The sequence below is a fragment of the Somniosus microcephalus genome, chromosome 4 (genome assembly GCF_052327205.1).
Source record: "Somniosus microcephalus isolate GS21.2 chromosome 4, FLI_Smic_1.0, whole genome shotgun sequence".
Taxonomy (NCBI): domain Eukaryota; kingdom Metazoa; phylum Chordata; class Chondrichthyes; order Squaliformes; family Somniosidae; genus Somniosus; species Somniosus microcephalus.
Window position 1 is genome coordinate 131,644,440 of NC_140990.1, and position 72,089 is coordinate 131,716,528.

At 49.8% G+C, this 72,089-nt stretch overlaps 1 protein-coding gene across 1 annotated transcript; it reads right to left on the minus strand.

Annotated features, from left to right (window-relative positions):
* Positions 1-23,699: 23,699 nt before the first annotated feature.
* Positions 23,700-47,184, minus strand: LOC147119781 (uncharacterized). The gene is made up of 2 exons (XM_085985257.1): positions 47,100-47,184; positions 23,700-30,898 (listed from the first exon to the last, which is right to left on the minus strand). The coding sequence occupies exon 2, from the start codon at positions 30,712-30,714 to the stop codon at positions 25,825-25,827; it is 4,890 nt and encodes a 1,629-aa protein (XP_085841383.1). The 5' UTR covers positions 30,715-30,898; positions 47,100-47,184; the 3' UTR covers positions 23,700-25,824.
* Between the last annotated feature and the right edge of the window lie 24,905 nt (positions 47,185-72,089).

A 72,089-nucleotide genomic window follows, 5' to 3' on the forward strand; every position in this document is an offset into this window, starting at 1 on the left:
GCAACCTCCATGTGCAGTCCCAGGGTTGCTATCCACATGTTCAGTGCCAGGGTCAGAATCCCCATGTACATTCCCTGGGTTAGAATCCCCATGTAGAGTCCCAGGGTTTGAATCCCCAAGCACAGTCCCAGGGTTGGAATCCCCATGTAGAGTCCCAGGTTTGGATTCCCATGTACAGTCCCAGGTTTGCATTCCCCATGTACAGTCCAAGGGTTAGAATCCCCATGTACAGTCCCAGGTTTGGAATCCCCATCTACAGTCCCAGGGTTGGAAACCCCATATACAGGCCCAGGGTTAGAATCCCCATGTACAGTCCCAGGGTTAGAATCCGCATGTACAGTCCTGGGTTGGAATCCCCATGTAGAGTCCCAGGGTTCTAATCCCCATATACAGTCCCAGGGTTGGAAACCCCATGTACATTCCCAGGGCTGGAATCCCCCTGTACAGTCCCAGTGTTGGCATCCCCATTTACAGTCCTAGGGGTAGAATCCCCATGTACAGTCCAAGGGTTAGAATCCACATGTACAGACCCAGGGCTGAAATCCCAATGTACAGTCCCATGTTAGAACCCACATGTACAGTCCCAGGGTTAGCATCCCCATGTACAGTACCAAGGCTGGAATCCCCGTGCTCAGTCCCAGGGTTGGAATCCCAATGTAGAGTCCCAGGGTTAGAATTCCCATGTACAGTCCCAAGGCTGGAATCCCCATGTTCAGTCCCAGGCTTTGAATCCCCATGTACACTCCTCGGGCAAGAATCCCCATGTACAGTCCCAAGGGTGGAATACCCATGTACAGTCCCAGGTTTGGTATCACCATGTACAGTCCCAGTGTCTGAATCCCCATGTACAGTCCCAGGGTTGGAATCTGCATGTTCAGGCCCGGGGTTGGAATCCCCATGTACAGTCCCAGGGTTGGAAACCCCATGTACAGTCCCAGGGTTAGAATCCCCATGTACAGTCCCAGGTTTGGTATCACCATGTACAGTCCCAGTGTCTGAATCCCCATGTACAGTCCCAGGGTTGGAATCTGCATGTTCAGGCCCGGGGTTGGAATCCCCATGTACAGTCCCAGGGTTGGAATCCCCATGTACAGTCCCAGGGTTAGAATTCCCATGTACAGTCCCAAGGCTGGAATCCCCATGTTCAGTCCCAGGCTTTGAATCCCCATGTACACTCCTAGGGTAAGAATCCCCATGTATAGTCCCAAGGGTGGAATCCCCATGTTCAGTCCCAGGGTTGGAATCCCCATGTACAGTCCCAGGGTTAGAATCCCCATGTACATTCCCGGGTTGGAATCGCCATGTACAGGTCTAGGGTTGGGAGACCCATGACCAGTCCCAGGGTTGGAATCCACATGTTCAGTCCCAGGGTTAGTATACTCATCTACAGTCCCAGTGTTAGAATCCCCATGTACCGTCCCAGGTTTGGAAACCCCATGTACATTCCCAATGTTGCAACCTCCATGTGCAGTCCCAGGGTTGCTATCCACATGTTCAGTGCCAGGGTCAGAATCCCCATGTACATTCCCTGGGTTGGAATCCCCATGTAGAGTCCCAGGTTTGGATTCCCCATGTACAGTCCCAGGTTTGGATTCCCCATGTACAGCCCCAGGGTTAGAATCCCCATGTACAGTCCCAGGGATAGAATCCCCATGTACAGTCCAAGGGTTGGAATCCCCATGTACAGTCCCAGGTTTGGAATCCCCATTTACAGTCCCAGGGTTGGAAACCCCATATACAGGCCCAGGGTTAGAATCCCCATGTACAGTCCCAGCATTAGAATCCGCATGTACAGTCCTGGGTTGGAATCCCCATGTAGAGTCCCAGGGTTGTAATCCCCATATACAGTCCCAGGGTTGGAAACCCCATGTACATTCCCAGGGCTGGACTCCCCATGTACAGTCCCAGTGTTGGCATCCCCATTTACAGTCCTAGGGGTAGAATCCACATGTGTAGACCCAGGGCTGAAATCCCAATGTACAGTCCCATGTTAGAACCCACATGTACAGTCCCAGGGTTAGCATCCCCATGTACAGTACCAAGGCTGGAATCCCCGTGTTCAGTCCCAGGGTTGGAATCCCAATGTAGAGTCCCAGGGTTAGAATTCCCATGTACAGTCCCAAGGCTGGAATCCCCATGGTCAGTCCCAGGGTTGGAATCCCCATGTACAGTCCCAGGTTTGGTATCCCCATGTACAATCCCAGGGTTGCAATCCCCATGTGCAGTTTAAGGGTTGGAATCCCCATGTACAGACCCAGGGCTGGAATCCCAATGTACAGTCCCAGGCTTAGAATCCCCATGTACAGTCCCAGGTTTAGAATCGCAATGTACAGTCCCAGGGTTCGAAATCCCATGTAGAATCCCAGGGTTAGAATCGCTATGTACAGTCCCAGGGTTGGAATCCCCGTGTTCAGTCCGAGATTTGGAATCTCCATGTACATTCCCAGGTTTAGAATCCCCATATACAGTCCCAGGTTTGGAATCCCCATGTACATTCCCAGGGCTGGAAACCCCTTGTACAGTCCCAGGTTTGGAATCCTCATGTACAGGCCCAGGTTTAGAATTCCCATGTACAGTCCCAGTGTTGGAATCCCCATCTACAAGTCTAGGTTTGGAAGACCGATGACCAGTCCCAGGGTTGGAATCCTTATGTTCAGTGCAAGGGTTGGAATCCTTATGTTCAGTCCCAGGGTTAGAATCCCCATGTACCGTCCCAGGTTTGGAAAAGCCATGTACAGTCCCAGGGTTGCAACCTACATGTACAGTCCCATGATTGCTATCCCCATGTTCAGTGCCAGGGTCAGAATCCCCATGTACATTCCCTGGGTTAGAATCCCCATGTACAGTCCCAGGGTTGGAATCACCATGTACAGTCCCAGTTTGGAATCCCCATGTACAGTCCCAGGGTTAGAATCCCAATGTACAGCCCCAGAGTTAGAATCCCCATGTACAGCCCAAGGGTTGGAATCCGCATGTACAGTCCCAGGGTTGGAATCCCCATATACAGTCCCAGGATTGGAATCCCCATGTACAGTCCCAGGGTTGGTATCCCCATGTACAGTCCCAGTGTCTGAATCCCCATGTAAAGTCCTAGGGTTGGAATCCGCATGTACAGTCCCAGGGTTGGAATCCCCATGTACAGTCCCAGGGTTAGAATTCTCATGCAGAGTCCCAGGTTTGGTATCCCCATGTACAATCCCAGGGTTGGAATCCCCATGTGCAGTTCAAGGGTTGGAATCCCCATGTACAGACCCAGGGCTGGAATACCAATGTACAGTCCCAGGCTTAGAATCCCCATGTACAGTCCCAGGGTTCGAAATCCCATGTAGAGTCCCAGGGTTAGAATCGTTATGTACAGTCCCAGGGTTGGAATCCCCGTGTTCTGTCCGAGAGTTGGAATCTCCATGTACATTCCCAGGTTTAGAATCCCCAAATACAGTCCCAGGTTTGGAAACCCATGTACATTCCCAGGGCTGGGAACCCCTTGTACAGTCCCAGGTTTGGAATCCTCATGTACAGTCCCAGGTTTAGAATTCCCATGTACAGTCCCTTGGTTGGAATTCCCATGTACAGTAACAGTGTTGGAATCCCCATCTACAAGTCTAGGTTTGGAAGACCGATGACCAGTCCCAGGGTTGGAATCCTTATGTTCAGTCCCAGGGTTGGAATCCTTATGTTCAGTCCCAGGGTTAGAATCCGCATGTACCGTCCCAGGTTTGGAAAAGCCATGTACAGTCCCAGGGTTGCAACCTCCATGTACAGTCCCATGATTGCTATCCCCATGTTCAGTGCCAGGGTCAGAATCCCCATGTACATTCCCTGGGTTAGAATCCCCATGTACAGTCCCAGGGTTGGAATCCCCATGTACAGTCCCAGGGTTGGATTCCCCATGTACAGTCCCAGGGTTAGAATACCCATGTACAGTCCCAGAGTTAGAATCCCCATGTGCAGCCTAAGGGTTGGAATCACCATGTACAGACCCAGGGTTGGAATCCGCATGTACAGTCCCAGGGTTGGAATCCCCATATACAGTCCCAGGTTTGGAATCCCCATGTACAGTCCCAGGGTTGGTATCCCCATGTACAGTCCCAGTGTCTAAATCCCCATGTAAAGTCCTAGGGTTGGAATCCGCATGTACAGTCCCAGGGCTGGAACCCCCATGTACAATCCCAGTGTTGGAATCCCCATGCACTGTATCAAGGTTGGAATCTGCTTGTTCAGGGCCGGGGTTGGAATCCCCACGGACAGTCCTTGGGTTGGAATCCCCATGTACAGTCCCAGGGTTAGAATACCCATGTACAGTCCCAGAGTTAGAATCCCCATGTACAGCCTAAGGGTTGGAATCACCATGTACAGACCCAGGGTTGGAATCCGCATGTACAGTCCCAGGGTTGGAATCCCCATATACAGTCCCAGGTTTGGAATCCCCATGTACAGTCCCAGGGTTGGTATCCCCATGTACAGTCCCAGTGTCTAAATCCCCATGTAAAGTCCTAGGGTTGGAATCCGCATGTACAGTCCCAGTGTTGGAATCCCCATGCACTGTATCAAGGTTGGAATCTGCTTGTTCAGGGCCGGGGTTGGAATCCCCACGGACAGTCCTTGGGTTGGAATCCCCATGTACAGTCCCAGGGTTGGAAACCCCATGTACAGTCCCAGTGTTTGAATTCCCATGTACAGTCCCAGGGTTAGAATTCCCATGTATAGTCCCAAGGCTGGAATCCCCATGTTCAGTCCCAGGGTTGGAATCCCCATGTACACTCCGAGGGTTAGAATCCCCATGTAAAGTCCCAGGGTTGGAATCCTCATGTACAGTCCCAGTTTTCGAATTCCCATGTACAGTCCCAGGGTTGGAATCCCCATGTACAGTCCCAGGGTTAGAATTCCCTTTTACAATCCCAGGTTTGGGATCCCCATGTACTGTCCCTGGGTTAGAATCCACATGTACAGTCCCAGCTTTGTAATCACCGTGTTCAGTCTGAAGGTTTGAATCGCCATGTACACTCCCAGGTTTTGAATCCCCATTTACCGTCCCAGGGTTGGAATCCCCATGTACATTCCCAGGGCTGGAAAACCCTTGCACAGTCCCAGGGTTGTAATCCCCATGTAAAGTCCCTGGGTTCGAATCCCCATAAACATTCCAAGGGTTGGAATCCCCATGTACAATCCCAAGGTTAAAATCCCCATGTACAGTTTCAGGGTTGGAATCCCCATGTAAAGTCCCTGGGTTGGAAACCCCATAAACATTCCCAGGTTGGAATCCCCATGTACACTCCCGAGGTTACAATCCCCATGTACAGTCTCAGGTTTGGAATTCCCATGTACAGTCCCAGGGTTAGAATCCCCATGTACCGTCCCAGGTTTGGAAACGCCATGTACAGTCCCAGGGTTGCAACCTCCATGTACAGATCCATGCTTGCTCTCCCCATGTTCAGTGCCAGGGTCAGAATCCCCATATACATTCACTGTGTTAGAATCCCCATGTAGAGTCCCAGGGTTAGAATCCCCATGTACAGTCTCAGAGTTAGAATCCCCATGTACAGCCCAAGGGTTGGAATCCCCATGAACAGTTCCAGAGTTATAATCTGCATGTACAGTCCCAGGGGTGGAATCCCCATATACAGTCCCAGGGTTGGAATCCCCATGTACAGTCCCAAGGTTGTTATCCCCATGTACAGTCCCAGGTTTGGAATCCCCATGTACAGTCCCAGGGTTGGAATCCCCATGTACAGTCCCAGTGTCTGAATCCCCATGTAAAGTCCCAGGTTTGGAATCCCCATGTACAGTCCCAGGGTTGGAATCCCCATTTACAGTCCCAGGGGTAGAATCCTCATGTACAGTTCAAGGGTTGGAATTCCCAAGTGCAGTCCCAGGGTTGGAATCCCCATGTGCAGTCCAAGGGTTGGAATTCCCAAGTACAGTTCCAGTGTTGGACACCCCATGTACAGTCCTAGGTTTGGAATCCCCATGTACAGACCCAGGTTTCAAATTCCCACGTAAAGGCCGGGGGGGACGAGAGCGCGCGGCCGGGGGGGACGAGAGCGCGCGGCCGGGGGGGACGAGAGCGCGCGGCCGGGGGGGACGAGAGCGCGCGGCCGGGGGGGACGAGAGCGCGCGGCCGGGGGGGACGAGAGCGCGCGGCCGGGGGGGACGAGAGCGCGCGGCCGGGGGGGACGAGAGCGCGCGGCCGGGGGGGACGAGAGCGCGCGGCCGGGGGGGACGAGAGCGCGCGGCCGGGGGGGGACGAGAGCGCGCGGCCGGGGGGGACGAGAGCGCGCGGCCGGGGGGGACGAGAGCGCGCGGCCGGGGGGGACGAGAGCGCGCGGCCGGGGGGGGACGAGAGAGGGCGGCCGGGGGGGAAGAGAGAGGGGGAAAGGGAGGGGGGGAAGGGAGGGGGGGAAGGGAGGGGCCGGGGGGGGAGGGGCCGGGGCCGGGGGGAGGGGCCGGGGCCGGGGGGAGGGGCCGGGGCCGGGGGGGAGGGGCCGGGGGGGAGAAGGGGGGGCGGGAAGGGGGGGAAGGGTGGGGCCGGGGGGTAAGGGGCCGAAGGGTGGGGGCGGGGGGGAAGGGGGCGGCGGGGGGGGAAGGGGTGGCGGGAAGGGGAAGGGGAGCGGGGGGGAAGGGGCGGGGGGTGCCCTGGCCGAGAGCCCCGCTCTCCGAGCCCCGCCCCCCCCTGGCCGAGCCCGATTGCGGCTCTGAGAGACGGCCGGCGGCCGAGCCCCGCCTCCCCCCGGCTGAGCCCGATTGCGGCTAAGAGACGGCCGGCGGCCGAGCCCCGCCCCCCCCGACGAGCGCGGAACAGAGACGCCGCGTCTCACCTGCTCCTGCTGCGCGCGCACCCTGACCCTCGTGGCTGACGCCGTTGCCCTGGGTAACGTGACAAGGCTGGGGGGGGGGGCGGTGAGGAGCTTAGCAGAAGTGCAATCACCTAGCTCGGGCCTGGCTGGGCAAGAAAGGCGCAGGCTTTCAGGCCTAAGAAAAAAACGGGGAAAGGTCGGAAAAAGAATGTTCAGGTTAGGTTTACAAATGAGTGATTTTTTTAAAAACAATTTAATAAATTCAATTTTATTTTGGTGGAAATGTATATTTGAAAAGAAAGACGCAGAAAGCAGGAAAAAGAATGGAAGCAAGATGGCGGTGACTCACCTCGGTTCAGAACGATAAGGCCCGGCCACACATGCACCGATTGGCCCGGCGGCACACGCCAGCAACCCGGCGTACGATTGGTCGAGCTCGAGGTCACTCTGTCGCTAATGAGCGGATAATGAGATGCTAATGAGCGGAACGTTGAAGGTTTTTGGGATACCGCGGGCGCGATTTTAGCCCGGCCGAAACGTAAATACGCTTAAAACCGTCTCGGAAGCGTAAGCTTTCTTTGGAGGTAACGCGCGCGTAGGTACGCCCTGTAACTTTCGAGCGCATACCCGACAGACGCACACGCGATGACAGACAGAATGACAGACAGATGTACCGATTTATATATATAATAAAGAAAATAGATAGATAGATATAAGCAAGGGACCTAGTACTGAGCCCTGCAGAACCCCACTAGAAACAGCTTTCCAGTCACAAAAACATCCATCGACCGTTACCCTTTGCTTCCTGCCACTGAGCCAATGTTGAATCCAACTTGCCACTTTCCCTTGGATCCCATGGACTTTTACTTTTCAGACCAGTCTGCCATGTGGGAACTTGTCAAAAGCCTTGCTAAAATCCATGTAGAATATATCAAACGCGCTACCCTCATCTAGCCTCCTTGTTACCTCCTCAAAAAATTCAATCAAGTTAGTCAGACACAACCTTCCCTTAACAAATCCATGCTGACTGTCCTTGATTAATCCGTGCCTTTCTAAATGACAAATGATGATTAATACTGTCCCTCAGAATTTTTTCCAACAATCTGACCACCACCGAGGTTAGGCTGACTGGCCTGTAATTACTCAGACTATCCCTTTCTCCCTTTTTAAACAACTGTACAATGTTAGCAGTCCTCCAGCATCACAGCTGTTGCCAGAGAGGATTGAAAAATGATGGTCAGGGCCTCCATTATTTCCTCCCTTGCTTCTCTTAACTGCCTGGAATACATTTCATCCGGGCCTGGTGATTTACCTACTTTCAAAGATACTAAACCCCTTAATACTTCCTCTCTCACTATGTTTGTCTCATCTAATATTTCACACTCCTCCTTAACTACATCTGCATCGTCTCTCTCTTTTGTGAAGACATACACAGAATATTCATTAAGAACCATACCCACGTCTTCCGCCTTCACACACAAGCTTCCATTTTGGTCTCTAATAGGCCTGACTCTAGTTATCCGCTTGCTCTTTATGTATTTATAAAACATCTTTGGGTTTGCCTTGATTTGACTTGCCAAAATTTTTCATGCCCTCTCTTTACTTTCCTAGTTTCCTTTTTAATTTCACCCTGCACTTTCTATACTCCTCTAGGCTTTCTGCAGTATTTAGCTCTCGGTATCTGACATAAACTTCCCTTTTTTGCCTTATCAAACCCTGTAAAGATTTGGGAGTCCCATCCTTTTTCTTTGTGGGAACATATTTGCTCGGAACCCTCACTATCTCCTCCTTGAATGCCTCCCACTGCTCTGACACTGATTTACCTTCAAGTAGCTGTTTCCAGTCCACTTTTGCTCAATCACATCTCAGCTTATTAAAATTGGCCTTTCCCCAATCGAGAACTTTTACTCCTGATCTATCTTTGTCCTTTTCCATAAATACGCTAAATCTAACTGAATTATGATCACTACCACCAAAATGCACTCGTACTGATACCCCTGCCACCTGTCCAGCTTCATTCCCTAAAACTAAGTCCAGAACCACCCCCTCTCTTGTTGGACTTGCTACGTACTGGTTAAAAAAGTTCTCCTGAATGCATTTTAAGAATTCTGCGCCCTCTATACCTTTTATACTGATTGTATCCCAGTTAATGTTAGGGTAGTTGGAATCTCCGACTATTACTGCCCTATTGTTTTTGCACATCTCAGAAATTTGCCTAATTATTTTCTCTTCTATCTCCCTCTGTCTATTTGGGGGTCCCAGCAGTGTAACTGCCCCTTTACGTGATGTTTGGTCTGAGCTTCCTGTCAGTAAATGCTCCACTTCTAAAACCCTGTAAAATAAGTTTAGAAAGGGACAAGAGGGAGAATGTTGCCCATGTTCCTCTTTCCCAGCCCAGGGGCAGTGAAGCCAATTTTCAGGCCCCAGCTGCTGCACAGGTTGGTTGAAAGGATCAACAGTAATGGCGGCTGCAATACCCACAAGCCCCTGCGCTCCAGCCGCCATGCTAAGTTGACACTGACAACGCGCATGCGCCACTATCGATGGAACTTTCTCGGCACCGCACATGCTCACCTTCACATGGTCCATCTCTTCCCTTTATCGACTTCTCTGCCTCCATTTCTGGGGATAGGCTATCGACAAACATCCACTATAAGCCCAATGACAGCCACAGCTACCTGGGCTGCACTTCCTCCCACCCCGCTTCCTGTAAGGACTCTATTCCATTCTTCCAGTTTCTCTGTCTCCATCACATCTGTTCTGACAATGCCATCTTCCATACGAGTGCTTCCAACATTTCTTCCTTTTTCCTCAACCGAGGAATCCCCTCTACCGTGGTTGACATTTTCTGCACTCCTACTCTCACCCCTTCCCCTCCCTCCCAGAACCACGATAGGGTTCCCCTTGTCCTCACCTTTCACCCCACCAGCCTCCACATTCAATGGATCATCCTCTGCCATTTCAGCCACCTCCAGCGTGATCCCACTACCAATCGCATCTTCCCCTCCCCTTTCAGCATTCTGAAGGGACCACTCCCTCCGCAATACCCGGGTCCACTGCTCAATCAACCCCAACACTCCCTCCCTTTCCCATGGCATCTTCCCATGCAAGCGCAGGAAATGCAACACCTACCGATTTATCTCCTCCCTTCCCACTGTCCAGGGCCCCAAACACTCCTTCCAGGTGAAACAGCGATTTACTTGTACTTCTTACAATTTAGTAAACTGTATTCGCTGCTCACGATGTGGTCTCCTCTACATTGGGGAGACCAAACGCAGATTGGGTGACCACTTTGCGGAACACCTCCTTTCAGTCTGCAAGCGTGACCCCGAGCTTCCGGTCACCTGTCAGTTTAATTCTCCACTCCCACTCTGACCTCTCGGTCCTCGGCCTCTTACATTGTTCCAACGAAGCTCAACATAAGCTTGTGGAACAGCACCTCATCTTTCAATTAGGCACGTTACAGCCTTCTGGACTCAACATCGAGTTCAACAATTTCAGACTGTAACCTCGGCCCCTATTTTTTCCAGACGGCAGCTGTTAATGTTTCTGCCATTCCCATTTAAACCTCTTCCAGACCATCTTTTGTTTCTTTACTTGTCCCATTACCATCTCCTTTTGCCTCGCACCATCCTCCCTTTTGTCAATTAATCTCTTCTGCCATCCACCCTATCACAGACCTTCCCTTGTGTCCTTTCTCTGCCCCACACTTGTTTAAAACCTGTTACATCTCTAACTTTCTCCAGTTCTGATGAAGGCTCATTACCCTGACCCGTTGACTCTGCTCCTCTCTCCACAGAGGCTGCCTGACCTGCTGAGTCTTTCCACCATTTTTTCTCTTTGTCCCAGGAGGCCAAAACCTGTCCCACAATCCTGCGCGATGATCTCGGGTCGCCGTGGAAACGGCGCGGGGCCTCCTGGGTAGAGATCGTGTGACCCCGGGGCTTAGCCCTGACTAACGGCAGGTCGGCCAATAGGAAGAGCGGGGCGGGACAGGAGGATCGAGCGGGCGGCAGGTCCTCCAAGCAATGGCAGCGTAGCAAGGGGGCGGGACCTGGTGAGCAGCTCAGGTGCGCTGGGGCCGATTGTGACGCGCAGTCCCCAGGTGAGAGCAGCTCAGTCAGCACAGAGCTGGGGCTGGAATCTGGGAGAGAGGCCACAGTTAGCACAGAGCTGGGCTGGAATCTGGGAGAGGGGCCGCAGTCAGCACAGAGCTGGAATCTGGGAGAGGGGCCACAGTCAGCACAGAGCTGGGGCTGGAATCTGGGAGAGGGGCCACAGTCAGCACAGAGCTGGAATCTGGGAGAGGCCACAGTCAGCACAGAGCTGGGCTGGAATCTGGGAGAGGGGCCGCAGTCAGCACAGAGCTGGAATCTGGAAGAGGGGCCACAGTCAGCACAGAGCTGGGGCTGGAATCTGGGAGAGGGGCCACAGTCAGCACAGAGCTGGGGCTGGAATCTGGGAGAGGGGCCACAGTCAGCACAGAGCTGGGCTGGAATCTGGGAGAGGGGCCGCAGTCAGCACAGAGCTGGAATCTGGGAGAGGCCACAGTCAGCACAGAGCTGGAATCTGGGAGAGGGGCCACAGTCAGCACAGAGCTGGGGCTGGAATCTGGGAGAGGGGCCACAGTCAGCACAGAGCTGGGCTGGAATCTGGGAGAGGGGCCACAGTCAGCACAGAGCTGGGGCTGGTATCTGGGAGAGGGGCCTCGGGTAGTGGGCCTGGCATAGGGCCAGAGCGACAGCAGCTTCACTAAAGAAGCTTATTTAAAAACAAATTTCCTGCAGTTTCACAGACAGCCTTGGTCACTGTATAAAAACTCTGGAATATTTAATAATGAAATAAGCAAGTCAAAACCATGAGCTGAGGCAGTTTAAAAGGACAGTCCCTGACCAGAGATTGTTGGATGCTGACACTCGGTGCTCACAAGGATAGAATGACCCATTCCCCTGGCACCAACATCCAGCACCTCGATCACAGCAAAAATTCACAGAATAGCAATATAACTTGTAGAGGGAGTTTTACTCCTGTATCTAACCCGTGCTGTATTTGCCCTGGGAGTGTTTGATGGGACAGTGTAGAGGGAGCTTTACTCTGTATCTAACCCGTGCTGTACCTGCCCTGGCAGTGTTTGATGGGACAGTGTAGAGGGAGCTTTACTCTGTATACAAACTGTGCCATCCCTGCCCTGGGAGTGTTTGATGGGACCTGGAATAATGAGAGGTGATCTCATTGAAACATATAAGGGGGATTGACAGGATAGATGCTAAGAGGTTCTTATGACCTTAAGGTGATCACTGTTTTTCTTTGTTCATTCACAGGATGTGGGCATCGCCAGCAAGGATAGCATTTATTGCCCACCCCGAATTGCCATCGACGGTGGTTGTGAGCAGCCTTCTTGAATACAACTGCATGGCTTGCCAGGCCATTTCAGAGGGCTGTTAAGAAATAAGAATGTAAGAAATAAGAGGAGGTGGTCACACGGCCCCTCGAGCCTGCTCCACCATTCAATAAGATCTTGGCTGATCTTCTGCCTCAACTCCACTTTCCCACCTGGTCTCCATATCCCTTGATTCCCCTAGAGTCCAAAAATCTATCTATTTCAGCCTTGAATATACTCAAAGACTCAGCATTCACAGCACTCTGGGGCAGAGAATTCCAAAGATTCACAACCCTCTGAGTGAAGAAATTACTCCTCATCTCGGTCTTAAATGGCCAAACCCTTATCCTGAGACTATGCCCCCTATACCTGTGACCTCTTCCACCTAGAAGGACAAGGGCGGCAGGCGCATGGAAACACCACCACCTCCAAGTTCCCTCCAAGTCACGCACCATCCTGACTTAGAAGTATATCACTGATCCTTCATCGTCGCTGGGTCAAAATCCTGGAACTCCCTCCCTAACAGCACTGTGGGAATACCTTCACCACACGGACTGCAGTGGTTCAAGAGGACAGCTCACCACCACCTTCTCAAGGGCAATAAATGCTGGCCTTGCCAGCGACGCCCACATCCCTTAAACTAATAAAATAAAAAGTTGCCGACACTACAGCCAGGGGAAACAACCTCTCAGCATCTACCGTCAATCCCCTTCAGAATCTTGTATGTTTCAGTGAGATCACCTCTCATTCTTCTAAACTCCAAAGAGTAAAGGCCCATTCTACACAATCACTCATCATAGGACAGCCCTCTCATCCCAGGAATCAATCTAGTGAACCTTTGTTGCACCGCCTCCAAGGCAAGTATATCCTTCCTTAGATAAGGAAACCAAAACTGTGCACAGTACTCCAAGTGTGGTCTCACCAAGGCCCTGTACAATTGTAGCAAGACTTCCTTATACTCCAATCCCCTTGCAATAAAGGCCAACATGCCATTTGCCTTCCTTATTGCTTGCTGTACCTGCATGCTAGCTTTCTGTGTTTCTTGCACGAGGACACCCAAATCTCTCTGAACACCAACATTTAAAAGTTTCTCACCATTTAAAAAATATTCTGTTTTTCTATTCTTCCTACCAAAGTGAATAACCTCACATTTCCCTACATTATACTGCATCTGCCACCTTACTGCCCACTCACTTAACCTGTCTATATCCCTTTGCAGATTCTTTGTGTTCTCCTCACAGCTTACTGTCCCACCTAGCTTTGTATCATCAGTAAACTTAGATACATTACACTCGGTCATTAATATAGATTGTTAGTAGCTGAGGCCCCAACACTGATCCTTGCAGCACCCCACTAGTTACAGCCTGCCAACCTGAAAAAGATCCATTTATCCCTACTCTCTGTTTTGTGCCCGTTAACCAATCCTCTATCCATGCTACTATATTACCCTCAACCCCATGAGCCCTAATCTTGTGTAATAACCTTTTATGTGGCAACTTATCGAATGCCTTTTAGAAATCCAAATATACAACATCCACTGGTTCCCCTTTATCTAACCTGCTAGTTACATCCTCAAAAAACTCTAATAAATTTGTTAAACACGATTTACCTTATAAAACCATGTTGACTCTGCCTAATCATGTTATTATTTTCTCAGTGTCCTGTTACCACTTCCTTAACAGTGGATTCCAGCATTTTCCCGACGACTGCTGTCAGGTTAACTGGCTTGTAGTTCCGTTTTCTCTCTCCCTCCTTTCTTGAATAGCGATGTTACATTTGCTACCTTCCAATCTGCTGGGACCGTTCTAGAATCTGGGGAATTTTGGAAGATCACAACCAATGCATCCACGATCTCTTCAGCCACCTCTTTTAGAACCCTAGGATGTAGGCCGTCAGATCATTGGGGTTTGTCGGCTTTTAGACCCATTAGTTTCTCTGGTACTTTTTCTCTACTTATAGTAATTACGTTAAGTTCCTCACCCTCATTAGACCCTTGGTTTCCCACAATTTCTGGTATGCTTTTTGTGTCTTCTACTGTGAAGACAGATACAAAATATTTGTTCAACATTTCTGCCATTTCCTTATTCCCCATAATAATTTCTCCTGTCTCAGCCTCTGATCGATTGAATCCCTTTCCACATACAGAGCAGTGAACAGATTCTCCCCATTACGAACATGCTAGAGTGTCAGTAGGTGAGATGGGGCAGGCTCGAGGGGCCGTAAGGCCTACTCCTGCTCCTAATCCTTATCATAGAAATTTACGGCACAGAAGCAGGCCATTTCGGCCCATCGTGTCCACGCCGGCCGACAAAGAGCTATCCAGCCTAATCCCACTTTCCAGCTCTTGGTCTGTAGTCTTTTAGGTTACAGCTCTTCAAGTGTACATCCAAGCACTTTTTAAATGTGCTGAGGGTCTCTGCCTCTACCACCCTTTCAGAGCAGGGAGGTTATGCTTGAATTGTATACAACACTTGTGCACCATCAGCTTTTCAAAGATCTCTGAGCTTCTCTAATGGCTGCTTTCATCTCCCTCCATTGTGGGTGATATTTCTCCCTATTCTCCTGTAAACTGAATCCATCTTAATCTGAACTGGGTTCAATGTGAGACAGTTCGGGGAGTCAGGCATCATTCACCCCTAGACCTACACTGACAGGTTAAACCCCAGACAGTTCCTTAGTAAGGATTCCTCTGGTTCCTCACCATATATTTCTCAGGATACTGAAACCCAGCTTTCTCACCGTCCACTCCTGGAGGCCCCACTCCCTGAGCCTACAACCTTCAGCAGGGTCAGCGATGGAGTTCCACAGAGGGAGTGATCCCAGAGTAACTGTCGGGATCGCACCCCGTGGATGTTCCGGGTCGTGTATTTTCAGTTATCCTGGTGTCTAACACGCAAACATCAATAAAACAGGGAATTCCTGGAAACACGCTGCAGGTCCTTCTTTATCTGGAGATCAAATCTCTGTTGTATAATTGTACCAGCAGTTAACAGGCTCCTATGAACTCCTCCCTCTGCTATTTTAATGCAGACTTCAATCAATTTATTTTAAACGGGTTTATTTTAAATGAGCTAACACCTGCCTTAAAATGGTAGACTCAGGACTGTTACACACACATATTAAATCTTTGTGGAATAATTACCAGTCATTTTTAGACTGGAAACTTAACCCTGCCGTTTCACTTTCAGTCAGGAACAGATCGCAGTTTGACACCAATCTCTGATTTGACAGCACGTTTCCAGCATTCACCGTTGTTCTTCCTGACTCTAAACACAGTTGTAAAGGAGCCTTCTGTTCCATGTCTAGGAGCTCTGACCCATGGGAGAGAGCAGCTGGGACACATTCCTTACAGGCCTCAAGATTAACCTGCACGGGGACATTGCTGTCAAAGAGAGACGAGAAAGACCAAAGTGCCGTTTGACCCTCTCAGTGTGGCCCTGAAGGACTGTGTCCAGGCTGTAGTTCTGTTCCCACCGTACGATCCTCCCCCCAGATTGTCCTTTCTGAGCTCCAGCTAGGTGATGCTAAACACTCGGGTGGGAACGACAGAAATCCACAACAATGTGTTTAAAGCAATCTGATTTATTTCAGATATATCCAGAATATTAAACTCCAGCCCAGTTACAGATGTTAGTAACATCAGCAGAAACAAACCCCAACTGTCAGTGTGAACATGGTTCAGTCCGGGATGTGATTAACAGCAGCAATAACAGCAGAATCCAACCTCTGCAGTCACTTGTGAACTCGCTGGTGTCTCAGCAGGTTGGTTGACTGAGTGAATCCCTTCCCACACATGGAGCAGGTGAACGGTCTCTCCCCGGTGCGAACTCGCTGGTGTACAGTGAGGTGAGATGATCGCCTGAACCCAGTCCCACAGTGAGAGCACCTGAACGGTTTCTTGTCACTGTGAACACGTTGATGGCATGTCAGTTCCCCGGAACTTTTATAGCACTTCCCGCAGTCCGGGCATTTAAAAGGTCTCTCGTCAGTGTAAACTTGCTGGTGTGTCAGCAGGTGCTACGAACACATGAACCCCTTCCCACACTCAGAGCAGGTGAACGGCCTGTCCCCAGTGTGAGTGCGCTGGTGTACAGTGAGGCGAGTTGATCTCCTGAACGCAGCCCCACAGTGAGAGCACCTGAACGGTCTCTCATCAGTGTGAACACATTGATGGTGTGTCAGTTCCCCGGAACTTTTATAGCACTTCTCGCAGTCCTGACATTCAACAGGTCTGTCAGTGTGAACTCGCTGGTGCTGCAGCAGATTGCATGACTGAGTGAATCCCTTCCCACACACACTGCAGGTGAACGGCCTCTCCCCAGTGTGAGTGCGCTTGTGTCTCAACAGGTCAGAGGATCGGCTGAAGCCTCGTCCACACACAGAACATGTGTACAGTTTCTCCCCGCACTGAACGGTGCTTTCTGCTTCCATGTTCAAAGGCCCTGATGAATTGAGTGACTCTGACTCAATGTTTGGTTTGAGTTTCCTGTCTGCAAAGCCTCCTCTTCTAATACCCTGTAAAATTAATTTAAAACAGGAAAAAGGGAGGGTGAGAGAAAACCCACAAAAACACAAAGGCAGGTTGTGAAATTGAGCTGAATGAACCTGGGAATTTGTGGGGCCGGCACCAGAAAAAAGTGACCATTAAAGCTGCCGGATTGTCATAAAACCCAACTGATTCACTAATGTCCTTCAGGGAAGGGAACCTGCCACCCGGTCTGGGCCGACACAAGACTCTGGCCTCTATGGGAGGAGAGTGAGCGAGGTGGGAGGGGGAGGGGTGAAGTGTTGTGTCCGTCAGTAGTAAGACACAGACTGCAGGAGAACGGTACAACAGGTGTTTACTCAACGTGGCTCACTCTGGAACTGATTGTACAGATTACTACTCAGTGCTATATACAGGTGTGGTCAATGCCGGTACTACAGTATACATGAGCTGTAAAAAGTAGTTCCCCCCTTAAAGGTATATACATTACAATTCCTCCCCTTTTAGATTAACAGTACCAGCACGGTGGCATAGTGGTTAGCACTGTTGCCTCACAGCGCCAGGGACCCGGGTTCGAATCCGGCCTCGGGTGACTGTCTGTCACATTCTCCCCGTGTTTGCGTGGGTTTCCTCCGGGTGCTCCAGTTTCCTCCCACAGCCCAAAGATGTGCGGGTTAGGTTGATTGGCTATGATAAAAATTGACCCTTAGTGTTAGGGGGATTAAATACGTGGGGATACAGGGATAGGGTGGGATATGTGTCGGTGCAGGCTCGATGGGCCGAAATGGCCTCTATATGCACTGTGAGGTTTCTGTGATCTTCTGTGATAACACTCATTTAACAATTAAATATCAAACTAATTACAATTAACACTTTTAACATACAACATTAGCTGAAAATAGTCCATTTATATATTCAGTCTTTGGGGAGGCTTCCTGATCCTTTCTGGATAGCGCCTTTCCCGAGTGTCTCGCTCTTGGTGCGGAGGCGATTCTGGCAACCTGTCATCGGTTGGGTCATCAGCTTCCGATGCTACTTATATTCAATCTCATAGTGGTGCGCCTCTAGAAAGAGTGACCATCTTTGTAGTCATTGTGCAGTCATCACCGGAACGCCCTTCTTTGGATTAAAAATGGAGACAAGATGCTGGTGGTCAGTCAGCAAGGTGAATTTCTGCCCGTGCAGATAGTGATTGAACTTTTTCACTCCCCACACTAGGCTGAGGGCCTCCCTGTCAATCTGGGTGTAGTTACGCTCGGCTGAGGTTAGTGATCATGACGCAAAGGCTATTGGCCTCTCTGAGCCGTCTGAGAATTTGTGCGACAGCACCGCTCCAATGCCGTAGGGTGACACATCACACGCCAACCGAATTGGTAGTGCTGGGTTGAAATGGGCCAATACCTCTTTCGATGTGATTAGTGTTTTGCTCTTCTGGAAAGCTCGTTTACATTCGTCACTCCACTTCCATGGCACCCCAGTTTGCAGTAGGGTGTTCAGTGGGTGTAGTATTGTAGACAAATTTGGCAAGAACTTATGGTAGTAGTTTACCAGACCGAGGAACGACCTCAGTTGTGACACATTTTCCGGTGCTGGAGCCTTGACTACTGCCTTAATCTTTTCTGGGGACTTATGTAACCCCTCTTTATCGATAACGTGGCCACAATACGAGATCTGTTTTTTAAAAAACTCGCATTTGGGGCGGTTAGCTCGGAGCCCATATTCCTTCAATCTAGTGAGCAGCTGCTCCAGGTTGGCGAGGTGATCACTGTCATTTTTGCCCGTGACCAGGATGTCGTCCAAATAACACTGGGTCCCTGGGATCCCTTGCAGGACTTGTTCCATTGCCCTTTGCCAAATAGCTGGAGCTGATGCTACCCCGAATACCAGCCGGTTGTATTGGTAGAGACCTTTATGGGTGTTGATTGAGAGGTATTTTTTTGATGCTTCGTCTACCTCCATTTGCAGATACGCCTGGGCCAGATCAATCTTAGTGAAGCGTTTCCCTCTAGATAGCGAGGCGAAAATATCTTCAATCCGCGGAAGTGGATATTGCATGGTGTGAAGGACTGGGTTCACTGTTACCTTAAAGTCCCCACAGATGCGAACCTTCCTTGGTTCCCCAGGCGTGCTGCTCAACGACTTTTTCATCACAGGGACGATGGGTGTAGCCCACTCACTCAAGTCTACCTTGGACAGTACTCCTGATCATTCCAAACTCTCCAGCTCTGCTTCGACGGCTGGGCGGATCGCATAAGGTACCGGTCTGGCCTTAAAAAATTTTGGGCTTGTGTTTTCTTCGATTTTAATTGTTGCTGTCATGCCTTTTAGTGTTCCGAGTCCTTGCTGGAACACTTCTTGCGCGTCGATTAGGATCTTTGACAGTCGCCCAGGTGTGACGTCGTCATCCTTTTTGGCAGCCACAGTCAGTGCTTGTATGGAATGCCAATCCAACTGTATTTTCCAGATCCATTCACGTCCCAGTAATGGTGGTCCTCCATCTTGCAATACATACAGGTCTAGTTTTGGTGTTTCCTTACCGTTATATATAACGGTCACCCTTATTTTTCCTTTGGGGTAGACTTTTTGCTCCATGTACGTCTTCAAAATAATTTTTGTGTCTCTCAAGGGTATGTGTGAGAATAGCTGGAGTTTTGCTAAGTGGGAGAAAAATCATTTAAGTGTATTTTGTGAATTTTAGTGTGTTAAGTCAATTATTTGAAGTAAGTTTAATTTTTAAAGGGTTTTTTAAACTCTTGGGCAGTTTAAACCGGAAGTAGAATCCGGGTATAAAAGGGGAGGGGCTAGTGCAGTGCACAGAGTGCTTTGTGCATTGAGTGCTGCTGGAGTTTTGCTCAGTGGGAGAGTTCAGACAAGTGGGAGGTGAGGGTGTGTTTTTTGCTCTGTTTTGTTCCCCACTCCCAGGCTTAGACAGCACTGCGGAGGCGGAGCAGCAAGACGAGGCAACCAAACAGGCCCCACAGACAGTATTCAAGGAGGAGGTTGGTGATCAGCTGGTTGGTTGGTTTTCTTCCTTCTCTTCTATTTTATACCTTTAAGTTGGTAAGTCCTATTGAATAGTGGTGTGACATTATCATCTATATCCAGGCAGGGTCTTCATAACTAATAATAAGAAATTTAATTAATTATATAGAATGGAGCAGGTGATGTGTTACTGTTGCGAGATGTGGGAGCCGGTGGTCCCCATTGAGGCTCACGGTGATTACATCTGCGACAAGTGTTTGCTGCTAGAGGAACTCAAGTTCCATGTTATGGAGCTTGAGACCGAGCTTCAGACACTGCGACACATCAGGGAGGGAGAGAAGTTCCTGGACTCTATGTTTCAGGAGATGGTCACACCTATAAAGTTAATTACTGCAGATGTAGTCCGTGGTCAGGGACAGGACGGTGTGACTACGAGTGAGGAAGGTACAGGGATCCAGGATGTAGTGTTGAAGGAGACGCAGCCCTTGTTCTTGCCAGCAGGATCGAGGTTCTTACTCCCTGTGAGGGCGGGAGCGGGGACTGCAGGGAGGATGAGCAACCTGGCCACAGCACCGTGGTACAGGGGGCCATTCAAGTGGAGGGAGTAAAAAAAAATGTTGTAGTGGTCGGGGATAGTATCATTAGGGGGATACTATCCCCTACCACTGCAGTCAAGAGCGGGAGTCCCGAAGGCTGTGTTGCCTGCCCGGTGCCAGGGTTAAGGACATCTCTTCTGGGCTGGAAAGAAACTTGGAGTGGGAGGGGGAGGGTCCAGTTGTCATGGTCCATGTTGGTACAAACGACGTAGATAGAACAAGGAAGACGGTTCTGTTAAAGGAGTATGAGCAGCTAGGGGTCAAATTAAAAAACAGAACCTCAAGGGTAATAATCTCTGGGTTATTACCTGAGCCACGAGCGAATTTGGCTAGGATAAATAAAATTAAAGAGTTAAATGCGTGGCTCAAAGACTGGTGTGGGAGAAGTGGGTTTTGCTTCTTGGGACACTGGCACCAGTACTGGGACAGGAGGGAGCTGTTCCGTTGGGACGGACTCCACTTGGCCAGTGCTGGGACTAGAGTCCTGGCGAATCATATAACTAGGGCTGTAGAGAGGGCTTTAAACTAATTAGTGGGGGGGAGGTTTCTAGAGAGCAAATAATAGAAATGACAACAGAGAAGGTCATAGACTTAGGTAGCAGTGGGGGAATTAAAAAACAGAACGTGTCAGGAAGGGACAGAAGGTATGGAGTAAAAAGTAAAGTACTAAAAAGGGAAAAAACAGGAACTAAGTGTTACAAAACATATTTGAAAGTTCTTTATCTGAATACACGTAGCATTCGTAACAAAATGAATGAGTTAACGGCACAAATAACGACATATGGGTATGATCTTGTGGCCATTACAGAAACATGGCTGCAGGGTGACCATGACTGGGAATTAAACATACCAGGTTATTTAACAATCAGGAAGGACAGGCAGGAAGGGAGAGGAGGTGGGGTGGCTATGTTAATAAAGGAAGGAATCACTATAATACAGAGAAATGATATTGGGTCAAAGGAGCAGGATAGTGAAACAGTTTGGGTGGAGATAAGGAATAATAAGGGGTAAAAAACACTAGTGGGTGTAGTCTATAGGCCTCCGAACAGTTGCAACTCTGTTGGACAGAGTATTAATCAGGAAATAGTTGAGCCTTGTAATAAGGGAACAGCTATAATTATGGGGGATTTTAATTATCATATTAACTGGACAAATCAAATTGGGCAGAGCAGCCTTGAGGATGAGTTCATTGAGTGTATTAGGGATGGGTTTCTTGAGCAGTATGTAACTGAACCGACCAGGGGGCAAGCAACCTTAGATTTGGTCCTGTGTAATGAGACAGGATTAATTAAAAATGTCCTAGTAAAGGATCCCCTTGGAATGAGTGACCATAACATGGTTGAGTTACATATTCAATTAGAGGGTGAGAAGGTTGGATCTCAAACAAGCGTGCTGAGCTTGAATAAAGGAGACTATGAAGGTATGAGAGCGGAATTGATTGGAGTGGACTGGGAAAATAGATTAAAGGGTAAGACGGTACATGATCAGTGGTGTACATTTAAGGAGTTGTTTTACAACTTCCAAAAAAAATATATTCCAGAGGAAAAAAGGGTGTAAAAGAAAAGATAGCCATCCGTGGCTAAGTAAAGTAATTAAGGATAGTATCCGACTAAAAGCAAGGGCATATAAGGTAGCCAAATCTAGTGGGAGGATGGAAGATTGGGAAGTCTTTAAAAGACAGCAAAAAATAACTAAAAGATTGATTAAGAAAGGGAAGATAGATTATGAAAGTAAATTAGCAAAACATATAAAAACAGACAGCAAAAGTTTCTATAGTTATATAAAAAGAAAAAGGGTGGCTAAAGTAAATGTTGGTCCCTTAGAGGATGAGACTGGGAAATTAATGGTGGGAAACATGGAGATGGCAAAAACACTGAACAATTATTTTGTATCAGTCTTTACAGTAGAGGACACTAAGAATATCCCAACACTGGACAAACAGGGGGCTCTAGGGGGGGGGAGGAACTAAATACGATTAAAATCACTAAGGAAGTGGTACTTGGTAAAATAATGGGACTCAAGGCGGATAAATCCCCTGGACCTGATGGCTTGCATCCTAGGGTCTTGAGGGAAGTAGCGGTAGGGATTGTGGATGCATTGGTAATAATTTTCCAAAACTCACTGGACTCAGCAAAGGTCCCGGCAGATTGGAAAACTGCTAATGTAACACCCTTATTTAAAAAGGGTAGTAGGCAGAAGGCTGGAAACTATAGACCTGTTAGCCTAACATCTGTGGTTGGTAAAATGTTAGAGTCCATTATTAAGGAGACAGTAATGGGACATTTGGATAAACATAATTTAATAGGACAAACTCAGCATGGTTTCATGAAGGGGAAGTCATGTTTGACAAATTTGCTTGAGTTTTTTGAGGAAGTAACATACAGGGTGGATAAAGGGGAACCAGTGGACGTAGTGTTTTTAGACTTCCAAAGGCATTTGACAAGGTGCCACACAAAAGATTATTGCTCAGGATAAAAAATCACGGGATTGGGGGTAATATTCTGGCGTGGGTGGAGGATTGGCTCTCTAACAGAAAGCAGAGAGTTGGGATAAATGGTTCGTTCTCAGATTGGCAACTAGTAACTAGTGGTGTTCCGCAGGGGTCAGTGCTGGGTCCCAACTCTTTACAATCTATATTAACGATTTGGAGGAGGGGACCGAGTGTAACATATCAAAGTTTGCAGATGATACAAAGATGGGACGGAAAGTAGTGAGTGAGGAGGACATAAAAAGCCTGCAAAGGGACATAGACAGGCTAAGTAAGTGGGCAGAGATTTGGCAGATGGAATACAATACTGGAAAATGTGAGGTTATACACTTTGGCAGGAAAAATCATAGAGCAAGTTATTATCTTAATGGCAAGAAACTGGAAAGTACTGTAGTACAAAGGGATCTGGGGGTCCTGGTGCACGAAACTCAAAAAGTTAGTATGCAGGTGCAGCAAGTGATCAAGAAGGCCAATGGAATGTTGGCTTTTATTGCTAGGGGGATGGAATATAAAAACAGGGAGGTATTGCTGCAGTTGTACAAGGTATTGGTGAGACCGCACCTGGAATACTGCATACAGTTTTGGTGTCCATACTTAAGAAAAGACACACTTGCTCTCGAGTCAGTACAAAGGTTCACTCGGTTAATCCCGGGGATGAGGTGGTGGTCATATGAGGAGAAGTTGAGTAGATTGGGACTCTACTCATTGGAGTTCAGAAGAATGAGAGGCGATCTTATTGAAACATAAGATTGTGAAGGGGCTTGATCGGGTGGATGCGGTGAGGATGTTCCCAATGATGGGTGAAACTAGAACTAGGGGGCATAATCTTAAAATAAGGGGCTGCTCTTTCAAAACTGAGATGAGGCGAAACTCCTTCACTCAGAGGGTTTTCTGCCCTCGCAACGCGATCCTATGCAGAGCTGGACAGATAGCGAACAACTTGATATCTTCCCATAAAATCACAAGGCTTGACTTTTCTTGTAACGCTTTATTGAAAGATTCTTATTATTGTAAAACTGAAATACAACACAGAAATGGAAGCACACATTAGTATACAAGCGCATAACTGATATGTATACACAAATTTAGGTACGCCTGAGCAACACAGTACATTTAGTAAACTGGGAGGCGTTCTCTTTAAATTAGCCCTGTACATAGTGTATCAAATACAGCTACTAGTTAATCAGCTAGACAGAGAAAAGTTACAACTAAACATTTTCTACAACATACAGTGCACACTAATCATCTATAGCATTCTAGAATACTTACAGACAAACAATTTCCAAGACTCAAGCATGGGGACAATACAACTGCTCAGAGCCTGTGCTGCTGTAGGAGCACCGTGGTGTAGGTCTGTGTCCCAGCGAGGACTCCACGAGGACTACGTAGCAGTCCTGTGGGGAGCGCGATGACCTCATCACGCTCGGTCGCGTTGTCCGCGCTTGGGGCGTCACGTGATGCGCGTGGTCGCGTTTCTGGCCGTGGAGGCCGAAGTCGGGAGCAGGAGCTGGAGGTCAGGCTGAGCCGGTGCCTGCCGCGGGAGCGGAAGATAGCGGCGCTCCCGGCGGCTGATCGATGCGGCCGAAGACGCCAGGCCGGGCTGTGCCAGCGGCCTTTCTGGAGGGCCGACTCGGGCCGGCAGCCGCCTCACGCACGTCACGTCGTACGTGACATGACATCAGCACGCTAAGGCGCGTCTTAAAGGGGCAATGGCCCTAAAAGGTGAGTTAAAGGGGCAACGGCCCTAACAGGTAAGTTATACATATATAAGTAGGTTATGTACATACAGTAAGGTTAAGTTAGAGGGAGAGACAGCACACTCCCCGCTTGGTACAATCCCATTTGTACCACTACGGACACAAAATAAACCTGAAGAGAACGTCCTTCGGCAGCGACATACTCAGAGTCCGTTCTCTAGGTTTCCTCGGAAAGGAGGACTACGATCTCTGAGACTGGCCTCAGAAACACTTTGTCAGTCCCCTCCTTGACGATCTTCACCTCCACCTTGCGGACCCTCTTGTCCCTGCTCGGCAGAGTTTTGACGACCAGTCCCACTGGCCATTCGTTTCTGTGTGCTTGGCTGTCTTTCAGCAAGATGACATCTCTCACTTTGACGTTTGGCTTGTCTTCTGTCCATTTCCTACGGTTCTGTAGGGTGGACAAATACTCTCCTCTCCATCTCTCCCAAAAAGTGTCTGCAAGACACTGGACTTGCTTCCACTGCTTCCTGTGCAGCTCAGCCATGTCAAAGTTTCCAGGGGGGGCTGAAATAGCACTCATCTTTTGAGTCAGGAGCATCGCTGGGGTGAGGACTGCAAGCATGTCTGGGTCAGTGGACACCGGCACCAGGGGTCTTGCATTCATGATCGCCATGACTTCAGCCATGAGAGTGCTCAAGACGTCGTGTGTGAGACGAGTAGGTCCTGTCCGAAGCAGCATGGCATCCAGAATACGCCTGGCAACACCGATGAGCCTCTCCCATGAACCACCCATGTGGGATGAATGCGGGGGGTTAAACACCCACGTGCATCCTTTCTTTTGGAGGTAGCTTCCTACCGCTGCATTGTCCGTGTGGATGTCCAACTCCTTACAGGCACCCACGAAGTTAGTCCCTCTGTCAGAGCGGAGAAGTTTGGCTGGACCACGGATTGAGAAAAGCCTCCTCAGTGCATTGATAAAGCTGTCTGTTGACATGGATTCGAGCAGCTCAATGTGCACAGCTCTGGTAGACATGCACGTAAAGAGCACCGCCCAGCGCTTGCTGCCTGTGCTACCTCCTCTAGTGCGACGCGTCATGATGGTCCATGGCCCAAAGACGTCAAGGCCCACGCTGGTGAATGGAGGCTCTGGAGTGAGTCTGTCAGCGGGCAAGTCTGCCATCTTTTGGTCCTCTAACCTCCCTCGTAGCTTGTGGCAGGTAACACACTTATGGATAATGGAAGAAACCAGGCGCTTGCTCCCGATTATCCAGTATCCGGCTGCTCGGATAGCTCCTTCTGTTATGTGTCGCTCTTGGTGAGCCACTTGCTCATGATAGTATCTCACGAGTAGTGTGGCAATGTGATGGGTGCGCGGGATGATCAGAGGGTGCTTTTCTTCTATTGACAAGTCTGCGAATGATATGCGCCCTCCGACCCGGAGCAAACCATCTTCATCTGTAACTGGGTTGAGCTTTTTTTAAGTGGGCTTTGCTTGGGGAATGTCTGTCCCTCTTCAAGGCATTTGAATTCCTCCTTGAAGACATCATGCTGGGCACAGCGAATGATCACATCTTTGGCTTGTGAAAGCTCACTTGTGCTGGATTCTTCTTTAGAACATTTCCATCCTTTGCGTTCTATGTTGTCCGAATTCCCTTTGAAGGATGCTGCTACATGAATGAGTCGGGCTGTGGTTCGGCAGAGTGTTCTCCAGCTTGAGAATCGCTCGAAGCGTTGTGAGCCCAACTGAGATTCTGAGGCTTTGGTGGCCAGGGTCGTAACTTCAGGCCGAATCTCGGTATCAGCTTCAGGCTCCACAAGGGTGAAGGGATTGGGCTCAGGAGTCTCCTCTGTGTTGACATTAGACAGGAAAGAGGGGCCCGAGAACCAACTGCTTTGCTGTAGGTGTGCTGCTGGTATAGGCCTGGTAGCATGGTCTGCAGGGTTCAGGTCTGTGGAGACATAGCACCACTGGTCAGGGTGAGTGGATCGTCTGATACCAGTCACCCGGTTGGAAACATGCACATAAAACCTTTTTGTGGAGTTGTGGATGTAATCAAGTACAATCTTGCTGTCCGTGAAGAACTTGACGGCGCCCACATCGACGTCAATCTCGTCTCTGATCAACTTGTACAGTTGAACAGCCAACACAGCTGCACAAAGCTCGAGGCGTGGAATGGTGTGGGCAGGCCGAGGGGTCAACTTGGACTTCCCCATAACGAATCCCACATGGTATTTCCCATCGGCGTCAGCCGCTCTCAAGTAGGCCACAGCTCCTATTGCTACTGTGGAAGCGTCTGAGAAGATGCACAGTTCTCTTCTCTGTGTTGAAGACAGCGAGCCTGGAATGTAGCACCTGTCTATGCGCAGGTCTTCGAGAGCCTTCAAGGGCTCCTTCCACAGGTTCCATTTTGCTTCTTTTTCTGGGAGGAGTGGAGCATCCCACTCACTCTGATCCGATGAGAGTTCCCATACTAATGCTTTTCCTTGCATTGTTATGGGAGCTACGAACACCAAAGGGTCGTACAAACTGTTGACCGTGGACAGGATGCCTCTCCGTGTGAATGGCCTTTCTTCACGGGACACCAGGAATGTGAAGCTGTCTGTTTCTAGGTTCCAGGAGAGCCCCAGGCTCCGTTGAAGGGGGAGAGGATCCACCCTAAGGTGCAAATCCTTCAGGTCCTTGGCACGGTCCTCTGCAGGGAAGGCTTCCATCACCCGTCCACTGTTCGATGCTACCTTGTGTAGTCTCAGGTTGGACTCTGCCAACATCGCTCTGGTTCTTGTCAGGAGATCTATTGCTTCTTCAGGTGTGGTAACCAAGGTAAGACCATCGTCAACATAGAACTGTCTCTCAACAAAATGCTTCGCATCGGAGCCATATTCTTGCTCACCTTTCTGAGCGGCTAGCCTCATGCAGTAGATGGCCACAGCAGGTGAAGGGCTGTTTCCAAACACGTGGACCTTCATCCTGTACTCCACCACCTTCTTGTTGAAGTCGTTGTCCTCATACCACAGGTAGCGGAGATAGTCCCTGTGGTCTTCTCGGACGACGAAGCAATAAAACATTTGCTGCACATCTGCTGTCAGGGCTACGGGTTCTTTCCTGAACCGCAGGAGAACTCCCAACAAGGTGTTGTTCAAGTCTGGGCCGCTGAGGAGTACATCGTTCAGGGACACTCCTTTGCATTCAGCGCTTGAGTCAAACACAACTCGTACCTGGCCTGGCTTTTGTGGGTGATACACACCGAATGTTGGCAGGTACCAGTGTTCTTTACCTTCTTCCAGAGGTGGGGCAGGCTCGGCTTGGTCGTTGTCCAGCATCTTCTGCATGAACTCTATGTAATGGCCTTTCATCTCTGACCTTTTCTCCAGTGTTCTCCTGAGTGAGCAGAGGCGCTTCATAGCTTGTTCCCTGTTGCTCGGAAGACGGCGTCTGGGAGAGTGAAATGGTAAGGGTGCCACCCAGCTGTGTCCATCGTCCTGGTAAACCTCCTCATCCATGATGGTTAGGAAGGCTTTGTCGTCCATGGATAGTGCTGGCTTGTCATCATCCTTGGACCTTTCAAACACTGAGCATCCTAGGCTGTCTGTGCTCACAGTGAGGCCTGCCTCTTCCTCACAGGCAGAGGAGGTTGACCTATGATGCTGCGTCATGCCATCGTAGTCTTCCTTTACCTGGATCCTGTTTGGGCATGGGCTGAGAAAGGATGTGCGGCCATTGTGCAACACGTTTGTTTTATGGACGCTGACGTCCGCTAGTTTGTGGACTGTTCCCAGGCAAACTCCACCCACGAGGACCCATCCCAGGTCAAGCCGCTGCGCATAAGGAGCGTTGTGGGGCCCGTTGATTTGCTCACGCACCTTGTGCACCCTTAAGATGTCTCTTCCCAAGAGCAGGAGGATTGGAGCGTCCGGGTCCACAGCTGGAATCTTGTTGGCAACTGGCTGTAGGTGAGGCTGATAGCGTGCGACCTCTGGGGAGGGAATTTCCGTCCTATCGTCTGGCATCATGTCACACTCAATTAGGGTGGGGAGGGGAAGCTGTAGTTTCCCATCCATGGACTCGATCATGAAGTTCCCGACTCTCCTACCCGTAGTCTCTGTTGTCCCTGCACAGGTTTTTAGCGTGTACGGAGCTGCGCTGGCCTTGACTTCAAAGAGATTGAAGAATTCGGTCTTCGCTAGAGACTTGTTACTTTGCTCATCGAGCACTGCGTACATTTTGATTGCTTTCTCCTTTCTCCCTGCAGGATATGCTTTAACCAAGCAGATTTTGGAGCATGAGCGTGGGCTGCTTGCGTTTCCACAAACCTCTGTGCACTTGGAGGTGACTGAAGATGATGTGCTTTCGCTTTGCTCCCCGCTATCCTCTTTGTCGACCGCAGCGCTCTCGGTGGTTGAAGGAGGAGGACCTGGATGCAGGGCCGCGATGTGTTTTTCGCTGTTGCACTCAAGGCACTTGATTGTCGCCTTGCAGTCTTTTGCCATGTGCCTGGTCGACCCACAACACCTGAAGCAGATGCGATTCTCTTTCAGGTATGATTTGCGCTCATCAATAGGCTTGTCTCTGAAGCTCCGGCACTTCTTGAGTGGGTGGGGCTTCTTGTGTATTGGACACTGGCGATCCGGGTCGTCCACTTTAATCCCAGCAGAACTGGATTGGTTGACTGAGGGTTCGGCTGGAACATCTGTTTTGTGCACACTCACAGAGGCTTTATTGCTGTACTTTGTGGGTTTCTCTGTTCTCGAAGGGGCGTAACAGCTGGAGGTGGAGAAAGTGAAACTTGGATCATTCCTCACCTTTGCCTGTTGTTGGACAAATCTGGAGAAGAGAGAGAAGGGGGGAAATGCCACTCCATTGTCCTCCTTGTACTTGGATCCCTTAGCTATCCATTTCTCTTGAAGATTGTGGGGGAGCTTTTCCACTATTGGGTTTACCCCACGAGCTGTATCCAAATACGAGAGGCCGGTCAGGTAACCTTCTCCCTTGGCACACTCCAGTTCGAGGAGAATGTCGCCCAGTTCTCTGAGCTCGACATTATCCTTGTTGGTTAGCTTCGGGAAGTCCTCAATCTTCTTGAGCAGTGCGTGTTCGATGACTTCTGGTGTCCCATAACAGTCTTCAAGACGTTGCCAAACCAGGTTGAGGCCTGCTGTGGGATTGAGGACGTGCGCTGAGCGAATTCTCTTCGCCTGCCTTGACGACTCGGCTCCGAGCCACTTCGTCATCAAGTCTAGTTCTTCTCTGGCTGACAGATTCAAGTCCTTGGTGGTACTCAGGAAGGACGCTTTCCATGACCAGTAATTTTCAGGACGGTCATCAAATTCTAGGAGGCCTGAACTTAATAATTCTCGGCGAGTAAGGTACCTAGCGAGGTCTTGTGCGCCTTGTGGCTCGGGCGAGGACTGCTTGGCTGGATTGGCCGAGTGTTGTGGAGGTCTCTGCAGGTGAGTCTTACTTGTTTCTTCTCTTTTAAGCTCAGTGTCTCCGAAAACGGGCCGTTTGTTGCTGTGGTGAGTAGCTGGTTCTACGTCGAGATACCTGAATGTTTCCTTTGAGAACAATTTGGAGTGTTGTTGGACATACTCACTTGTACGTTGCACCGAACTGAGGGGCTGTTCCAGATCATATGTTTCCTGGCTGGGCTCCCTGCCTTCGCTCTCCTCACCTTCTTCATAAGCCGCGGCTTCGGCTTTAGCGGCAGCGGCAGCTCTCTGGCTTTGGAGAATGTGGAGAATGGCAGCGAGGTCAGCTCTCTGCTTCGTAACGCTAGCGTCGAGGTCAGCTTTCTGCTTCATCACACTAGCTTCTTTTTCAGCAAGGGCCAATTGAGCCTGGGCAGCTTCTGCCTTGGCACGTGCTTTGGCGGCTGCAGAAGCTGTCGATGACGACGGTCTGCTGGACTGCCGAGATGATCTAGTGGATACTTTAGAGGACTGTGCTGTCTGCTTCATCACAGTAGCGTCGAGGTCAGCTCTCTGCTTCATCACACTAGCGTCGAGGTCAGCTCTCTGCTTCATCGCGCTAGCGTCGAGGTCGGCTCTCTGCTTCATAAGGTCAGCTTCTTTTTCAGCGAAGGGCAATTGAGCCTGGGCAGCTTTTGCCTTGGCACGTGCTTTGGCGGCTGCAGAGGTTGTCGATGACGACGGTCTGCTGGACCGCCGAGATGACCTAGAGGATACTTTAGAGGGCTGTGACTTGGCATCGTTTGCTAGGAGAGGCTCATGCTTCTCGCTTGACTGGTCGACGTCCTCTATGGTATATTGTTTTCCTGAGCGTAGACTCATGGTAGCTGAGTGGTATCTTCCTGTGCTTGAGCCCGCTGTGCTGTTGTCTTTTTACTTTTCTGCCCTCGCAATGCGATCCTATGCAGAGCTAGACAGATAGCGAACAACTTGATATCTTCCCATAAAATCACAAGGCTTGACTTTTCTTGTAACGCTTTATTGAAAGATTCTTCTTATTGTAAAACTGAAATACAACACAGAAATGGAAGCACACATTAGTATACAAGCGCATAACTGATATGTATACACAAATTTAGGTACGCCTGAGCAACACAGTACATTTAGTAAACTGGGAGGCGTTCTCTTTAAATTAGCCCTGTACATAGTGTATCAAATACAGCTACTAGTTAATCAGCTAGACAGAGAAAAGTTACAACTAAACATTTTCTACAACATACAGTGCACACTAATCATCTATAGCATTCTAGAATACTTACAGACAAACAATTTCCAAGACTCAAGCATGGGGACAATACAACTGCTCAGAGCCTGTGCTGCTGTAGGAGCACCGTGGTGCAGGTCTGTGTCCCAGCGAGGACTCCACGAGGACTACGTAGCAGTCCTGTGGGGAGCGCGATGACCTCATCACGCTCGGTCGCGTTGTCCGCGCTTGGGGCGTCACGTGATGCGCGTGGTCGCGTTTCTGGCCGTGGAGGCCGAAGTCGGGAGCGGGAGCTGGAGGTCAGGCTGAGCCGGTGCTTGCCGCGGGAGCGGAAGATAGCGGCGCTCCCGGCGGCTGATCGATGCGGCCGAAGACGCCAGGCCGGGCTGTGCCGGCGGCCTTTCTGGAGGGCCGAGTCGGGCCGGCAGCCGCCTCACGCACGTCACGTCGTACATGACATGGCGTCAGCACGCTAAGGCGCGTCTTAAAGGGGCAATGGCCCTAACAGGTAAGTTATACATATATAAGTAGGTTATGTACATACAGTAAGTTAAGTTAGAGGGAGAGACAGCACAGAGGGTGGTAGGTTTGTGGAATTTGCTGCCCCAGAAAGCTGTGGAAGCTACATCATTAAATAAATTTAAAACAGAAATAGATAGTTTCCTAGAAGTAAAGGGAATTAAGGGTTACGGGGAGCGGGCAGGAAATTGGACATGAGTCTAGGTTCGGCATGGTCATGGCCCTGTGGGTAGTGGAGTGGGCCCAGGGGCCGTGTAGCCTGGTTCTGCTACTACTGTGTTCTAATTCTGTGTTAGATTTCAGGAGATGCTTTTATTCCTGTTCCTGGCTGGGGTGGAGATCGCCTTTACAGAAGGTGAGTGCTGTAGAAAATATAGGGACAGAGTGATCTCCTGGAAGAATTTCGATCGCCTCGATGGGTCGGAGAGGAATTTCCCAGATTTTTTTCTCCCAAATTGGCCATTGGGTCTTGATCTGGTTTTTCGCCTCTCCCGGGAGATCACATGGGTTCGGGTGGATGCAGAGTGATAGAAGATTTGAGGTTAGGATCAGATCAGCCATGATCTTATTGAATGGTGGAGCAGGCTCGAGGGGCCGATTGGCCTACTCCTGCTCCTATTTCTTATGTTATGTTCTTATGTAGCCGCTCGTAGTCCCGTCGGTTTATGACTGTTAGGGCTGATCCTGTGTCCAATTCCATTTTTACCTGGACTCCTGCTATCTTGAGAGTGACCCAAATGGTTCGGTGATCCTCCGTTTTGATCACATTATGTAATTTCAGACAACTCAGCTCCCTGTTTTCGGAGTCGGTATCACTCTTTTGTTCGTCTGAACTATTCTCCGTCACCTTATGTACCTTCTTGTACTTTTCTTTTGGAGATTTCTTATTGCTGGTTTCCTTTCCCAACCTGCAGACTCGTGCTATGTGTCCTACTTTTCCACACTGTCTGCACACTTTGTCTTTGAACCAGCAATCATTGTGGTCGTGTGTTGTTCTGCTGCAGCGATAGCACTTCTCTGTTCTGTATGACATTTCGTTTGTGCCATATTCTTGCGGTCTCTGTTGTATCTCTGCAGCGCCCCGTGCTGCTGCTTCATCTGATACTGCAATGCTGAAAGCCTTGTCCAGCGTAAGGTCCTTTTCAGATAAAAGCCGTTTCTGGGTTCCTTCACTTTGAAGCACACACACAAACTTGTCCCTTAAGGTATCTGCCAGTCCCGTTCCAAACTGGCAGTGTTTCGATAGTTTGCTCAGTTCTGTTAAATATTCAGCATTGCTTTCATCCTTATGCTGGTTCCGTTTGTGAAACTTGAATCTTTCTGCTATCAGCAGCGGTGTGGGGTTTAAATGTTCCTGTAGTATCGTCACTATGTCTCCAAAACTCTCTTCCATTGGCTTCGCTGGGGTTACTAGATTTCGTAATAAGCCATACGTCTTTGCACCCATTAAATTTAACAATACCGGCGCTTTCTCGTCATCTGACACCTCATTTGCCTTGCAGTATACCTCTATTCGTTTGACATATGTAGTCCAATCTTCGACTTCATTGTCAAATGCGGTGATACTGCCACTCTTTGGCATTTTGGGTGTGGTTTACAATGGCTTAAAATGGCATCTCCCGCGCTTTCCTTCCTCCCCCGCTGCTGCCAACGCCGCTCTAGCGGTCCTCGTGGCAATGGCGGCGCCCTGTAGGTTTCGCGCGCTTCTCCTGCGTTGCTGCCAACGCTGCTCTCGGCGGTCCTCGTGGCAATGGCGGCGCCTCGCGGGTTTCTGCGCGTCTCTCTCCCTCTCCTCGACGCTGCTCGGCCCCTGAACGCCGGCTGTGCCCTGTGCGCTCTGCCCTCTTTCTCTCTCCCGTCGACGCTGCTCGGCCCTTTGCTGTGCCGCTCGGTCGAGCTCTAGCCCGCCGCTGTCCGGGAAGGATCTGCGCACTACCTGTTGCCAGCCCGTTTCGCTGGACCACCGCGACTGGAAAGCCAAGCCTGGCTCTCAACAGCCTCCCCCGCAATTCTCAAGTCTCTGCTGGATGACTGGGCGGTTGCCCGTGGTCGACGCCCATGTCTCTGGCCTTGACCTCCAATCTACTGGTCTCCAGGAACGAATCCCTGGGAGGTGATGCAGAGTTGCAGGTAGGATCGAATTTGCCTCGTCGCCAATGTTGTGTCCGTCAGTAGTAAGACACAGACTGCAGGAGAACGGTACAACAGGTGTTTACTCAACGTGGCTCACTCTGGAACTGAACTTACAGATTACTACTCAGTGCTATATACAGGTGTGGTCACTGCCGGTACTACAGTATACATGAGCTGTAAAAAGTAGATCCCCCCTTAAAGGTATATACATTACATGAAGGAGAGCGACTTTATACATCTGCAACTCGACTAGAACTTTGACAGCACCACCCAAACACGCGACCTCCACCACCGAGAAGGACAAGGGCAGCAGGTGCATGAGAAGACCATCCCCTTCCAGTTCCCCTCCAAGATACACACTATCCTGACTTGGGCATATATCGCCGTTCCTACATCGTCGCTGGGTGAAAATCCTGGAACTCCTTACCTAACAGCTTTCTGAGAGTAGCTGCACCACACGGACCGCAGAGGTTCAAGAAGAAGGCCCAGCATCACCTTCTCAACGGGCAACTGCGGACTGGCAATATCTGCTGGCCTTGCTAGTGACACCCACATCGAATGAATTTAAAAATCTGTATATATAAACTGGATTGAAAGCCTCTACAGAAATACTTTTTCCTAAAACGATAATCTTTTACACTGTACGGACAGTGTCTGTTTAGCAACCTAATCTCCCCTAGAATCCACCTCCCTTCACAGTCTCACATTGGAAATTGTTGGGTCCAACTGCGCTCAGAAGTACTGGGGGTTAAACCCAGCAGCTTCTCCCCCCTCTCCACTGCAGCTCAAACTGATGCAACAAGAAAGCCCTACACAGGAGGCCAGGGACCGAGTTCCACATCCACCACCCACCCTGATGCTAACCGGCTCTGAATTGCTCCCTCTGCTGTATAAATGCAAGTTGTTGTGTTTCTTGTCTGGGGGAGGTGCTGCAACCTGGGGTTAATGGTGCCGGGATCGTGGCCGCACGTCCGCCGGCTCTGACTCAGGGCCTGAGACCCACACTCGGTGTTGCTGAGGGATTCCAACCCTGGGACAGTACATGGGGATTCCAACCCTGGGACTGTACATTGGGATTCCAACCCTGGGACTGTACATGGGGATTCCAACCCTGAGAATGTACATGGGGATTCCAACCCTGGGACTGTATATGGGGATTCCAACCCTGAGAATGTACATGGGGATTCCAACCCTGATAATGTACATTGGGATTCCAACCCTGAGAATGTACATGGGGATTCCAACCCTGGGACTGTACATGGGGATTCCAAATCTGGGACTGTACATGGAGATTCCAACCCTGGGACTGTACATGGGGATTCCAACCCTGGGACTGTACATGGGGATTCCAAAACTGGGACTGTACACGGGGATTCTAATCTTGGGACTGTATGTGGGGATTCTAACCCTGGGACTGCACATGGCGATTCCGACCATGGGACTGTACATGGGGATTCCAACCCTGGGACTGTACATGGCCATTCCAGCACTGGGACTGTACAAGGAGATCCCAGCACTGGGACTGTACATGGGGATTCTAACCATGGGACTGTACATGGGGATTCTAACCCTGGGACTGTACATGGGGATTCCAACCCTGGGACTGTACATGGGGATTCCAACCCTGGGACTGTACATGGCCATTCCAGCACTGGGACTGTACAAGGAGATCCCAGCACTGGGACTGTACAAGGGGATTCCAGCACTGGGACTGTATAAGGGAAATCTAACACTGTGATTGTACATGGGGATTGCAACCCTGGGATTGTTCATGGCGATTCCAACACTGGGACTGTATAAGGGAAATCTAACACTGTGATTGTACATGGGGATTGCAACCCTGGGATTGTTCATGGCGATTCCAACACTGGGACTGTACATCGGGATTCCAGCACTGGGACTGCACATGGGGAATTCCAACCGTGGGACTGCACATGGGGATTCTAACCCTGGGACTGTACAAAGGGATTCCAACCATGGGACTGTACATGGGGATTCCAACCCTGGGACTGTACATGGGGATTCCAAAACTGGGATTGTACATGGGGATTCTAATCTTGGGACTGTATGTGGGGATTCTAACCCTGGGACTGTACATGGGGATTCCAACCCTGGAATTGTACATGGGGACTCCAACACTGGGACTGTACATGAGGATTCCAAACCTGGGACTGTACATGGGGAGTACAACCCTGAGACTGTACATGGGGATTCTAACCCTGGGACTGTACATGGGGATTCCAACCCTGGGACTGTACATGGGGATTACAACCCTGAGACTGTACATGGGGATTCTAACCCTGGGACTGGACATGGGGATTCCAAACCTGGGACTGTACATGGGGATTCCAAACCTGGGACTGTACATGGGTATTCCAACCCTGGGACTGTACAGGGGATTTCAACACTGGGACAGTACATGGGGATTCTAACCCTGGGACTGCACATGGGGCTTCTAACCCTGGGACGGTAAATGGGGATTCCAGCCCTGGGACTGTACATGGGGCTTCTAACCCTGGGACTGTACATGGAGATTCTAACCCTGGGACTGTACATGGGGATTCTAACCCTGGGATTGTACATGGGGATTCTAACCCTGGGACTGTCATAGAGTCATAGAGTTTTACAGCACAGAAAGAGGCCCTTCGGCCCATCGTGTCTGCGCCGCCCATCCATCCGGCCAGTCTAATCCCATTTTCCAGCATTTGGTCCATAGCCTTGTATGCAATGGCATTTCAAGTGCTCATCCAAATGCTTCTTGAATGTTGTGAGGGTTCCTGCCTCCACCACCCTTTCAGGCATTGAGTTCCACATTCCAACCACCCTCTGGGTGAAAAAGTTCCTCCTCAAATCCCCTCTAAATCTCCTGCCCCTTACCCTGAATCTATGCCCCCTTGTTATTGACCCCCCCACTAAGGGGAAAAGTTCCTCTTTATCTACCCTATCTATGCCCCTCATTATTTTGTACACCTCAATCAGGTCCCCCCTCAGCCTTCTCTGCTCCAAGGAAAACAACTCCAGCCTGTCCAGCCTCTCTTCATAGCTGAGGCGCTCCATCCCAGGTAACATCCTGGTGAATCTTCTCTGCATCCTCTCCAAAGCAATCACATCCTTCCTATAGTGAGGCGACCAGAACTGCACACAGTACTCCAGCTGTAGCCTCACCAGCGTTTTGTACAGCTCCATCATAACCTCCCTGCTCTTATATTCTGTGCCTCGGCTAATGAAGGCAAGTATCCCATATGCCTTTTTAACCACCTTATCTACCTGCTCCGCTGCCTTCAGGGATCTATGTACATGTACACCAAGGTCCCTCTGACCCTCTGTACTTCCTAGGGTCCTACCACTCATTGTGTATTCCCTTGCCTTATTTGTCCGTCCAAAATGCATCACCTCGCACTTTTCAGGGTTAAATTCCATTTGCCACTTTTCCGCCCATCTGACCAACCCGTTTATATCGTCCTGTAGCCGGAGGCTTTCCCCCTCGCAATTTACCACCCCACCAATTTTCGTGTCATCTGCGAACTTACTGATCATACCTTTTACATTTTCATCCAAATCATTTATGTAGATCACAAGCAATAAGGGACCCAGCACCGATCCCTGAGGTACCCCACTGGACACAGGCTTCCAGTCACAAAAGCAACCTTCGACCAGCACCCTCTGCCTCCTGCCACTCAGCCAGTTTAGGATCCAACGCGCCAAGGCACCCTGGATCCCATGAGCTCTTACCTTCTTGACCAGTCTCCTATGCGGGACTTTGTCAAAAGCTTTACTGAAGTCCATGTACACCACATCCACAGCATTTCCCTCATCCACCCCACTAGTCACCCCCTCGAAAAATTCGATCAGATTTGTTAGACATGATTTACCCTTAACAAAGCCATGCTGACTATCCCCGATTAATCCTTGCCTCTCCAAGTGGAGATTAATTTTGTCCCTCAGAATTTTTTCCAATAATTTCCCCACCACAGATGTTAGACTCACTGGCCTGTAATTCCCTGGTTTATCCCTGCTACCCTTCTTGAATAATGGTACTACGTTAGCTGTTCTCCAGTCCTCTGGTACATCCCCTGTGGCCAGAGAGGTTCTGAAAATTAGTGTCAGAGCCCCTGCAATCTCCTCCCTTGCCTCCCACAGCAGCCTGGGATACATCTCGTCCGGGCCTGGGGATTTATCCACTTTTTGGCCTGCTAAAACCGCTAGCACCTCCTCCCTCTCGATGCTAATATGTTCAAGTATGTCACAGTCCCCTTGCCCGATTTCTATGTCTGCATCGTCTTTGTCCATAGTGAACACAGATGCAAAAAATTCATTTAAAACCCCGCCTACATCCTCTGGCTCTACACACAGATTGCCACTTTGGTCCCTAATGGGCCCTACCCTTTCCCTGGTTATCCTCTTGCCCTTAATATACTTATAAAACATCTTAGGATTTTCCTTTATTTTGCTCGCCAGTGTTATTTCATGGCCCCTCCTCGCCCTCCTAATTTCTTTTTTAAGTATGCCCCTGCACTTTTTATACTCCTCTAGGGCTTCTTCTGTCTTTAGTCTTTTGTAACTGCCAAAAGCCCCCCTCTTATTTCTAATGCATTTCTGTATATCCCTTGTCATCCAAGGTTCCCTTTGCTTGTTGGTCCCACCCTTGACCTTTACAGGAACATGTTGGCGTTGTACTCTCTCTATTTCCCTTCTGAAAGTCTCCCACTGTTTTGATGTGGATTTTCCTATAAGCAGCTGCTCCCAGTCCACTTTGGCCAGATCCTGCCTTATCATATTAAAATCGGCCTTCCCCCAATTTAGAACCCTTATTTCCGGGCCGTCTTTGTCTTTTTCCATGACCACCTTAAATCTCACCGAATTATGGTCACTGTCGCCAAAATGCTCTCCTACTGACACTTCCACCACTTGCCCGGCTACATTCCCCAGAATTAGGTCCAGTACCGCCCCCTCTCTTGTAGGACTTTCTACATGTTGGCTCAAAAAGCTCTCCTGGATGCACTTTAAGAATTCTGCACCCTCTAAGCCTTTCACACTCTGACTGTCCCAATTTATATTGGGGAAGTTGAAATCCCCCACTATTATTACCCTATTATTTTCGCACTTCTCGGAGATTTGCCTACATATCTGTTCCTCTATCTCCCCCTGACTGTTTGGGGGCCTATAGTACACTCCCAGCAAAGTGCTTGCCCCCTTTTTGTTTTTAAGTTCTACCCATATGGCCTCATTAGAGGAACCCGCTAATATATCATCCCTCCTTACAGCAGTAATTGACTCCTTAATTAATATTGCAACACCCCCTCCCCTTTTACACCCCCCTCTGTCTCGCCTGAAGATTCTATACCCCGGAATATTGAGCTGCCAGTCCTGACCCTCCCTCAACCATGTCTCCGTGATAGCAACAATATCGTACTCCCATGTGTTCAACAACAACTTCAGTTCATCCACCTTATTTGCAAGACTCCTTGCATTAAAATAAATGCCTTCCAGCCCTGCCATATTCTCTTTTGCCTTCACATATTTGCTCTGCCTTCCCAGCTGACTTGTTTTTCCCTCTGTATTTGGCCCTAAATCACCCCCTACTATAGCTCCACTCTGTACCCCAACCCCCTGCCAAGTTAGTTTAAACCCTCCCCAGCAGTGCTAGCAAACCTCCCCGCAAGGATATTGGTTCCCCCCTGGTTCAGGTGTAAACCGTCCGACTTGTACAAGTCCCACCTTTCCCAGAAGCAGACCCAGTGATCCAGGAAACTAAAGCCCTCCCCCTTGCACCATCCCTTTAGCCACGCATTCATCTGTTCTATCTTCCTATTCCTATACTTACTAGCACGTGGCACCGGGAGTAATCCAGAGATTACAACCTTTGAGGTCCTGCTCCTTAATCCTTCACCTAGCTCCCTAAATTCTTGCTGCAGGACCTCATCCCTCTTTTTACCTATGTCGTTGGTACCAATGTGGACCACGACCACTGGATGTTCTCCCTCCCCCTCCAGAATGCCCTGCAGCCGCTCAGTGACATCCTTGACCCTGGCACCAGGGAGGCAACAAACCATCCTGGATTCACATCTACGGCCACAGAAACGCCTATCTGTTCCCCTTACTATAGAATCCCCTACCACTATTGCTCTCCCACTCTTTTTCCCCCCTTCCTGGGCAGCAGGAGCACCCCCAGTGCCAGGAAGTTGGCCGCTGCTGCCTTCCCCTGGTGAGTCATCCCCCTCAACAGTATCCAAAGCGGTATACTTGTTTGAAAGGGGGATGTCCGCAGGGGTTCCCTGCACTACCTGCCTGCCTTTGTTGCTCCGCCTGATGGTCACCCCCTGTGCTGCCCTACCCTGAGGCGTGCACAACTCGCTAAACGTGTTATCCACGAGCCTTTCAGCATCGCGCATGCTCCAAAATTCATCCACCCGCAGCTCGAGCGCCGCAATGCGGTCTACAAGTAGCTGCAGCTGGATGCATTTCCTGCACACATGGTCATCAGGGACACTGGCAGCATCCCTGACTTCCCACATAGAGCAGGAGGAGCAGAGCACGGGTCTGAACTCTCCTGCCATGACTTACCCCTTTAATTTCTTTAAAAATTTATTCAATACCCCAGTTACAGGTATGCTCTAGGGCGCTTTATTTACCAACTATCCCCACTACACCACAGAAATTTAACACCACAGAATTCAAGCTTGTATTGAAAAAAGAGAAATACTCACCAACCAATCACCTACCTGCTCCCTGGTGACGTCACACACTGATTACTTTTTACCTCTCTCCCCGCTGCTGAGTTGGTATACCTCGCCTCTCTCCGGTTTTTATACCGGTCTCACCACACTGCTCCCGACTGGTCTCGGGCCTCGCTGGTCGCCGGGTTTTCTCCCGAGCTCCTCCTCGCTGCTCCCGACTGGTCTCGGGCCTCGCCTCTCTCCGGTTTTTATACCGGGCTCCGACTCACTGCTCCCGACTGGTCTCAGGCCTCGCTGGTCGCCGGGTTTTCTCCCGAGCTCCTCCTCGCTGCTCCCGCTGGTCCCGACTGGTCTCGGGCCTCGCCTCTCTCCGGTTTTTATACCGGGCTCCGACTCACTGCTCCCGACTGGTCTCGGGCCTCGCTGGTCGCCGGGTTTTCTCCCGAGCTCCTCCTCGCTGCTCCCGACTGGTCTCGGGCCTCGCCTCTCTCCGGTTTTTATACCGGTCTCACCACACTGCTCCCGACTGGTCTCGGGCCTCGCTGGTCGCCGGGTTTTCTCCCGAGCTCCTCCTCGCTGCTCCCGCTGGTCCCGACTGTATATGGGGATTCTAACCCTGGGACTGTACATGGGGATTCTAACATTGGGACTGTACATGGAGATTCCAACCCTGGGACTGTACATGGGGATTCTAACCCTGGGACTGTACATGGGGATTCTAACCCTGGGACTGTACATGGGGATTCCAACCCTGGGACTGTACATGGGGATTCTAACCCTGGGAGTGTACATGGGGAAACCTACCCTGGGACTGTACATGGGGATTCCAACCCTGGGACTGTACAGGGGGATTCCAGCCCTGCGACAGTACATGGGGATTCCAGCACTGGGACTGTACAAGGGGATTCCATCACTGGGACTGTACAACGGAAATCTAACCCTGGGATTGTACATAAGAACATAAGAAATAGGAGCAGGAGTAGGCCAATCGGCCCCTCGAGCCTGCTCCGCCATTCAATAAGATCATGGCTGATCTGATCCTAACCGCCAATCCACTTTCACAGAACCATCTCCTGAATCTAACAGAATTAGACACACGAAATAGGAGCAGGATCAGGCTACACGGCCCCTGGGCCTGCTCCGCTACCCACAGGGCCATGACCATTCCGAACCTAGACTCATGTCCAGATTCCTGCCTGCTCCCCGTAACCCTTAATTCCCTTTACTTCTAGGAAACTGTTTATTTCTGTTTTAAATTTATGCAATGATGTAGCTTCTACAGCTTTTTGGGGCAGCATATTCCATGGACCTACCACCCTCTGAGTGAAGTAGTTCCTCCTCATCTCAGTTTTGAAAGAGCAGCCCCTTATTCTAAGACTATGCCCCCTAGTTCTAGTTTCACCCGTCATCGGGAACACCTTCCCCGCATCCACCCGATCCAACCCCTTCACAATCTTATATGTTTCAATAAGATCGCCTCTCATTCTTCTGAACTCCAATGAGTAGAGTCCCAATCTACTCAACCTCTCCTCATATGTCCATCCCCTCATCCCCGGGATTAACCGAGTGAACCTTCTTTGTACTGACTCGAGAGCAAGTATGTCCTTTCTTAAGTATGGACACCAAAACTGTACGCAGTATTCCAGGTGCGGTCTCACCAATATCTTGTACAACTGAAGCAATACCTCCCTATTTTTATATTCTATCCGCCTAGCAATGAAAGCCAACATTCCACTGGCCTTCTTAATCACTTGCTGCACCTGCATACTAACCTTTTGAGTTTCGTGCACCAGGACCCCCAGATCCCTTTGTACTTCAGTACTTTCCAGTTTCTTGCCATTAAGATAATAACTTGCTCTACGATTTTTCCTGCCAAAGTGCATAACCTCACACTTTCCAGTATTGTATTCCATCTGCCAAATCTCTGCCCACTTACTTAGCCTGTCTATGTCCCCTTGCAGGTTTTTTATGTCCTCCTCACTCACTACTTTCCCTCCCATCTTAGTATCATCTGCAAACTTTGATCTGTTACACTCGGTCCCCTCCTCCAAGTCGTTAATATAGATTGTAAAGAGTTGGGGACCCAGCACTGACCCCTGCGGAACACCACTAGTTACTGATTGCCAGTCTGAGAATGAACCATTTATCCCAACTCTCTGCCTTCTGTTAGATAGCCAATCCTCTATCCATGCCAGAATATTACCCCCAATCCCGTGATTTTTTATCTTAAGCAATAATCTTTTGTGTGGCACCTTGTCAAATGCCTTTTGGAAGTCTAAATACACTATGTCCACTGGTTCCCCTTTATCCACCCTATATGTTACTTCCTCAAAGAACTCCAGCAAATTTGTCAAACATGACTTCCCCTTCATAAAACCATGCTGACTTTGTCCTATTAAATTATGATTATCCAAACGTCCTGTTACTGTCTCCTTAATAATGGACTCCAAAATTTTACCTGCCACAGATGTTAGGCTAACCGGTCTATAGTTTCCAGTCTTCTGTCTACTGCCCTTTTTAAATAAGGGTGTTACATTAGCAGTTTTCCAGTCTGCCGGGACCTTTGCCGAGTCCAGGGAGTTTTGGAAAATTATTACCAATGCATCCACAATCCCTACCGCCACTTCCCTCAAGACCCTAGGATGTAAGGCATCAGGTCCAGGTGATTTATCCGCCTTGAGTCCCATTATTTTACCGAGTACCACTTCCTTAGTGATTTTGATCGTGTTTAGCTCCTCCCCCCCTTTAGCCCCCTGTTTGTCCAGTGTTGGGATATTCTTAGTGTCTTCTACTGTAAAGACTGATATAAAATATTCATTCAGTGTTTTTGCCATCTCCATATTTCCCACCATTAATTTCCCGGTCTCATCCTCTAAGGGACCAACATTTACTTTAGCCACCCTTTTTCTTTTTATATAACGATAAAAACTCTTACTATCTGTTTTTATATTTTTTGCTAATTTACTTTCATAATCTATCTTCCCTTTCTTAATCAATCTTTTTGTTATTTTTTGCTGTCTTTTAAAGTTTTCCCAATCCTCTATCCTCCCACTAGATTTGGCTACCTTATATGCCTTTGTTTTTAGTCGAATACTATCCTTAATTTCTTTACTTAGCCACGGGTGGCTGTCTTTTCTTTTACACCCTTTTCTTCTCAGTGGAATATATATTTTTTGGAAGTTGTAAAATAACTCCTTAAATGTACACCACTGATCATGTATCATCTTACCCTTTAAACTATTTTCCCAATCCACTCTACTCAATTCCGCTCTCATACCTTCATAGTCTCCTTTATTCAAGCTTAGCACGCTTGTTTGAGATCCAACCTTCTCACCCTCTAATTGAATATGGAATTCAACCATGTTATGGTCACTCATTCCAAGGGGATCCTTTACTAGGGCATTTTTAATTAATCCTGTCTCGTTACACAGGACTAGATCTAAGGTTGCTTGCCCCCTGGTCGGTTCAGTTACATACTGCTCAAGAAACCCATCCCTAATACACTCAATGAACTCATCCTCAAGGCAGCCCTGCCCAATTTGATTTGTCCAATTAATATGATAGTTAAAATCCCCCATAATTATAGATGTTCCCTTATTACAAGCCTCAACTATTTCCTGATTGATACTCCGTCCAACAGAGTTGCCACTGTTCGGAGGCCTACAGACTACGCCCACTAGTGTATTTTTCCCCTTATTATTCCTTACCTGCACCCAAACTGTTTCATTATCCTGATCTTTTGACCCAATATCATTTCTCTGTATTACAGTGATTCCATCCTTTATTAACATAGCCACCCCACCTCCCCTTCCTTCCTGCCTGTCCTTCCTGATCGTTAAATAACCTGGTATGGGGATTGCAACCCTGGGATTGTACATGGGGATTCCAACCTTGGGACTGTACATCGGGATTCCAGCACTGGGACTGTACATGGGGAATTCCAACCATGGGACTGTACATGGGGATTCCAACTCTGGGACTGTACATGGGGATTCTAACCCTGGGACTGTACATGGGGCTTCCAACCCTGGGACTGTACATGAGGCTTTCAACCCTGGGACTGTACATGGGGATTCTAACCCTGGGACTGTACATGCAGATTCCAACCCTCGGACTGTACATGGTGATTCCAACCCTGGAACTGTACATGCGGATTCCAACCCTGGGACTGTACATGGGGATTCTAACCCTGGGACTGTACATGGGGATTCTAACCTTGGGACTGTACATGGCGATTCTAACCCTGGGACTGTACATGGGGATTCTAATCCTGGGACTGTACATGGGGATTCAAACCCTGAGTCTGTACATGGGGATTCCAACCCTGGGACTGTACATGGGGATTCCAACCCTGGGACTGTACATGGGGATTCTAACCCTGGGACTGTACATGGGGATTCTAACCCTGGGACTGTACATGGGGATTCCAACCCTGGGACTGTACATGGGGATTCCAACCCTGGGACTGTACATGGGGATTCCTATCCTGGGACTGTAGATGGGGATTCCAACCCTGGGACTGTACATCGGGATTCCACCCCTGGGAATGTACATGGAGATTCCTATCCTTGGACTGTACAAGGGGGGCTCAGCTCTGGGGCTCTTCTGTTACAATTGTGTGGGATGTTAACCGTATGCTTTGTTTTTACCAGCGCCTTCAGGAGAGATGGTGAGAAATCCGAAGTGTGGAGAGTTTAAATCAAATTCCAGATGGGTTGCATCCCTGGTTGCTAAGGGAATTGGGGAAGGAGGTAGCAGAAGGGCTTGCCATAATTTTCCGATCTTCCCTAGATGTGGGGGAGGTGCCTGAGGATTGCAAAGTGGCAAATGTGACACCATTGTTCAAGAAAGTGTGTGAGGAAAATCAAAGAAACTGCAGGGGTAACATCAGTGGTAAAGTTTGAGAAATGATAATAAAGTAAAAAAATTAACGGGCATTTGGAGAGGTTTAAGCTAATTAAGGAAAGCCAACACGGGTTTGTAAAAGGCAGATCGTGTTTGACTAAACTAATTTAATTCTTTGATGAAGTAACAGAGAGGATTGATGAAGGGAATGCAGTGGATGTTGTCTACATGGATTTTCGGAAGGCGTTTGACAAAGCACCACATAGAAGATTTGTTAACAAAATGGAGGCTCATGGAATAGGTGGGTCAGTGGCAGCTTGGATATGGAATTGGCTTAAGGATAGAAAACAGCGAGTTGTGGTAAATGGCTGTTTTTCAGACTAGAGGATGGTGGACAGTGGTGTTCCCCAAGGGTCAGTGCTGGGGCTTTTTTTGATATATATAAATGACCTGGACATTGGATTACAGAGTTGAATTTCTAAATTTGCCAATGACACCAAACTTGGGTTGTGGCAAACAGTGATGATTATATCAATCGACTGCAACAGGACATAGAAAGGCTAGCAGAATGGGCAGACAAGTGGCAGATGGAATTTAATACAGAGAAGTGTGAGGTGATGCATTTTGGCAGAAGGAACAGGGAGAGGCAACATACACTTAATGGCACAGTTTTAAAGAGTGTGCAGGGACAGAGGGACCTGGGAGTTAATGTGCATAGGTCCCTGAAGGTGGCATGACATATTGAGAGAGTGGTTAGCAAAGCATATGGGATCATGGGCTTCACAAATAGAGGTATTGAGTACAAAAGTAGAGAAGTTATGCCCAACCTTTATAAAGCGCTGGTTAGGCCATAACTGGAGTATTGCATCCAGTTCTGGTCACCACACTTTCGGAAGGATGTGAAGGCCCTTGAGAGGGTGCAGAGGAGATTTACCAGAATGGGTCCGGGGATGATCTTAGCTACAAGGATAGGTTGCAGAAGCTGGATTTGTTTTCATTGGAGCAAAGGAGGTTGAGGGGTGATTTGATAGAGGTGTACGAGTTATGATGTGTTTGGATAGGCTAGAGGGGGAAAGGCTGTTCCCACTAGTTGATGGTACAAGGACGAGGGGACACAGATTTAGGTTTTGGGCAAGAGATTCAAGGGGATGTGAGGAAAAACATTTTTACACAGCGAGTGATGAGGACCTGGAACTCGCTGCCAACAGAAGTGGTGGAAGTGGAGACACTTAATGTTTTCAAGGGGAGACTGGATAGGCATTTGAGGGAAATAAACTTGCAGGGCTACGGGGATAGAGCAGGGTAATGGGATTGAATGGATTGCTGTACAGAGAGCTGGCACGGACTCGATGGGCCAAATGGCCTCGGCTGTGCCCTCATGACTGTATAAAGGTGCTGACTCTGGCTGGGTTCAGTTCTACACCCACTGGTTCCCCTCCCCTCAAGGTGCTGACTCTGGCTGGGTTCAGTTCCACACTCACTGGGACCCTGAAGCTCCGCCCACTGGTGGTTCCTTTTTTCCAGTTCTGACGAAAGGTCATCGACCTGAAACGTTAACTCTGTTTCTCTCTTCACATATGCTGCCTGACCTGCTGAGTATCTCCAAAATTTTGTTTTTATTCCTTTATAAAGATGGCCGCGCACGCGCAGTATCAAGTAAGATGGCGACGCCCGAACCCTCAGCTGTCCTTTGCAAAGATAGCGGCCGTTAACCTGGGCCTGTTCCTGGGGAAAAGCCTCCGAGCTGGAAACGCGGAACCTGCAGGTTCTCATTTAGGGCTTGCGACCTACACCAGATGCTTATGAAACCCACCCGCCGGGTGCATTACCTTCCTGCGCCCCGCTGATTCCTAATCGGCGTAAGTCGCATCTGCAGCTTTTGTGCGTTTGTCGCACTCGCCGTCCGGTACCAGAATGACACTGCGCATGCTCCAAAAAAGGCGGGCACGGCGCCTGCGTACTGGGCTCCTCCTGTGTGAAGGGGACACATTCTCCCCCGCGGCGCATTCTGGGGAACAACCCTGCCATTGCAAGCCCAATTCGTGAATGGATAATGAGTTTCTGTGACCCCATTGAGAGAAAATTCAGCAATAATTCACACTGAAACCCAAGTGCACGGGCACTCTGCAACGGTTCGGTCCTGGATGTGATTAATAACAGAATCCAAACCCCTGCAGTCACATGTGAACTCACTGGAGTCTCAGCAGGTGGGGTGAATTTCTTCCCACACACAGGATATTGAAACAGCCTCTCTCCAGTATCAATGCGCTGATCGTGCATCAACTGCTTTGAACTTGAAAAGCTTTTCTGACAGTCAGAGTATTTAAAGCAAAAGTTCTCAATGTGGACACAAATATAATCTGCGTTTGGTCTCCCCACTGCTCATGATGTGGTCTCCTCTACATTGGTCTCCCAATTGCTGCTCATGATGTGGTCTCCTCTACATTGGGGAGACCAAACACAGATTGGGTGACCGCTTTGCGGAACACCTCCGTTCAGTCCGTAAGTATGACCCCGAGCTTCCAGTCGCCTATCATTTTAATTCATCGCCCCATTCCCACTCAGACCTCACCGTATTCGGGCTCTTGTATTGTTCCATGGAAGCTCTGCGTAAGCTCGAGGAACAGCACATCATCATCCGATTAGGCACTTTTCAGCCTTCCGGACTCAATATCGAGTTCAACAATTTCAGATCATAACCTTGGCCCATATTACATTTATCCACACCTTTGTTTTGGCCCAGCCCCCTTTTTTTCTCTCCCACATGGCAGCTCTCTCTCATTCTGCCAGCGCATTTCACACCTAATCTCGAGCCGTCTTTTATTTCCACTAGTCCTATCACCATCTCGTCTCGTTTTGAATACCTCTTAATATCTCTTCACTTCTCTTTTGTTCTCTCACAACTCCCAAACTGGCCTTTTAATCTGTTTCCTTTCCTGTGCTTCTTCAGTCTTGACAAAGGGCTACGACCTGAAATGTTGACTCTATTTCTCTCTCCAAGGATGTTGCCTGGCCTGCTGAGCTTTTACACCATTTTCTGTTGTTATTTCGAATTTCCAGCATCTGCAGTATTTTGCTATCGTAAGAGTAAATCATTGACTCAGTTATTTGATTCAGACTCTCCACACTTTGGATTTCTCACAATCTCTCCTGAAAATGCTGGTAAAAGCAGAACATATGGTTAATATCCCACACAATTGTAACAGAAGAGCCCCAGAGATGGGCCCCCTTGTACAGTCCCAGGGTTGGAATCCCCAAGTAAAGTCCCTGGGTTGGAATCCCCATGTACAGTCCCAGGGTTGGAATCCCCATGTACAGTCCCAGGGTTGGAATCCTCATGTACAGACCCAGAGCTGGAATCCCCATTTACAGTCCCAGGGTTAGATTTCCTATGTACAGTCCCAGGGTTTGAATCCACATGTAAAGTTCCAGTGTTCGAATTCCCATGTACAGACGCAGGGTTGGAATAACCATGTACAGTCCCAGGGTGGGAATCCCCATGTACAGTCCCAGGGTTGGAATCACAGTGTTCTGTCCGAGGGTTGGAATCCCCATGAACAGTCCCAGTGTTAGAATCCCCATTTTCAGTCCCAGAGTTGGAATCCCCATGTACAGTCCCAGGGCTGGAAAAACGTTGTAGAGTCCCAGGGTTGGAATCCCCATGTATAGTCCCAGGTTTGGAATCCCCATGTACAATCCCAGGGGTAGAATCCCCAAGTACAGTCCCAGGGTTAGAATCCCCATGTTCAGTCCCAGGGAAAGGTTCTACGTGTACAGTCCCAGGGTTAGAAAACCCATGTACAATCCCAGGGTTAGAATCCCCGTGTAGATTCCCAGGTTTAGAATCCCCATGTACTGTCCCAGGGTTAGAATCCCCACATACAGTCCCAGGGTTAGAATCCCCATGTACAGTCCCAAGGCTGGAATACCCATGTTCAGTCCCAGGGTTGGAATCCCCATGTTCAGTCGCAGGGTTCGAGTCCCCATGTACAGTCCCAGCGTTAGAATCCCCATGTACAGTCCCAGGATTGGAATCCCCATTTACAGTCCCAGAGTTAAAATTCCCACGTACAGTCCCAGGGTTGGAATCCCCATGTACAGTCCCAGGGTTCGAATTCCCATTTACACTCCCAGGGTTGGAATCCCCATATACAGTCCCAGGGTTGGAATCCCCATCTACAGTCCCAGGATTGGAATCCCCATGCAGAGTCCCAGGGTTGGAATCCCCATGTACAGTCCCAGGGTTGGAATCCCCATGTACAGTCTCAGTGTTTGAATCCCCATGTAACGTCCCAGGGCTGGACTCCCCAAGTACAGTCCCAGTGTTCTAATCCACATTCACTGTATCAAGGTTGGAATCTGCATGTTTAGGCCCGGGGTTGGAATCCCCATGTACAGTCCCAGGTTTGCAATCCCCATGTAGAGTCCCAGGGTTGGAATCCCCATTTACAATCCCAGTGTTTGAATCCCCATGTACAGTCACAGGGTTAGAATTCCCATGTACAGTCCCAAGGCTGGAATCCCCATGTTCAGTCCCAGTGTTGGAATTCCCATGTACACTCCTAGGGTTAGAATCCCCATGTACAGTCCCAAGGGTGGAATACCCATGTTCAGTCCCAGGGTTGGAAACCCCATATACAGGCACAGGTTTAGAATCCTCATGTACAGTCCCAGGGATGGAATCCGCATGTACAGTCCCGCGTTGGAATCCCCATGTAGAGTCCCAAGGTTGTAATCCCCATGTACAGCCCCAGGGTTGGAATACCCATGTGCAGTTCCAGGTTTGGAATTCCCAAGTACAGTTCCAGTGTTGGACACCCCATGTACATTCCCAGTGCTGGAATCCCCATGTACAATCCCAGTGTTGGAATCCCCATATACAGGCCCAGGGGTAGAATCCCCATGTATAGTCCAAGGGTTAGAATCCACATGTACAGACCCAGGGCTGAAATCCCAATGTACAGTCCCATGTTAGAACCCACATGTACAGTCCCAGGGTTAGAATTCCCATGTTCAGTCCAAGGGTTGGAATCCCAATGTTGAGTCCCAGGGTTAGAATTCCCATGTAGAGTCCCAGGTTTGGAATCCCCATATACAGTCCCAGATTTGGAATCCCCATGTGCAGTTCCAGGGCTGGGAACCCCTTGTACAGTCCCAGGTTTGGAATCCTCATGTACAGTCCCAGGGTTAGAATTCCCATGTACAGTCCCTTGGTTGGAATTCCAATGTACAGTCCCAGGGTTGGAATCCCCATGTACAGGTCTAGGTTTGGAAGACCCATGACCAGTCCCAGGGTTGGAATCCTAATGTTCAGTCCCAGGGTTAGAATCCCCATGTACCGTCCCAGGTTTGGAGACGCCATGTACAGTCCCAGGGTTTCAACCTCCATGTACAGTCCCATGATTGCTATCGCCATGTTCAGTGCCAGGGTCAGAATCCCCATGTACATTCCCTGGGTTAGAATCCCCATGTAGAGTCCCAGGATTAAAATCCCCATGAACAGTCCCAGGGTTGGAAACCCCATGTACAGTCCCAGGGTTGGATTCCCCATGTACAGTCCCAGGTTTGGAATCCCCATGTACAGTCCCAGGGTTAGAATCCCCATGTACAGTGCCAGAGTTAGAATGCCCATGTACAGCCCAAGGGTTCGAATCACCATGTACAGACCCAGAGTTGGAATCCACATGTAGAATCCCAGGGTTGGAATCCCCATATACAGTCCCAGGTTTGGAATCCCCATGTACAGTCCCAGGGCTGGAATCCCCATGTACAATCCCAGTGTTGAAATCCCCATGTACAGTCCCAGGGTTGGAATCCCCATGTACAGTCCCACGGTTAGAATCCCCATGTACAGTCCCAGGGTTAGAATCCCCATGGACTATCCAAGGGTTGGAATCCCCATGTACAATCCCAGTGTTGAAATCCCCATGTACAGTCCCAGTTTTCGAATTCCCATGTACAGTCCCAGGATTGGAATCCCCATGTGCAGTCCCAGGTTTAGAATCCCCATGTACAATCCCAGGGTTACAATCCCCATGTACAATCCCAGGGTTAGAATCCACATTTACAGCCCCAGGTTTGTAATCACCGTGTTCTGTCCGAGGGTTGGAATCCCCATGTACAGTCACAGGTTTTGAAACCCCATGTACAGTCCCAGGGTTGGAATCCCCATGTACATTCCCAGGGCTGGAAACCCCTTGCATAGTCCCAGGATTGTAATCCTTATGCAAAGTACCTGGGTTGGAATTCCCATAAACATTCCCAGGGTTGGAATCCCCATGTATAGTCCCAAGGATACAATCCCCATGTACAGTCTCAGTGTTGGAATCCCCATGTACAGTCCCAGGGTTGGAATGTCCATATACAGTCCCAGGGTTGGAATCCCCATGTACAATCCCAGGGTTGGTATCTCCACTTACATTCCCAAGGTTGGAATCGCCATGCACTGTGTCAAGGTTGGATACTGCATGTTAAGGCCCTGGGCTGGAATCCCCATGTGCAGTCCCAGGATCAGAATCCCCATGTACATTCCCAGGGTTGGAATCCCCATGCACCGTCCCAGGGTTGAAATCCACATGTTCAGTCCAAGGGTCAGAAACCCCATGTATAGTCCGAGGGTTAGAATCCCCATGTACAAACCCAGGTTTAGAATCCCCATGCACAGTCCCAGGGTTGGAATCCCCATGTACTGTCCCAGGGTAGGAAACCCCATGTACAGTCCCAGGATTGGAATCCCCATGTACAGTCCCAGGTTTGGAAGCCCCATGTACAGTCCCAGGTTTGGAATCCACGTGTACAGTCCCAGGGTTGGAATCTCCATTTACAGTCCCAGGGTTAGAATTCCCATGTACAGTCCCAAGGCCAGAATTCCCATGCTCAGTCCCAGGGCTGGAATCCCCATGTGCAGTCCCAGGTTTGGAATTCCCATTTACAGCCCCAGCGGTAGAATCCCCATGTACAGTCCAAGGGTTAGAACCCACATAAAGAGACCCAGGGCTGAAATCCCAATGTACAGCGCCAGGGTGAGAACCCACATGTACAGTCCCAGGCTGAAATCCCAATGTACAGTCCCAGGGTGAGAACCCACATGTACAGTCCCAGGTTGGAATCCCCATGTACAGTCCCAGGTTTAGAATCCCCATGTACAGTCCCAGGGTTAGAATACCCATGTACAGTCCCAGGCCGGAATCCCCATGTAGAGTCCCAGGTTTGGAATCCCCATGTACAGTCCCAGGGTTAGAATCCCCATGTACAGTCCCAGGGATAGAAACCCCATGTACAGTCCCAGGGTTAGAATCCCCATTTACAGTCCCAGGGTTAGAATGCCCACGTACAGTCCCAGGGTTGGAATCCCCATGTACTATTTAAACTAGACCTAGGGGGCATCGTCTTAGAATAAGAGGCTGCTCATTCAAAACTGCGATGAGGAGGAACTACTTCACTCAGAGGATGGTAGGTCCATGGAATATGCTGCCCCAATAAGCTGTAGAAGCTACATCATTACATAAATTTAAAACAGAAATAGACAGTTTCCTAGAAGTAAAGGGAATTAAGGGTTACGGGGAGCAGGCAGGAATTTGGACATGAGTCTAGGATCGGATCGGACATGGCCCTGTGGGTAGCGGAGAGGGCCCAGGGGCCGTGTAGCCTCATCCTGCTCCTATTTCGTGTGTCTAATTCTGTTAGATTCAGGAGATGTTTCTGTGATAGTAGATTGGCAGTTAGGATCATATCAGCCATGATCTTATTAAATGGCGGAGCAGGCTCGAGGGGCCGATTGGCCTACTCCTGCTCCTATTTCTTATGTTCTTATGTTCTTATGTTCTTAGTCACAGGGTTCGAATTTCCATGTACATTCCCAGGGTTGGAATCCCCATGTAGAGTCCCAGGGTTAGAATCCCCAAGTACTCTCCCTGGGGTAGAATCCCCATGTACATTCCCAGGGTTGGAATCCCTGTGTTCTGTCCGAGAGTTGGAATCCCCATGTACATTCCCAGGTTTAGAATCCCCATATATAGTCCCAGGTTTGGAATCCCCATGTACATTCCCAGGGCTGGGAACCCCTTGGACAGTCCCAGGTTTGGAATGATCATGTACAATCCCAGGGTTAGAATCCCCATGTACAGTCCCGTGGTTGGAATTCCCATGTACAGTCCAAGGGTTGGAATCCCCATGTACAGGTCTAGGTTTGGAAGACCCATGACCAGTCCCAGGGTTGGAATCCTTCTGTTCAGTCCCAGGGTAAGAATACCCATGTACAGTCCCATGGTTAGAATCCCCATGTCTCGTCCCAGGTTTGGAAACACCATGTACAGTCCAAGGGTTGCAACCTCCATGTACAGTCCCATGCTTGCTATCCCCATGTTCAGTGCCAGGGTCAGAATCCCCTTGAACATTCAGTGGATTAGAATCCCCATGTAGAAAACCTGGGTTAGAATCCCCATGTACAGTCCCAGGGTTGGAATCCCCATTTACAGTCCCAGGGTTGGATTCCCCATGTACAATCCAAGGTTTGGAATCCCCATGTACAGTCCCAAGGTTAGAATCCCCATGTACAGTCACAGAGTTGGAATCCCCATGTACAGCCCAAGGGTTGGAATCCCCATGTACCGTCCCAGGGTTATAATCCGCATGTACAGTCCCAGGGTTTTAATCCCCATAAACAGTCCCAGGGTTGGAATCCCCATGTACAGACCCAGGGTTGGAATCCCCATGTACATTCCCAGGTTTGGTATCATCATGTACAGTCCCAGTGTCTGACTCCCCATGTAAAGTCCCAGGGTTGGAATCCACATGTACAGTCCCAGTGCTGGAATCCCCATGCACTTTATCAAGGTTGGAATCTGCATGTTCAGGCCCGGGGTTGGAATCCCCATGTACAGTCCCTGGGTTGGAATCCACATGTGCAGTCCCAGGGTTGGAATCCCCATGTACAGTCCCCGTGTTTGAATCCCCATGTACAGTCCCAGGGTTAGAATTCCCATGTACAGTCCCAAGGCTGGAATCCCCATGTTCAGTCACAGGGTTTGAATCCCCATGTACACTCCTAGGGTAAGAATCCCCATGTACAGTCCCAAGGGTGGAATACCCATGTTCAGTCCCAGGGTTGGAATCCCCATGTACAGTCCCAGGATTAGAATCCCCATGTACAGTCCCAGGGTTAGAATCCCCATGTACAGTCCCGGGTTGGAATCCCCATGTACAGTTCTAGGGTTGGAAGACCCATGACCAGTCCCAGGGTTGGAATCCCCATGTTCAGTCCCAGGGTTAGTATACGCATGTACAGTCCCAGTGTTAGAATCCGCATGTACCGTCCCAGGTTTGGAAACCTCATATACATTCCCAATGTTGCAACCTCCATGTACAGTCCCAGGGTTGCTTTCCACATGTTCAGTGCCAGGGTCAGAATCCCCATGTACATTCCCTGGGTTAGAATCCCCATGTAGAGTCCCAGGGTTTGAATCCCCAAGTACAGTCCCAGGGTTGGAATCCCCATGTACAGTCCCAGGTTTGGATTCCCCATGTACAGTCCCAGATTTGGAATCCCCATGTACAGTCCCAGGGTTACAATCCCCATGTACAGTCCAAGGCTTGGAATCCCCATATACAGTCCCAGGTTTGGAATCCACATTTACAGTCCCAGGGATGGAAACCCCATATACAGGCCCAGGGTTAAAATCCCCATGTACAGTCACAGGGTTAGAATCCGCTTGTACAGTCCCGGGTTGGAATCCCCATTTACAGTCCTAGGGGTAGAATCCCCATGTCCAGTCCGAGGGTTAGAATCCACATGTACAGACCCGGGGCTGAAATCCCAATGTACAGTCCCATCTTAGAACCCACAAGTACAGTCCCAGGGTTAGCATCCCCATGTACAGTACCAAGGCTGGAATCCCCGTGTTGAGTCCCAGGGTTGGAATCCCAATGTATAGTCCCAGGTTTAAAATTCCCATGTACAGTCCGAAGGCTGGAATCCCCATGTTCAGTCCCAGGGTTGGAATCCCCATGTCCAGTCCCAGGGTTAGAATTCTCATGTAGAGTCCCAGGTTTGGTATCCCCATGTACAATCGCAGGGTTGGAAACCCCATGTGCAGTTCAAGGGTTGGAATCCCCATGTACAGCCCCAGGGCTGGAATCCCAATGTACAGTCCCAGGCTTAGAATCCCCATATACAGTCCCAGGTTTAGAATCGCTATGTACAGTCCCAGGGTTGGAAATCCCATGTAGAGTCCCAGTGTTAGAATCGCTATGTACAGTCCCAGGGTTGGAATCCCCGTGTTCTGTCCGAGAGTTGGAATCCCCATGTACAGTCCCAGGTTAGGAATCCCCATGTACATTCCCAGGGCTGGGAACCCCTTGTACAGTCCCAGGTTTGGAATCCTCATGTACAGTCCCAGGGTAAGAATTCCCATGTACAGTACCTTGGTTGGAATTCCCATGTACAGTCCCAGTGTTGGAATCCCCATCTACAGGTCTAGGTTTGGAAGACCGAAGACCAGTCCCAGGGTTGGAATCCATATGTTCAGTCCCAGGCTTAGAATCCCCATGTACCGTCCCAGGTTTGGAAAAGCCATGTACAGTCCCAGGGTTGCAACCTCCATGTACAGTCCCATGATTGCTATCCCCATGTTCAGTGCCAGGGTCAGAATCCCCATGTACATTCCCTGGGTTAGAATCCCCATGTACAGTCCCAGGGTTGGAATCCCCATGTAAAGTCCCAGGGTTGGATTCCCCATGTACAGTCCCAGGTTTGGAATCCCCATGTACAGTCCCAGGGTTAGAATCCCCATGTACAGCCCCAGAGTTAGAATCCCCATGTACAGCCCAAGGGTTGGAATCACCATGTACGGACCCAGGGTTGGAATCCCCATGTACAGTCCCAGGGTTAGAATCGCTATGTACAGTCCCAAGGTCCGAAATCCCATGTAGAGTCCCAGGGTTATAATTGCTATGCACAGTCCCAGTGTTGGAATCCCCATCTACAGGTCTAGGTTTGGAAGACCGAAGACCAGTCCCAGTGTTGGAATCCTTTTGTTCAGTCCCAGGGTTAGAATCCCCATGTACCGTCCCAGGTTTGGAAAAGCCATGTACAGTCCCAGGGTTGCAACCTCCATGTACAATCCCATGATTGCTATCCCCATGTTCAGTGCCAGGGTCAGAATCCCCATGTACATTCGCTGGGTTAGAATCCGCATGTAGAGACCCAGGGTTAGAATCCCCATGTTCAGTCCCAGGGTTGGAATCCCCATGTACAGTCACAGGTTTGGATTCCCCATGTATAGTCCCAGGTTTGGAATCCCCATGTACAGTCCCAAAGCTAGAATCCCCATGTACAGTCCCAGAGTTAGAATCCCCATGTACAGCCCAAAGGTTGGAATCACCATGTACAGACCCAGGGTTGGAATCCGCATGTACAGTCCCAGGGTTGGAATCCCCATATACAGTCCCAGGTTTGGAATCCCCATGTACACTCCCAGGGTTGGTATCCCCATGTACAGTCCCAGTGTCTGAATCGCAATGTAAAATCCTAGGGTTGGAATCCGCATGTACAGTCCCAGGGCTGGAATCCCCATGTACAATCCCAGTGTTGGAACCCCATGCACAGTATCAAGGTTGGAAACTGCATGTTCAGGGCCGGGGTTGGAATCCCCACGTACAGCCCCAGGGTTGGAATCCTATTGTACAGTCCAAGGGTTGGAATCCCCATGTACAGTCCCAGGGTTGGAATTCCCATGTACACACCTAGGGTTAGAATCCCCATGTACAGTCCCAAGGGTGGAATACCCATGTTCAGTCCCAGGGTTGGAAACCCCATATACAGGCCCAGGTTTAGAATCCCCATGTACAGTCCCAGGGTTAGAATCCGCATGTACAGTCCCGCGTTGGAATCCCCATGTAGAGTCCCAGGGTTGTAATCCCCATGTACAGTCCCAGGGTTGGAATACCCATGTGCAATTCCAGGGTTGGAATTCCCAAGTACATATCCAGTGTTGGACACCCCATGTACATTCCCAGGGCTGGAATCCCAATGTACAGTCTCAGTGTTGGAATCCCCATTTACAGTCCCAGGGGTAGAATCCCCATGTGCAGTCCAAGGGTTAGAATCCCCATGTTCAGTCCCAGGGTTGGAATCCCAATGTTGAGTCCCAGGGTTAGAATTCCCATGTAGAGTCCCAAGGTTGGTATCCCCATGTTCAGTCCCAGGGTTGGAATCCCCATGTAGAGTCCCAGGGTTAGAATCCCCATGTAGAGTCCCAGGTTTGGAATTCCCATGTACAGTCCTAGGTTTGGAATCCCCATGTGCAGTTCCAGGGTTGGAATCCTCTTGTACAGATCCAGGGCTGGATTCCCAATGTACAGTCCCAGGCTTAGAATCCCCATGTACAGTCCAGGGTTAGAATCCCCATGTACAGTCCCAGTGTTAGAATCGCTATGTACAGCCCCAGGGTCCGAAATCCCATGTAGAGTCCCAGGGTTAGAATCGCTATGTACAGTCCCAGGTTTGGAATCCCCATGTTCTGTCCGAAAGTTGGAATCCCCATGTACATTCCCAGGTTTAGAATCCCCATATACAGTCCCAGGTTTGGAATTCCCATGTACATTCCCAAGTCTGGGAACCCCTTGCACAGTCCCAGGTTTGGAATCCTCATGTACAGTCCCAGGGTTAGAATTCCCATGTACAGTCCCTTGGTTGGAATTCCCATTTACAGTCCCAGGGTTGGAATCCCCATGAACAGGTCTAGGTTTGGAAGACCGATGACCAGTCCCAGGTTTGGAATCCTTATATTCAGTCCCAGGGTTAGAATCCCCATGTACCGTCCCAGGTTTGGAAACGCCATGTAGAGTCCCAGGGTTGCAACCTCCATGTACAGTCCCATGATTGCTATCCCCATGTTCAGTGCCAGGGTCAGAATCCCCATGTACATTCCCTGGGTTAGAATCGCCATGAAGAGTCCCAGGATTAGAATCCCCATGTACAGTCCCAGGGTTGGAATCCCCATGTACAGTCCCAGGGTTGGATTCCCCATGTACAGTCCCAGGTTTGGAATCCCCATGTACAGTCCCAAAGTTAGAATCCCCATGTACAGTCCCAGAGTTAGAATCCCCATGTGCAGCTCAAAGGTTGGAATCAGCATGTACAGATCCAGGGTTGGAATCCGCATGTACAGTCCCAGGGTTGGAATCCCCATATACAGTCCAAGGTTTGGAATCCGCATGTACAGTCCCAGGGCTGGAATCCCCATGTTCAATCCCAGTGTTGGAATCCCCATGCACTGTATCAAGGTTGGAAACTGCTTGTTCAGGGCCGGGGTTGGAATTCCCACGTACAGTCCCAGGGTTGGAATCCCCATGTACAGTCCCAGGGTTGGAATCCCCATGTACAGTCCCAGGGTTGGAATCCCCATGTACAATCCTAGGGTTAGGATCCCCATGTACAGTCCCAAGGGTGGAATACCCATGTTCAGTCCCAGGGTTGGAAACCCCATATACAGGCCCAGGTTTAGAATCCCCATGTACAGTCCCAGGGTTAGAATCCGCATGTACAGTCCCGCGTTGGAATCCCCATGTAGAGTCCCAGGGTTGTAATCCCCATGTACAGTCCCAGGGTTGGAATACCCATCTGCAGTTCCAGGGTTGGAATTCCCAAGTACATATCCAGTGTTGGACACCCCATGTACATTCCCAGGGCTGGAATCCCCATGTACAGTCCCAGTGTTGGAATCCCCATTTACAGTCCCAGGGGTAGAATCCCCATGTACAGTCCAAGGGTTAGAATCCCCATGTTCAGTCCCAGGGTTGCAATCCCAATGTTGACTCCCAGGGTTAGAATTCCCATGTAGAGTCCCAAGGCTGGAATCCCCATGTTCAGTCCCAGGGTTGGAATCCCCATGTATAGTCCCAGGGTTAGAATCCCCATGTAGATTCCCAGGTCTGGAATTCCCATGTACAGTCCCAGGGTTGGACTCCCCATGTGCAGTTCCAGGGTTGGAATCCTCTTGTACAGATCCAGGGCTGGATTCACAATGTACAATCCCAGGCTTAGAATCCCCATGTACAGTCCCAGGGTTAGAATCACCATGTCCAGTCCCAGGGTTAGAATCGCTATGTACAGTCCCAGGGTCCGAAATCCCATGTAGAGTCCCAGGGTTAGAATCGCTATGTACAGTCCCAGGTTTGGAATCCCCGTGTTCTGTCCGAAAGTTGGAATCCCCATGTACATTCCCATGTTTAGAATCCCCATATACAGTCCCAGGTTTGGAATCCCCATGTACATTCCCAGGGCTGGGAACCCCTTGTACATTCCAAGGTTTGGAATCCTCATGTACAGTCCCAGGTTTAGAATTCCCATGTACAGTCCCTTGGTTGGAATTCCCACGTACAGTCCCAGGGTTGGAATCCCCATGTACAGGTCTAGGTTTGGAAGACCGATGGCCAGTCCAAGGGTTGGAATCCTTATATTCAGTCCCAGGGTTAGAATCCCCATGTACCGTCCAAGGTTTGGAAATGCCATGTACAGTCCCAGGGTTGCAACCTCCATGATTGCTATCCCCATGTTCAGTGCCAGTGTCAGAATCCCCATGTACATTCCCTGGGTTAGAATCCCCATGTAGAGTCCCAGGATTAGAATCCCCATGTACAGTCCCAGGGTTGTAATCCCCATGTACAGTCCCAGGGTTGGAATACCCATGTGCAATTCCAGGGTTGGAATTCCCAAGTACATATCCAGTGTTGGACACCCCATGTACATTCACAGGGCTGGAATCCCAATGTACAGTCTCAGTGTTGGAATCCCCATTTACAGTCCCAGGGGTAGAATCCCCATGTACAGTCCAAGGGTTAGAATCCCCATGCTCAGTCCCAGGGTTGGAATCCCAATGTTGTGTCCAAGGGTTAGAATCCCCATGTAGAGTCCCCGGTTTGGAATTCCCATGTACAGTCCTAGGGTTGGAATCACCATGTGCAGTTCCAGGGTTGGAATCCTCTTGTACAGATCCAGGGCTGGATTCCCAATGTACAGTCCCAGGCTTAGAATCCCCATGTACAGTCCAGGGTTAGAATCCCCATGTACAGTCCCAGTGTTGGAATCGCTATGTACAGCCCCAGGGTCCGAAATCCCATGTAGAGTCCCAGGGTTAGAATCGCTATGTACAGTCCCAGGTTTGGAATCCCCATGTTCTGTCCGAAAGTTGGAATCCCCATGTACATTCCCAGGTTTAGAAACCCCATATACAGTCCCAGGTTTGGAATTCCCATATACATTCCCAAGTCTGGGAACCCCTTGCACAGTCCCAGGTTTGAAATCCTCATGTACAGTCCCAGGGTTAGAATTCCCATGTACAGTCCCTTGGTTGGAATTCCCATTTACAGTCCCAGGGTTGGAATCCCCATGAACAGGTCTAGGTTTGGAAGACCGATGACCAGTCCCAGGTTTGGAATCCTTATTTTCAGTCCCAGGGTTAGAATCCCCCATGTACCGTCCCAGGTTTGGAAACGCCATGTAGAGTCCCAGGGTTGCAACCTCCTTATACAGTCCCATGATTGCTATCCCCATGTTCAGTGCCAGGGTCAGAATCCCCATGTACATTCCCTGGGTTAGAATCCCCATGAAGAGTCCCAGGATTAGAATCCCCATGTACAGTCCCAGGGTTGGAATCCCCATGTACAGTCCCAGGGTTGGATTCCCCATGTACAGTCCCAGGTTTGGAATCCCCATGTACAGTCCCAAAGTTAGAATCCCCATGTACAGTCCCAGAGTTAGAATCCCCATGTACAGCCCAAAGGTTGGAATCAGCATGTACAGATCCAGGGTTGGAATCCGCATGTACAGTCCCAGGGTTGGAATCCCCATATACAGTCCAAGGTTTGGAATCCCAATGTACAGTCCCAGGGTTGGTATCTCCATGTACAGTCCCAGTGTCTGAATCCCCATGTAAAATCCTCGGGTTGGAATCCGCATGTACAGTCCCAGGGCTGGAATCCCCATGTTCAATCCCAGTGTTGGAATCCCCATGCACTGTATCAAGGTTGGAAACTGCTTCTTCAGGGCCGGGGTTGGAATTCCCACGTACAGTCCCAGGGTTGGAATCCCCATGTACAGTCCCAGGGTTGGAATCCCCATGTACAGTCCCAGGGTTGGAATCCCCATGTACAATCCTAGGGTTAGAATCCCCATGTACAGTCCCAAGGGTGGAATACCCATGTTCAGTCCCAGGGTTGGAAACCCCATATACAGGCCCAGGTTTAGAATCCCCATGTACAGTCCCAGGGTTAGAATCCGCATGTACAGTCCCGCGTTGGAATCCCCATGTAGAGTCCCAGGGTTGTAATCCCCATGTACAGTCCCAGGGTTGGAATACCCATCTGCAGTTCCAGGGTTGGAATTCCCAAGTACATATCCAGTGTTGGACACCCCATGTACATTCCCAGGGCTGGAATCCCCATGTACAGTCCCAGTGTTGGAATCCCCATTTACAGTCCCAGGGGTAGAATCCCTATGTACAGTCCCAGGGATGCAATCCCAATGTTGACTCCCAGGGTTAGAATTCCCATGTAGAGTCCCAAGGCTGGAATCCCCATGTTCAGTCCCAGGGTTGGAATCCCCATGTACAGTCCCAGGGTTAGAATCCCCATGTAGATTCCCAGGTTTGGAATTCCCATGTACAGTCCCAGGGTTGGACTCCCCATGTGCAGTTCCAGGGTTGGAATCCCCTTGTACAGATCCAGGGCTGGATTCACAATGTACAATCCCAGGCTTAGAATCCCCATGTACAGTCCCAGGGTTAGAATCCCCATGTACAGTCCCAGGGTTAGAATCGCTATGTACAGTCCCAGGGTCCGAAATCCCATGTAGAGTCCCAGGGTTAGAATCGCTATGTACAGTCCCAGGTTTGGAATCCCCGTGTTCTGTCCGAAAGTTGGAATCCCCATGTACATTCCCATGTTTAGAATCCCCATATACAGTCCCAGGTTTGGAATCCCCATGTACATTCCCAGGGCTGGGAACCCCTTGTACATTCCCAGGTTTGGAATCCTCATGTACAGTCCCAGGTTTAGAATTCCCATGTACAGTCCCTTGGTTGGAATTCCCACGTACAGTCCCAGGGTTGGAATCCCCATGTACAGGTCTAGGTTTGGAAGACCGATGGCCAGTCCAAGGGTTGGAATCCTTATATTCAGTCCCAGGGTTAGAATCCCCATGTTCCGTCCAAGGTTTGGAAATGCCATGTACAGTCCCAGGGTTGCAACCTCCATGATTGCTATCCCCATGTTCAGTGCCAGGGTCAGAATCCCCATATACATTCCCTGGGTTAGAATCCCCATGTAGAGTCCCAGGATTAGAATCCCCATGTACAGTCCCAGGGTTGGAATCCCCATGTACAGTCCCAGGGTTGGATTCCCCATGTACAGTCCCAGGTTTGGAATCCCCATGTACAGTCCCAGGGTTAGAATCCCCATGTACAGTGCCAGAGTTAGAATTCCCATGTACAGCCCAAGGGTTGGAATCACCATGTACAGTCCCAGGGTTGGAATCTGCATGTACAGTCCCACGGTTGGAATCCCCATATACAGTCCCAGGTTTGGAATCCCCATGTACAGTCCCAGGGCTGGAATTCCCATGTACAATCCCAGTGTCGGAATCCCCATGTACAGTCCCAGGGTTGGAATCCCCATGTACAGTCCCAGATTTAGAATCCCCATGTACAGTCCCAGGGTTGGAATCCCCATGTACAGTCCCAGGGTTAGAATCCCAATGTACAGTCGCAGGGTTAGAATACCCATGTACAATCCCAGGGTTGGAGTCCCCATGTACAATCCCAGTGTTGGAATCCCCATGTACAGTCCCTGTTTTCGAATTCCCATGTACAGTCCCATGATTGGAATCCCCATGCACAGTCCCAGGGTTAGAATCCCCATGTACAATCCCAGGGTTAGAATCCCCATGTACAATCCCAGGGTTAGAGTCCACATTTACAGTCCCAGGTTTGTAATCACCGTGTTCTGTCCGAGGGTTGGAATCCCCATGTACAGTCCCAGGTTTTGAATCCCCATGTACAGTCCCAAGGTTGGAATCCCCATGTACATTCCCAGGGCTGGAAACCCCTTGCATAGTCCCAGGGTTGTAATCCCCATGTAAAGTCCCTGGGTTGGAATCCCCATAAACATTCCCAGGGTTGGAATCCCCATGTATAGTCCCAAGGTTACAATCCCCATGTACAGTCTCAGGGTTGGAATCCCCATGTACAGTCCTAGGGTTGGAATATCCATGTACAGTCCCAGGGCTGGAATCCCCATGTACAATCGCAGGGTTGGTATCTCCACGTACATTCCCAAGGTTGGAATCCCCATGCACTGTATCAAGGTTGGATACTGCATGTTAAGGCCCGGGGTTGGAATCCCCGTGTGCAGTCCCAGGATCAGATTCCCATGTACATTCCCAGGGTTGGAATCCCCATGTACCGTCCCAGGGTTGAAATCCACATGTTCAGTCCAAGGGTCAGAAACCCCATGTATAGTCCGAGGGTTAGAATACCCATGTACAGTCCCAGGTTTAGAATCCCCATGCACAGTCCCAGGGTTGGAATCCCCATGTACTGTCCCAGGGTTGGAAACCCCATGTACAGTCCCAGGATTGGAATCCCCATGTACAGTCCCAGGTTTGGAACCCCCATGTACAGTCCCAGGTTTGGAATCCTAATATACAGTCCCAGGGTTGGAATCTCCATTTACAGTCCCAGGGTTAGAATTCCCATGTTCAGTCCCAAGGCTGGAATCTCCATGCTCAGTCCCAGGTTTGGAATTCCCATTTACAGCCCCAGGGGTAGAATCCCCATGTACAGTCCAAGGGTTAGAAACCAATTAAAGAGACCCAGGGCTGAAATCCCAATTTACAGTCCCAGGGTGAGAACCCACATGTACAGTCCCAGGCTGAAATCCCAATGTACAGTCCCAGGGTGAGAACCCACATGTACAGTCCCAGGTTGGAATCCCCATGTACAGTCCCAAGTTTAGAATCCCCATGTACAGTCCCAGGGTTAGAATACCCATGTACAGCCCTATGCTGGAATCCCCATGTAGAATCCCATGTTTGGAATCCCCATGTACAGTCCCAGGATTAGAATACCCATGTGCAGGTCCAGGGTTCGAATCCACATGTACAGACCCAGGGCTGGAATCCCAATGTACAGTCCCAGGGTTAGAATCCCCTTGTACAGTCCCAGGGGTAGAAACCCCATGTACACTCCCAGGTTTAGAATCCCCATTTACAGTCCCAGGGTTGGAATGCCCATGTACACTCCCAGGGTTGGAATCCCCATGTACTATTTAAACTAGAACTAGGGGGCATAGTCTTAGAATAAGGGGCTGCTCTTTCAAAACTGCGATGAGGAGGAACTACTTCACTCAGAGGGTGGTAGGTCCATGGAATATGCTGCCGCAATAAGCTGCAGAAGCTACACCATTACATAAATTTAAAACAGAAATAGACAGTTTCCTTGAAGTAAAGGGAATTAAGGGTTACGGGGAGCAGGCAGGAATTTGGACATGAGTCTAGGTTCGGATCGGACATGGCCCTGTGGGTAGCGGAGAGGGCCCAGGGGCCGTGTAGCCTCATCCTGCTCCTATTTCGTGTGTCTAATTCTGTTAGATTCAGGAGATGGTTCTATGATAGTAGATTGGCGGTTAGGATCAGATCAGCCATGATCTTATTGAATGGCGGAGCAGGCTCGAGGGGCCGATTGGCCTACTGCTGCTCCTATTTCTTATGTTCTTATGCTCTTATGTTCTTAGTCCCAGGGTTCGAATTCCCATGTAGCGTCCCAGGGTTGGAATCCCCATGTAGAATCCCAGGGTTAGAATCCCCAAGTACTCTCCCTAGGGTAGAATCCCCATGTACATTCTCAGGGTTGGAATCCCCGTGTTCTGTCCGAGAGTTGGAATCCCCATGTACATTCCCAGGTTTAGAATCCCCATGTACAGTCCCAGGTTTGGAATCCCCATGTACAGTCCCAAGGTTGGAATCCCCATGTACATTCCCAGGGCTGGAAACCCCTTGCATAGTCCCAGGGTTGTAATCCCCATGTAAAGTCCCTGGGTTGGAATCCCCATAAACATTCCCAGGGTTGGAATCCCCATGTATAGTCCCAAGGTTACAATCCCCATGTACAGTCTCAGGGTTGGAATCCCCATGTACAGTCCTAGGGTTGGAATATCCATGTACAGTCCCAGGGCTGGAATCCCCATGTACAATCGCAGGGTTGGTATCTCCACGTACATTCCCAAGGTTGGAATCCCCATGCACTGTATCAAGGTTGGATACTGCATGTTAAGGCCCGGGGTTGGAATCCCCGTGTGCAGTCCCAGGATCAGATTCCCATGTACATTCCCAGGGTTGGAATCCCCATGTACCGTCCCAGGGTTGAAATCCACATGTTCAGTCCAAGGGTCAGAAACCCCATGTATAGTCCGAGGGTTAGAATACCCATGTACAGTCCCAGGTTTAGAATCCCCATGCACAGTCCCAGGGTTGGAATCCCCATGTACTGTCCCAGGGTTGGAAACCCCATGTACAGTCCCAGGATTGGAATCCCCATGTACAGTCCCAGGTTTGGAACCCCCATGTACAGTCCCAGGTTTGGAATCCTAATATACAGTCCCAGGGTTGGAATCTCCATTTACAGTCCCAGGGTTAGAATTCCCATGTTCAGTCCCAAGGCTGGAATCTCCATGCTCAGTCCCAGGTTTGGAATTCCCATTTACAGCCCCAGGGGTAGAATCCCCATGTACAGTCCAAGGGTTAGAAACCAATTAAAGAGACCCAGGGCTGAAATCCCAATTTACAGTCCCAGGGTGAGAACCCACATGTACAGTCCCAGGCTGAAATCCCAATGTACAGTCCCAGGGTGAGAACCCACATGTACAGTCCCAGGTTGGAATCCCCATGTACAGTCCCAAGTTTAGAATCCCCATGTACAGTCCCAGGGTTAGAATACCCATGTACAGCCCTATGCTGGAATCCCCATGTAGAATCCCATGTTTGGAATCCCCATGTACAGTCCCAGGATTAGAATACCCATGTGCAGGTCCAGGGTTCGAATCCACATGTACAGACCCAGGGCTGGAATCCCAATGTACAGTCCCAGGGTTAGAATCCCCTTGTACAGTCCCAGGGGTAGAAACCCCATGTACACTCCCAGGTTTAGAATCCCCATTTACAGTCCCAGGGTTGGAATGCCCATGTACACTCCCAGGGTTGGAATCCCCATGTACTATTTAAACTAGAACTAGGGGGCATAGTCTTAGAATAAGGGGCTGCTCTTTCAAAACTGCGATGAGGAGGAACTACTTCACTCAGAGGGTGGTAGGTCCATGGAATATGCTGCCGCAATAAGCTGCAGAAGCTACACCATTACATAAATTTAAAACAGAAATAGACAGTTTCCTTGAAGTAAAGGGAATTAAGGGTTACGGGGAGCAGGCAGGAATTTGGACATGAGTCTAGGTTCGGATCGGACATGGCCCTGTGGGTAGCGGAGAGGGCCCAGGGGCCGTGTAGCCTCATCCTGCTCCTATTTCGTGTGTCTAATTCTGTTAGATTCAGGAGATGGTTCTATGATAGTAGATTGGCGGTTAGGATCAGATCAGCCATGATCTTATTGAATGGCGGAGCAGGCTCGAGGGGCCGATTGGCCTACTGCTGCTCCTATTTCTTATGTTCTTATGCTCTTATGTTCTTAGTCCCAGGGTTCGAATTCCCATGTAGCGTCCCAGGGTTGGAATCCCCATGTAGAATCCCAGGGTTAGAATCCCCAAGTACTCTCCCTAGGGTAGAATCCCCATGTACATTCTCAGGGTTGGAATCCCCGTGTTCTGTCCGAGAGTTGGAATCCCCATGTACATTCCCAGGTTTAGAATCCCCATGTACAGTCCCAGGTTTGGAATCCCCATGTACATTCCCGGGGCTGGGAACCCCTAGTACAGTCCCAGGTTTGGAATTCCCATGTACAGTCCCAGGGTTGGAATCCCCATGTACAGGTCTAGGATGGAAGACCCATGACCAGTCCCAGGGTTGGAATCCTTCTGTTCAGTCCCAGGGTAAGAATACCCATGTACAGTCCCAGGGTTAGAATCCCCATGTCTCGTCCCAGGTTTGGAAACGCCATGTACAGTCCCAGGGTTGCAAACTCCATGTACAGTCCCATGCTTGCTATCCCCATGTTCAGTGCCAGGGTCAGAATCCCCTTGTACATTCACTGGTTTAGAATCGCCATGTAGAAACCCAGGGTTAGAATCCACATTTACAGTCCCAGGGCTGGAATCCCCATTTACAGTCCCAGGGTTGGATTCCCCATGTACAATCCAAGGTTTGGAATCCCCATGTACAGTCCCAGGGTTAGAATCCCCATGTACAGTCACAGAGTTAGAATCCCCATGTAAATTCCCAGGATTGGAATACCCATGTTCAGGCCCGGGGTTGGAATCCCCATGTACAGTCCCAAGGCTGGAATCCCCATGTTCAGTCCCAGGCTTTGAATCCCCATGTACACTCCTAGGGTAAGAATCCCCATGTACAGTCCCAAGGGTGGAATACCCATGTTCAGTCCCAGGGTTGGAATCCCCATGTACAGTCCCAGGGTTAGAATCCCCATGTAAAGTCCCAGGGTTAGAATCCCCATGTACATTCCCGGGTTGGAATCGCCATGTACAGGTCTAGGGTTGGAAGACCCATGACCAGTCCCAGTGTTGGAATCCACATGTTCAATCCCAGGGTTAGTATACTCATCTACAGTCCCAGTGTTAGAATCCCCATGTACCGTCCCAGGTTTGGAAACCCCATGTACATTCCCAATGTTGCAACCTCCATGTGCAGTCCCAGGTTTGCTATCCACATGTTCAGTGCCAGGGTCAGAATCCCCATGTACATTCCCTGGGTTAGAATCCCCATGTAGAGTCCCAGGGTTTGAATCCCCAAGTACAGTCCCAGGGTTGGCATCCCCATGTAGAGTCCCAGGTTTGGATTCCCCATGTACAGTCCCAGGTTTGGATTCCCCATGTACAGTCCCAGGGTTAGAATCCCCATGTACAGTCCCAGGGATAGAATCCCCATGTACAGTCCAAGGGTTGGAATCCCCATGTACAGTCCCAGGGCTGGAAACCCCTTGCATAGTCCCAGGGTTGTAATCCCCATGTAAAGTTCCTGGGTTGGAATCCCCATAAACATTCCCAGGGTTGGAATCCCCATGTATAGTCCCAAGGTTACAATCCTCATGTACAGTCTCAGGGTTGGAATCCCCATGTACAGTCCCAGGGTTGGTATATCCATGTACAGTCCCAGGGCTGGAATCCCCATGTACAATCGTAGGGTTGGTATCTCCACGTACATTCCCAAGGTTGGAATACCCATGCACTGTATCAAGGTTGGATACTGCATGTTAAGGCCCGGGGTTGGAATCCCCGTTTGCAGTCCCAGGATCAGAATCCCCATGTGCATTCCCAGGGTTGGAATCCCCATGTACCGTCCCAGGGTTGAAATCCACATGTTCAGTCCAAGGGTCAGAAACCCCATGTATAGTCCGAGGGTTAGTATACCCATGTACAATCCCAGGTTTAGAATCCCCATGCACAGTCCCAGGGTTGGAATCCCCATGTACTGTCCCAGGGTTGGAAACCCCATGTACAGACCCAGGATTGGAATCCCCATGTACAGTCCCAGGTTTGGAACCCCCATGTACAGTCCCAGGTTTGGAATCCCCATATACAGTCCCAGGGTTGGAATCTCCATTTACAGTCCCAGGGTTAGAATTCCCATGTTCAGTCCCAAGGCTGGAATCTCCATGCTCAGTCCCAGGGCTGGAATCCCCATGTACAGTCCCAGGTTTGGAATTCCCATTTACAGCCCCAGGGGTAGAATCCCGATGTACAGTCCAAGGGTTAGAACCCACATAAAGAGACCCAGGGCTGAAATCCCAATGTACAGTCCCAGGGTGAGAACCCACATGTACAGTCCCAGGCTGAAATCCCAATGTACAGTCCCAGGGTGAGAACCCACATGTACAGTCCCAGGTTGGAATCCCCATGTACAGTCCCAGGTTTAGAATCCCCATGTACAGTCCCAGGGTTAGAATACCCATGTACAGCCCTAGGCTGGAATCCCCATGTAGAGTCCCATGTTTGGAATCCCCATGTACAGTCCCAGGGTTAGAATACCCATGTGCAGGTCCAGGGTTCGAATCCACATGTACAGACCCAGGGCTGGAATCCCAATGTACAGTCCCAGGGTTAGAATCCCCTTGTACAGTCCCAGGGGTAGAAACCCCATGTACACTCCCAGGTTTAGAATCCCCATTTACAGTCCCAGGGTTGGAATGCCCATGTACACTCCCAGGGTTGGAATCCCCATGTACTATTTAAACTAGAACTTGGGGGCATAGTCTTAGAATAAGGGGCTGCTCTTTCAAAACTGCGATGAGGAGGAACTACTTCACTCAGAGGGTGGTAGGTCCATGGAATATGCTGCCCCAATAAGCTGTAGAAGCTACACCATTACATAAATTTAAAACAGAAATAGACAGTTTCCCAGAAGTAAAGGGAATTAAGGGTTACGGGGAGCAGGCAGGAATTTGGACATGAGTCTAGGTTCGGATCGGACATGGCCCTGTGGGTAGCGGAGAGGGCCCAGGGGCCGTGTAGCCTCATCCTGCTCCTATTTCGTGTGTCTAATTCTGTTAGATTCAGGAGATGGTTCTATGATAGTAGATTGGCGGTTAGGATCAGATCAGCCATGATCTTATTGAATGGCGGAGCAGGCTCGAGGGGCCGATTGGCCTACTGCTGCTCCTATTTCTTATGTTCTTATGCTCTTATGTTCTTAGTCCCAGGGTTCGAATTCCCATGTAGAGTCCCAGGGTTGGAATCCCCATGTAGAATCCCAGGGTTAGAATCCCCAAGTACTCTCCCTAGGGTAGAATCCCCATGTACATTCTCAGGGTTGGAATCCCCGTGTTCTGTCCGAGAGTTGGAATCCCCATGTACATTCCCAGGTTTAGAATCCCCATGTACAGTCCCAGGTTTGGAATCCCCATGTACATTCCCAGGGCTGGGAACCCCTAGTACAGTCCCAGGTTTGGAATTCCCATGTACAGTCCCAGGGTTGGAATCCCCATGTACAGGTCTAGGATGGAAGACCCATGACCAGTCCCAGGGTTGGAATCCTTCTGTTCAGTCCCAGGGTAAGAATACCCATGTACAGTCCCAGGGTTAGAATCCCCATGTCTCGTCCCAGGTTTGGAAACGCCATGTACAGTCTCAGGGTTGCAAACTCCATGTACAGTCCCATGCTTGCTATCCCCATGTTCAGTGCCAGGGTCAGAATCCCCTTGTACATTCACTGGGTTAGAATCGCCATGTAGAAACCCAGGGTTAGATTCCCCATTTACAGTCCCAGGGTTGGAATCCCCATTTACAATCCCAGGGTTGGATTCCCCATGTACAATCCAAGATTTGGAATCCCCATGTACAGTCCCAGGGTTAGAATCCCCATGTACAGTCACAGAGTTAGAATCCCCATGTAAATTCCCAGGATTGGAATACCCATGTACAGTCCCAGGGTTGGAATCCCCATGTACAGTCCCAGGTTTGGTATCACCATGTACAGTCCCAGTGTCTGAATCCCCATGTAAATTCCCAGGGTTGGAATCCGCATGTACAGTCCCAGGGCTGGAATCCCCATGTACAGTCCCAGTGCTGGAGTCCCTATGCGCTTTATCAAGGTTGGAATCTGCATGTTCAGGCCCGGGGTTGGAATCCCCATGTACAGTCCCAGGCTTGGAATCCCCATGTACAATCCCAGGGTTAGAATTCCCATGTACAGTCCCAAGGCTGGAATCCCCATGTTCAGTCCCAGGCTTTGAATCCCCATGTACACTCCTCGGGTAAGAATCCCCATGTACAGTCCCAAGGGTGGAATACCCATGTTCAGTCCCAGGGTTGGAATCCCCATGTACAGTCCCAGGGTTAGAATCCCCATGTACAGTCCCAGGGTTAGAATCCCCATGTACATTCCCGGGTTGGAATCGCCACGTACAGGTCTAGGGTTGGAAGACCCATGACCAGTCCCAGTGTTGGAATCCACATGTTCAGTCCCAGGGTTAGTATACTCATCTACAGTCCCAGTGTTAGAATCCCCATGTACCGTCCCAGGTTTGGAAACCCCATGTACATTCCCAATGTTGCAACCTCCATGTGCAGTCCCAGGTTTGCTATCCACATGTTCAGTGCCAGGGTCAGAATCCCCATGTACATTCCCTGGGTTAGAATCCCCATGTAGAGTCCCAGGGTTTGAATCCCCAAGTACAGTCCCAGGGTTGGCATCCCCATGTAGAGTCCCAGGTTTGGATTCCCCATGTACAGTCCCAGGTTTGGATTCCCCATGTACAGTCCCACGGTTAGAATCCCCATGTACAGTCCCAGGGATAGAATCCCCATGTACAGTCCAAGGGTTGGAATCCCCATGTACAGTCCCAGGGTTGGAATCCCCATGTACAATCCTAGGGTTAGAATCCCCATGTACAATCCCAAGGGTGGAATACCCATGTTCAGTCCCAGGGTTGGAAACCCCATATACAGGCGCAGGTTTAGAATCCCCATGTACAGTCCCAGGGTTAGAATCCGCATGTACAGTCCCGCGTTGGAATCCCCATGTAGAGTCCCAGGGCTTTAATCCCCATGTACAGTCCCAAGGTTGGACTCCCCATGTGCAGTTCCAGGGTTGGAATCCCCTTGTACAGATCCAGGGCTGGATTCCCAATGTACAATCCCAGGCT

Excerpts from the sequence above, each read along its gene's own strand:
- LOC147119781 (XM_085985257.1), bottom strand. The coding sequence starts at position 30,714 with ATGAGTCTACGCTCAGGAAAACAATATACCATAGAGGACGTCGACCAG.